This window comes from Macaca mulatta, chromosome 17, assembly GCF_049350105.2.
Source record: "Macaca mulatta isolate MMU2019108-1 chromosome 17, T2T-MMU8v2.0, whole genome shotgun sequence".
NCBI classification, from domain to species: domain Eukaryota; kingdom Metazoa; phylum Chordata; class Mammalia; order Primates; family Cercopithecidae; genus Macaca; species Macaca mulatta.
The window spans coordinates 27,244,895-27,316,983 of NC_133422.1; the positions used below are offsets into that span (position 1 = coordinate 27,244,895).

Below are 72,089 nucleotides of genomic sequence, written 5' to 3' on the forward strand. Positions count from 1 at the left end.
ATGCCTCATATATACTAGCTGAATGAAAAAAATACCTTTTAGTATTTCTTTTTCTTAACTTTTTCTTTTTCTGGGTCAGATGAAAACAAGTAGTACTGAGGATCCTCAGAATAGGAAATGCAAATACTGCATTCCAATTATTGGCAGGGACATGAAGAATATCTGTTTCTATAGGTGTAAGGAGAAGTTAGAGTCCAAAATAAAACAGAAGTGACACTCTGGCTAAAGATGCACACAAAGTCCACAACTGGTTAAGTTGAAATCCAAATGCCAATTTACTAACGCGAGGAAAAATGAGGGCAACTTACTATGTTGTAGGGGAAAATATTAAGTAACATGCATGTGAAATGTACCTTATAACAGGTTTTGTATTTTTCAAGGGATATAATTATGTGTGCATGCATATTTGAGAATTTTATTAGGTTGTGTTTTATTAGTGGAAATAAATCAGTGGAATTAGATAAACCTGACTCATACAATAAGATGTTTCAGTCAACAAGATCCTTGGGATGCAGAGAAAGTGACTATTTAGGTAAGATATTCTTGCAACCCCAAGAGAGGTAAACCAGACCACAGGTGGAAGTCCGGCAAGTAGGAGCCATGAACTGCCTCAAGGGAGTGGGGAGCAGCTTTAAAACAGTATGAGGAAGGGCTCAACTTGTCCACAAAATGTTTTAGGTCTACCAGTTTGAGAACTGTAGGACACACACCTGCATTTTGTTCCTCCCTCTGTTGTTGCCACTGGTGAAAATAAACCAAGTGCTCTCGACCACACATGCTTCACCCGTCTTTCTTATCAGCAGTGCTACATAGAAGGAATCCAGGGCCAGGAGAGTTTTCATTTTCTTAATGGCTTTTGCATACACTGGGTTTACAAATACTTATGGCAGTTCACTAACTTAATCAATGTCCCTGCTCATGCCACCACCAAACAGTTGAATTCAAATGGAAGGAGAAAGAATAGGTGGTTAACAGGTTCAGTAATGAAAGATGCCATGTTGGGCAAGGACTATAGTAAGGGACTAAAGGACTGGGGAATGGAGTGAGGAGTTTAGAATCAGGGAAATAGTAGATAAGCAGGTCAGAAAAGGGGAGTGCTGTGAGGTCCCAAGATGCCACCATCCCACCCCAGTTACCATGCATGGATTTTTCTCCATGAGCCATCCCAGGTGAACTGTTTGGGGGTCTAGCTGACTGACCCAAAGGGCTAGAAATGGCCAGAAGCAATAGTTGCAAGAACCAATGGTTAAATCTGTGGTAGAAACACCAGCTCAGTAGCTAGTTCTATCCCCTGAGAGTTTGTTTTATGTAGGATCTAACAAAACAGGCAAGCAATATAACCAAGAAGTATTTATTAAACAATCTTCTGTGCTAAATAAAGAAGGCTCTTGCCAGGCGCGGTGGCTCACACCTGTAATCCCAGCACTTTGGGAGGCCGAGATGGGTGGATCACTTGAGGTCAGGAGTTCGGAACCAGTCTGGCCAACATGGTGAAACTCCATCTCTACCAAAAAAATACAAAAATTAGTTGGGCATGGTGGCACACATCTGTAGTGGCAGTTATTCAAGAGGCTGAGGTGGGAGGATCACTTGAGCTCAGGAGGTCGAGGCTGCAGTGAGCCAAGATCACGCCACTGCACTCTAGCCTGGGTGACAGAGTGAGCCCCTATCTCAACAAACAAACAAACAAACAAATAAATAAATAAGGCTCTTTTGATATCTTTAATGCCTAGTGTAGTCCCTGGCGTATTAGTAGGGCTCCATAAATACTCGAATCTATTTGAAAGATTCGAATGGATTATAGAAACAAGATGATAGAAAATTAAATGGCAGCATTTTTTTTTTTTAACTTTTAAATTCAGGTATAGCATGCACATAGGCTTTCCATGAACTTTTTACAAAATGAACACACCTATACAACCACCACCGAGATCAAGAACTGTTTTACCATCACCCCAAAAGTATCCCCTCATGAAGATAACCACTATTACCACCATCTCATAGATTAGTTTGTTTTTAATTTGGTCTAAGTGGAATCATACATTATATATTTTTGTGTCTGGTATCTTTCAGTCAACATTGTTTTTGAGATATTTATCTGTGTATGGCTGTAATTCACAGTATTCCATTGTTTATACCAAAATTTACCTAATGATGTTCACTTGCGTTGTTTCTAATTCAGGGCTATTACAAATAAAGCTGCCATAATGTGCACATGTGTTTTACATGTGCGTGTGTGCTTATTTCTGTTGGAAAAATATAAACCTAGGAGTGAAAAGGTTGGGTCATGGAGTATGTATGTTTTTGCCAAATAAATTTTCATATGCTTGTTTGACTTATAAGGTGCTGCTTCTGGCTTTAATGGGGACGTATAACACGTGGTATATAAATCCTGTTTAACCTTCCAAAATGCAAAAAAAGAATTTCAAATTCTGAAATACATTTAGACTCAAAGGTTTTGGATGAGGGGTTATGGAGCTATATATATAAATGCACATGAACATGTACATAGCAATTTGATTTCTTAGAGGCACATGTGAAATTCCCATTTCTTTTTTTAAATTCACTCCCCATTAATGCTTCTTAGAAGTAATCTATGTATTCTTAGTTCTACCTGTTTTTTTCGGTTTGGGTTTCTTTGTTGTTATCTTTGTCTATGTTGGCTTATAAATAAAAAGCCTAGGGGAAAGACGTGCTAAGATTCTGGGATAGTGAATGGCAGTGACTAAGAAAGGTCCTTAAAGGCTTCAGGGCTCCAGTGCTCAAATGTGCACAGGGTCTCACACGCCGCTTCCCATTCAGATTGTGAGGAACAGGTTCTTGAATCACTCTAGTGTCCCACATTCATGTGCTGAAGCCCTAACCCCCAGTACTTCAGAACGTGACTGTATTTGGAGATAGGGCCTTTAAAGAGGCAGTTTAAGTTAAAATTCATCCATTCGGACTGGTGTCCTTAGAAGAAGAGAAAATCTGGACACATGTGACACCAGGGATGCATGAGCAGAGAAAACGCCACAGGAAGATTCAGCAAGCAGGTGGCCATAGGCAAGCCAAAATCACTATATCTTGTTATGGCAGCCCTAGCAAACTAATCCAGATGGCCTAAATCTCACAGCTGTGTTCAAAGTACTGCAACAGAGTCAATAAATATTCACTACAGTGAGGTCCCACACACTCCTTCCACATCTATCATCCTGGAATTGGAATTCTGGCAGCATCAAGGACATCTTTAGAGAGTACCCAAACTTTTCCATTCCCTGGCATTTTAAAACAGGGTATTGGGGGAATACTTTGGATGTGGAGAACAAAGGACTTTTTTTTTACATGAAAAATTTAAAACATACCAGAGGAAATAGAAAATAGGACAATGAACTCCCCCCACACACCTATCACCATTCAACAAGTACCATGATTTCACCATATTTGCTTCCTTGTCTCCATGCCCCCTTTTTTCCTTAGCTGTAGTATCTGTTTTTTTATTCATCAACATTTTACTTATTTATTTTTAGATGGAATCTCGCTCTGTGGCCAGGCTGGAGTGCAGTGGAGCGATCTCAGCTCACTGAAACCTGCGCCTCCCGGGTTCAAGCAATTCTCCTGCCTCAGTCTCCCAAGTAGCTGGGACTACAGGCACACACCACCACACCCAGCTAATTTTTGTATTTTTAGTAGAGACAGGGTTTCACCATGTTGGCCAGGCTGGTCTCGAACTCCTGACCTCAGGTGATCCACCCGCTTCGGCCACCCAAAATGCTGGGAATACAGGCATGAGCCACCATGCCCGGCCCATCAACATTTTATTTTATTCACTGCATAATAGACACTACGGGATGACTTAATTTATGTATATTGGTATACATACATAGGTAAAGAAACTGAACTAAACTGAGATAAAATATTTACACTGTCAGAATTCCAAACTATAATACTGACTCTATGCCCTATAGTATTTCAAGTTACCAATCTAAAAAAACAATTTTGCTCCTGGGAAATTGCAGAAGTTGAAAGACAAATTTTTTAAGTTGTTTCCCTACATTGACGTATTTCAAATTCATATTATACTTTTTCATTGAGATATAATTCACACACCATAAAATTTACCCTTTAAAGTGTACAATTCAGTAGTTTTTAGTATATTTAGAGTTATTCAAGAACCACCATCTAATTTCAGAACATTTTCATTGCACTGAAAAGAAACCCAGCACCTACTAGTCGCTCCCCATTGCTCCCTCCCCCATCCCTTTGGAAACCACTCGTCTACTTTCTGTCTCTGAAGATTTGTCTATTCTGGACATTTCATACAGGTGGAACCACACCATATGTGGCTTTGTGTCTGGCTTCTTTCACTTAGTATCTATTTTCTTCAAGGTTCATTCATGTTGTAGCATGTATCAGTACTTTTTTCCTTTTTATAGCTGAAACATATTCCATTACATGGACATATCACATTTTATTAACCCACTCATTAGTTGAACACTTTGGTTGTTTCTGCTATTGACTATTATGAATAATGCTTCTAAAAATACTTGTGTACAAGTTTTTGCACAGATGTGCTTTCAATTCTCTTGGGTATATAAACTAAGAAGTGGAATTGCTGGGTCATAAAGTTTAACTGTCTTTAGCTTTTTTATATATTTTTTTGAGACAGAGTCTTGCTCTGTTATCCAGGCTGGAGTGCAGTGGCATGATCTTGGCTCGCAATAACCTCCACCTCCTGGGTTCAAGCAATTCTCGTGCCTTAGCCACCTGAGTAGCTGGGATTACAGACGTGCATCACCACATCTGGCTAATTTTATTTCTGTATTTTTATTAGAGACAAGGTTTTGCCATGTTGGCCAGGCTGGTCTCGAACTCCTGGCCTCAAGTGGTCCACTTGGCTTCTTAAAGTGCTGGGATTACAGGTATGAGCCACCACACCCGCCCTTGTGTTTAGCTTTTGAGGGATTGTCAAAAAATTTGAGGGATTATCAAAGTGGTTGTCACATTTTATACCAGCAATATATGAGAGTTACAATTTCTCCATCTCCCTTCCCCACTTCCGCTGGCAAACACCTTTCTACTTTCTGTCACTATAAGTGAGTTTGGCTACTCTAGGTACCTCATATAAGTGAAATCATACAGTATTTGTCCCTTTGTGACTGGCTTATTTCACTTAGCATCATGTCCTCAAGGTGCATCTATATCGCAACAAGTGTCAGAATTTCCTACCATTTTAAGGCTGAATGATATTCCATTGTGTGGACATACCACATGTTTAAAATTGATTCATCTGTCAATAGACATGGGTTGCTTCTACCTTTTGGCTATTATAAATGATGCTGTTATAAGCATGAGTGTACAAATATCTGTTCAAGTCCTTGCCTTCAATTCTTTTGGGTATATCAGTGATGTTTTAAGTTTATAATGTAAGTCTTACACTCCTTTTGTTCAATGTATTCTTTAATGTGTTGCTCTTTTTTATGCTATGGCAAATTGAATTATTTTATTGATTTTTTTTCAGATTATTCATTGCTATTGTATAGAAATGCAACATACAACATATTCGTTGTATGTTGATCTTGTATTCTGCAATCTCACTGATTTTACTTATTGATCCTGATAGTTTTTTAGTGGATTTCTTATGGCTTTCTATATGCAAAATCATGTCATCTGCAATATATCATGTATAATCCTTGAAGTTTTACTGTTAGTTTAGTGGTTAGCTTATGATTAGACAGAGGTTTCCATAAATGCCTCTAACAAGTAAGTCTCCTGGCCTTTGCCAAGTGAGCTCTATGTGCATGTTGAAGCACACTTTCAATGCTTTTGCAGGCAGTTTACAACTCTACCGCGCCTTCACTCCCTGCTTGCACGAAGCCTCAAGGTCAGAGGTGACAGATTAGGGCCATCTTAGGTATTGCCTGGGCATACATACAACACTGAGCATGCATGTCGCCTTCTAGATTTCCAGGAATATGTCAGAGCTTTTCAAAGCCCAATGTGGAGATCTTCTTTCCCAAATTTTCCTTTTTAAGTTTTTAGTCAGCTGTTTGTTTGCTTCAGTTGTTATTGCAGCCTCAGGCAGCTATGATATTAAACTTTTGTCACTGACTGTTTTTGACAAATGCACCCAGAGAAAACACTGTTCACAATGAGAGAGCGCTCAGTCAGGTCAAATAAAGACAAACCTTACTGAGACAGTCAAATGCCTAGGCAGATAAGTAAGGGTCCCCAGAGAATCTTCAACCTGCCCCACAAGTGTTTACATCAGATGCTTTTGTGCAGAGGAGGGGACCTGCCCAGGGCTTGTCTGGGCATGCCCACAGCTGACTGGAGCCTGATATGCATATGGGGGAGAAGTGGGTGGAGCCATAGGGAATTTGCCCCTTACGCAAGGGAGGAGCTGCCTCTCTTCAGCGTGTATGGGGACCTGGGAATCAATCTGTGAGGTGGGGGGCCTGTTACCAGGACTACATTTTGTTTTGCTCAATTTTATTCTTTTTTTCCCTTTCACCCAGTAAAATGCTGCTCTACTCACCCTTCAATGTGTCCACGTGCCTAAATTTTCCTGGTCGTGTGATGAGATTCTAGCTTTATCTGAACTAAGGAGCAAAATTCTGCAACATTTTGGCACCCAGATGTAGATGTAGGACTTGAGGAAGGGTAAGATGCAAAACAATCTTTTTTCCTTTTGCTTCTAAGCCTTTTTGTCCTCTAACTTCTGAAGGTAGAGGAAATTATGCCTCCCTCCCCTCCCAACCACTGTTGCTCCCAGGGGTTGGGAATGTCAGCTTTTTCCTTCTTTTTCCGGATGGACGGGCAAACTGGCAGCTCCCCTGCTCCCGTCTTAAGTTTCTCTCCCAGTTGGAGGAATCTATTTGCATAATAAGAGGTTCTTCCTCCAGGTGTCTTTCTAACCCTGCACTTCAAACTTTTTTTCCTTTTCTCTACCCTGTTAGCAGTTAACTTTTAAGTAAGAGTTTTGTTTTTTTTTTTCTTTTTAGAAGACATTTTACTAGGCCAGAAATGATAAGGATCACTGTTTATATTCTCTGTAAAGTTTTCATTATGAAAAAGGATTTGTGAGGTTGGTCTTAAGCTGTAGCCAATCTGGTGTGCTTTGCATGCCTTTCTGTAGTCAGTAGCAAACTTTGCTGCAGGCCTCCATCTTGTTTTACATCCTTGGGAGCATGACCTGTAACCACGTGGCAATGTTTTGTTTAGCCCCACCATTTTACAATGGCAGCTGGGTTCAATCCTGGCTTAGGGAATCTTTTCTGGTTTGATATCTGCAACCTTTGCTATTTGTTGATTCGCTTCCTCTCATGAACTTGGATTTTCCTTTCTCTGAGCCTCTAGTAAAGTTTGAAAGCAAATAATATGGCCACTTGGTGTGGCTAAAGTCAGATAACAAGGGATTTTAGTAAAGAGCACTCAGGTTAATTAAATGTGGATATCTAAGTTATAAGTGTATTTAAAGGGTCTTTATGTTTTTCTTTTCTTGGATCTTGTTTTGCTGGAAAAAGGGTTTTTTCTCAATCGACCGAATTATTTTTCTTCATTTTGCCTTGTCACTCTCAATGCATGCATGAGAAGCCCTAAGATAACTCCTGGGGGCATGGGACTCTTTGGGAAAAACAGAGAAGGCACCACTGACTCCGTTTTGGGAAGAAACCTGTTCTCATGGAACACCAGGAATTAAAAGTGGATAGATCCCTCTCAAAATCTGTTTTTGCCCCACCTATGACTGTTTATTAGGCCTTAGAAGCTGCTTGTTTTTCTAGCGCTGTCTCTTAAAGGGCTCCACCTGGAGGCCAATAATCCAATTAGGAGATTGGCAAATGAAAAATCTTAGGGCTGCTGGGTTTCCTTCCGCCTGCCTGTGTAGTTATATGTGTTGTGTGTATGTGACATCTATAAAAAAGAGCTCTAATTAACTTAAAGAAGGATAAGCGCTTGAATCAAATATTTTGTAAAAGGGAGGTTAAAAGGTGTGGTATCTTTCAGTTCACATGACTTTAATCTTTTTTTTTTTTTTTTTTTTTTTTGAGACGGAGTCTCGCTCTGTCGCCCAGACTGGAGTGCAGTGGCCGGATCTCAGCTCACTGCAAGCTCCGCCTCCCGGGTTTACGCTATTCTCCTGCCTCAGCCTCCCGAGTAGCTGGGACTACAGGTGCCAGCCACCTCGCCCGGCTAGTTTTTTGTATTTTTTAGTAGAGACGGGGTTTCACCGTGTTAGCCAGGATGGTCTCGATCTCCTGACCTCGTGATCCGCCCGTCTCGGCCTCCCAAAGTGCTGGGATTACAGGCTTGAGCCACCGCGCCCGGCCGACTTTAATCTTTGAGAAATAAAAAGTCTTAAAGATTATTGGTAAAATGCAGATGTCATCCAAATGTAAATAGGTGGACTAAATTATGCAGGTCAGATACTAAGTTTGCTAAAAGTTTTAAGGTAATAAACTGCTTTTGTGGTTTTTGAGAACTGTTTGACTTGCCTGCTTCACAATCGGTAAGGCCTGGGGACATACTGAATTAACCACAACCTTAATTATGCTGGAAGGAGTCAAACCTTGGCTGCACCTAGCACATAATTAAAACAACTTACCATGTTTTACATTAGTTACAAATTGCTAGGAGTTACCATTATAACATGTAATTGAAACTACTGGAAATAGATTTACATGAGACGTGTGCAAGAACAGTAAGGTAGGCCGGGCGCGGTGGCTCAAGCCTGTCATCCCAGCACTTTGGGAGGCCGAGACGGGAGGATCACGAGGTCAGGAGATCGAGACCATCCTGGGTAACACAGTGAAACCCCGTCTCTACTAAAAATACAAAAAAAAAAAAAACTTAGCCGGGCGAGGTGGCAGGCGCCTGTAGTCCCAGCTACTCGGGAGGCTGAGGCAGGAGAATGGCGTGAACCCGGGAGGTGGAGCTTGCAGTGAGCTGAGATCCGGCCACTGCACTCCAGCCTGGGTGACAGAGCGAGACTCCGTCTCAAAAAAAAAAAAAAAAAAAAAAAAAAAAAAAAGAACAGTAAGGTAAGTCTTTAGAAAAAGATTATAAGGTGTGGAAACATCTTTTTTCTTTTTTCCTCCTGTCCTCTCTTCACTAATAGGCAATTATGTCTCCATACTATGGGACACTCTCCTCAAATGCATCCTCCAAACTGGGAAGAATTAATTTCCCAAACCTTAGACTGTTTGGCTTAGGATTGGGCTTAGGGGACGGGAACCCAGAAGCCTGACATGCTGGCAAAAGGGTAAAAGGTCTTTTACCAGTGGAGCTTTTGGCCTCTTTCTCCCTGTGCAAACTGGTAGAAGGCCTCGGCATTTTTGAGCTGTCCTTACCCACGGCCTTCCTTTGTTTTGATATGTTTTTCCAATAACCCAGTTTGTCTCTTCTAGCCTTTGGGCCATCAAATTCCAAATGGTCATGCAAAGGAGCCTCGGAGGATGGCCCCTTTTGCCAGGGAGCCTTAGGTAGGCCTCTGAGGGAAATTTGACTGCCATTTCCCCAAAACAGCACTTCCTGTAAGCAGGAAGCAGTAAAGCCGGATCTTCATCCTTATCCTTATCCTAACAGCAGTTAGATGTCCTTCTTTGCGGGGTGGAATAAGACAGCTAAATGCCTAGGCAGATAAAAAAGGGGTCCCTTGAGAACGTTCGCCTCACCCACAAGTGTTTATATCACATGCTTTTGTGAGGGAACCTGTCCAGGGCTTGTCTGGGCATGCCCACAAAGACTGTAGTCGGACATGCGCACTGGGGGAAAGGGGGGTGGAGCCCCCGTGAATTTGTGCCTTACACAAGGGAGGAGCCTGCTCTCTTCAGCTTGTGTGGTGACTGACCTGACAATCGATCTGTGGGGTTGGGGCCTATGAACAGGGCTCCATCTTGCTTTGCTGAGGTTTCTTTTTTCCTTTTTACCCAATAAAATCCTGCTGTACTCACCCTTCAATGTGTCTGCATGCCCAGATTTTCCTGGTGACAAGATTCCAATTTTAGCTGAAGGAACAAAATTCTGCAATATTGTGAATGGGGTTTCTAGAAAAATGCCACATAGAACTGTCAGGTCAAATAACGACAATTCTCAGCAGATGGTGTTTTGAGGGAGCTTCAGAGCCTTTCTACACCCTCCAGTGGCTGCTGGTTTTCCCTGGGATTGCCGCACTGTTGGTGGTCAAGGCTAACACAAAGTTTGGGAGAAGGAGATGAAATTAGGGTAAGTGGAAACGCTACAAAGCAGGCTGTTCTCACTGATATTCAGGTGGTTTTCTTGAGTAAAACTTCCCACGTTGCCTTTGGTTAATTTCCTGAATTCTGGAGTTCATTTTAACATATTCGTTGTTCTCATTGTTCTTAAAGAGTAGCTTTTCATAGATTCTTTCTCTACCATTCCCATTGGTATCTTAAAGACAATCCTTGGCATCACCCCATTTCACCCTTACGGTTCAGCTCAATATGCAGACATAGCTCTAAAGAACTACACTGCCATTGTTAAACTGCTCACAAAATTTCGTTATCATCTAACACTCAGTTTATAATGAAATAACATCGATTGGCTCAGAAATCCCTCTATACAATGTAATTTGTTATTCTCTCTTCTTCCTGTGAGCTATTGGGGGTTAATTCTTTGTACTGGCTATACAGTTAGAGGAGATACAGGTAGGGCACCCTGCAAGGGTCTAGCATTAAGTAGATTCTGGCTTTAAACAAGAGGTGTAAAGGGGGCCCTTACAGTTTTCTTTAATATCTTCAAGCCAGTCCTCCAGGGATATAAATTGAAATTTATTCTTTTTTTGAGAGATGGTCTTACTCTGTCACCCATGCTAGAATGCAGTGGCACGATCACAGCTCCCGGGCTCAAGCGATCCTCCCACCTTAGTCTCCCCTAGTAAGCTGGCACTATAGGCGTGTACCACCATGCCTGGCTAATTTTTGCATTTCTTGTAGAGATGGGGTTTCGCCATGTTGCCCAGGCTGGTCCCAAACACCTCGACTCAAGCAATCGGCCCATCTTGGCATCCGAAAGTGCTGGGATTACAGGTGTGAGCCACTGCACCGAGCTGAGATTCATTCTTGCAATTATTATTTATTGGGGGCCTACAAAGTGCCAGGCACTATGCTGAGAAAGCAGAAACCTACTTAGAACACCCATGCATTTCACATGTCACAAGTATGGCAGAAGTTTAGGAAGATGAGTGAAGAGAGGCCCTTAAACAGTTACAAGTCTTTCTAGCACCAAGATCATTTCAAAAAGCCGACTCATATTCCCAGAGTTAAAAGTTGTACTTATCTCTAGGCACGGTGGCTCACGCTCGTAATCCCAGCACTTTGGGAGGCCGAGGCGGGCAGATCATGAGGTCAGGAGATCGAGACCATCCTGGCTAACATGGTGAAACCCCAGCTCTACTAAAAATACAAAAAATTAGCCAGGTGTGGTGGCGGGTGCCTGTAGTCCCAGCTACTCGGGAGGCTGAGACAGGAGAATGGGGTGAACCCGGGAGGCGGAGCTTGCAGTGAGCCAAGATCGTGCCACTGCATTCCAGCCTGGGTGACAAAGTAAGACTCCATCTCAAAAAAAAAAAAAAAAAGTTATCAGTAGGAAAGAATAAACAGCCTACAGATTTCCTTAAAGGGGACACTGGAGAATCAAATACAAGACAATAACTTCCTATAAACAAATTTAGAAATCTGCCCACAGAAGTGTGCAAATGTTTTTCTTCCTCTACCCTTCGTTTTTAGCCCCAAGGTGTTTCCCTTTACCACCTAAAAATAACTGCTGATGCAGCTGAGGGGCATGGATTTGTCCACTCACAACCTCAGAATACATAATTCTTAGGCAGATCTTACTCTAGCTCCCCAAAGCAACAACTGCACAAAGTTATACCAATATCAAAAACTGGTACTTGTGAGCCCAGCATGGTGGCCTGTAATCCCAGAACTTTGAGAGGCTGAGGCAGGAGGACTGCCTGAGGCCATGAGTTCAAGAACAGCCTGGGCAACACAGTAAGACCTCATCTCTAGGGGAAAAAACAAAAAACAAAAAACAGGCACTTTTGGGCTAGATTTGTCCCACAGTTTATATAATCTAATTTTAAATGCCTGGGCATACACTCTAGTTTTGGCCAAAATTTCTACCACTCCCTGTTAAGTAGTATCTAGCCACTCCTTACATTTGTGTTAGTGGCCTCGTTTCTGAAGATAAATTTGAGTTTATGACCTTTTATAGACAAATCATTTCCAGAGGCAGTTATTCTAAGGGAATCTACTGAGACACACACAAAAAAACTTAAAAAAAAATTTCAGAAATCTATTATATAGACTTATGATATCTGACTTAGTACTTTATATAGTTAAGTCTCAGTCTTTCTGTAAAGCTGATGGAATGTACATTTGTGTAGTTTTCAGGGGAAAAGTTTGGATTATTTCTGATAGGCAGGATAATGACCCCCTTTCCCCAAAGATGTCTATATCCCAATCTATAGAACCTATGAATGTTGTTTTGTTAGATAGCAAGGAAGAATTAAGGTTGCAAACAGGATAAAGGGTGCTAATCATCTGACTTTAAATAAGATTATCCTGGGTTATCCAGTGGGCCCAGAATGATCACAGGATCCTTTAAATATGGGAAAGGTAGGCAGAAGAGCATCACACTAATGCGGAATGAGAAACACTCACCAACCAGGGGCCTGGAGCAGGAGCAAGGGCGGCCTGTAAAACCTGAAAGACTCGGGGAACAGATTCTCCCCTGTGGCCTCCAGGAAGGAATGCAGCCCTGCCCATACCTTGATTTTAGATGAGATCCACTTTGCATTTGTGAGGTACAAAACTAAGATAAATTTGTGTTGTTTCGAGCCAAGTTTGTGGTAATTTGTTTTGGCAGCAACTGAAAACTAATACAGTATTAAGAATTTGAAAAACACAATCCTTTTGAATTTATCCTAAATATTTGGTAATAAAAATAAGCAGTTACATTATGGCACATACCACAATAAAATTTTAGCCATTAAAGTAAATCTTTCAAGAATGTATCCACATGGATCAATATTCTTAGTATACGGACAAGGAAAGGTTAAAATTAGATATTGTGTTAGTCCATTCATAAAAATAACCCTGGGGGGAAAGACATTCAAACATTATATGTTCTTAATTCTAGATGGTGAAAATGTAAGATTAATCTCTTATTTTCCAATTTTTCTAGAGATCAAAAATAATCAAAAGGAAAAAATGATGGAAAAATGGAATTCTCACTTCATTTGAAGAATAGAGATTAGCAACTGAAAAATACAGCAGTATCTCAGGAAATATTCTCATTTTACAAAAAAGAGTATATGTGAACTTTAAAAAAATCTACACTAAAATATGAATTGATATTATCTCTGGGTAGAATGCTAACAATTTTATTTTCTCCTTTGTGCTTTACTGTATTCGCTAAATGTTTCACATTAAATGTTGTATTACCTTTGAAATCAGACGATACATTGTCTAAAACTGATACATCAAGAAATAGTTGTATAAGCATATTACTTAAATACAGAGGTTACTACCAGAAATTAGAAGTGGTTAAAAGTGACTCCTGAGGAACTGCAAGAGGAGGAAGGTGAAGGGAAGAAATGGTTGCTTTCCATTCTAAATCTTTTCACACAATCTATTCTTAATCAGACAAGGCTGTGGTAAGTTTTTTCAATTATTAAAAAAAAAAATTATTTCTTCTAATAGGAATGTTGGCCTTTGAGAAACCTATTACTTGTAATAGGTTTCAATTCAATTAGTCTCTCAAGTATTATAAAATGCAACTGGAGTTACAGAAATAATTTCCTATCTACACTGACAGTATATTTAAACTAAAAAAAAAAGCATACAATATACAAACAAATTTATTTACAAAAATTACAATAATTACAAATGTACAAATTGAGACAATTTCCCATTCCTCCAACAGAAGCCAAGAGCCTTTACTGTCAAATGGGAGTTTTTGTTACTTTTAAATGACACACAAAAAGAAATATGATGCCTATTCAGTCATCCACTGCCAGATTAAAAATGCTTTTCTAAATAATTCCAAGAAACCTATTAGTGATATGTACGTGGATCACTTCCCTCAACTCTATTTCTAGAACAGCTATGTACAAATCCAGCAAAACTGGAACAGAACAGGGTAAGACAGCACATAGCAACTGCTTTCTCTTTTCAACAGTAAATGTTGACTATTCCCCTAAATATCTACCTAGTGGCTTAAAACTAAAACTATAATCTTTGGCTTTAAAAAGAAAGTTCACTTTGACTTTCAATGGATGCACAATTCTACCAAAGCCAGTATTTACCTGGTTATTCTTTGTCACCCGTGGTTTACATTTCCCTGCTACTGTTAAAGAAATGGAATTCTACAGTATTCAATTCTGTATATTGTCTTTTACGGTTTTTCAATCAGACTCACTACTACTGCTTGAGGAGTCCGTTGACATAATCTCTACATCATCTTCATTTTCTTTATTATGCCCAGGAGGTTCCAACAAAAAGTCACTACTATGATTTGGTGGTAACATATTCATCGACATGTCATTTGACTGCCATGGATACTGTGGAGCAAGGACATCTGGAGAAAAAAAGAAGCATAGATAAGAACAGCTCTATTTGTAATTAATCTAGTTCTTACTTTTTCCTTTATGCAAACAATTTGAAGTATATTTTTAAAAATTTTACTTTTCTCTCTTTTTTTGAGACAGGGTCTCATTCTGTCACCCAGGCTCGAGTGCAGTGGCACGAACACATCACTGCAGCCCCGACCTAGGCTGCAATCCTCCTGCCTCAGCCTCCTGGGTAACTGGGTTATAGGTATGCACCACCATGCCGGAGTACTTTTTAAAGTTTTTGTAGAGATGAGGTCTCACTATGTTACCTAGGCTGGTCTCCAACTCCTGGGCTCAAGCTATCCTCCTACCTCAGCCTCCCAAAGTGTTGGGATTACAGGCATAAGCTATTGTGCCAATTTTTTTAAGACTAGGAAAAAAATATACATTTGGCCAAATTAATAAAAATCAAATTTATCAAGGAAAAGTGTGATATTTTAGCAACTGGGGATTTTTTTTTTTAATCATACTACTCTAAGAAACTATTCAAATAGTCAGTTGACATAAATTTTTCTTTTGTAAGACATTTATAATTACAAATTTTTCCTGTATCTATGTATCTATTATATGTATATATAATATATAATTACTTATACTAGGTTATGCAGATTATTCTACGTATTATAAACAGGTAATAGGTACTTTAGTATTATAATAGATTTGTATGATTTCTTGATAGAGGAACTGCTATTGTAAATGACTCTCATCAAAGAGAGGTTGATTAGCAATGTATGCATATGAAATACCTTATAAAAAAGTGCCCAAGTCACATTAAAAGTCTGTATTTCTGAAGCAAAGGGACAGAGCCCATCAACAGGTACACTTCAAGACTCAAAGAAAGAAGGCAGATTTTTAAAGTGTTATGGTATTATAAAGAGTTATGGTATTAACCAGAAAGGTATGCCAGTTAGCTTCAAATCTACCCTTCTCTCTGGCCCCTGAAACCGTTTCTCCTTTGCCAGCTGCCACAATTAAGTTTTGTCAGTAGAGGGCATAGGCAAACAAGTTTCACTTCCTGGATCGGGTGTTTTTGTTTCCTTTACTGCTGTGATGCCTGGTTGGTGTGCAAGACATTAAGTGGTGTTCACCACAGCAACTTTCAGTGGCATCTCTAAAGGTGGTTTCCTAGCAGGTTTCACCACAATCCCAAAGGGCAGCTTCCCAGCAAGTCTCCCTGGAACCCCAGTGGGTAATTTCCTGCTTGCCAGTTCTGGCCTCTGACGCCTCATCTAACTTCTCTGCCATGGAGTGGGCCACAACTACACTACACCCTCTCCAATGACAGCACCATGATACGAGTATTGGCCTTGGGATGGGGCTAGGGAGGAGTGTTTCTAGGTCTGTCCCTTCCTTGGTCCAAAAACGTAGCAATGACTCCCCATATTCTGTTTTTCCTGTAGTTTTAAAACATGAGAAATATGAGGTGATATCCAAGGATATCACAGTGAGTTCCCCAGATTATACTTTAGGTAGCTAACAAAAATGATGCATACAAAGCATTATGAATGACACAGTGACAGTCTTATGATGTAACATTCAGCAAAAAATGTATAGCGGAAAAAAGGAAACAGGCTAAAATATTTTAAAGTGACTGCCTCAGAAAGGGTATTTTTTTCCCTTTTTAAAATGCCTTTTTCTACTTCCCAATGTTCTACCACATCAAAATAAAAGTCACCTATAAACTATAAAAGATGAGGAATAACATAAAATAAATATATATAAAAACAGCACAAACCTATGAAAAACTTGAGGAAAACTGAAGCTCAGAATGAAATGGATCTCACAGAAATACTATTTTATAAAGTTATAAAAGTTTATAAAAAGGTATTGTTATTCATTTTGTCAACCTGGGGGTTGTTCAGGGGTGTGTTCACTTTATTCCATAAACTATCTTACTCTATTTACATAGCGTGTTTCACAATTATAAAAAACCTATGTTTAGAGCAATAATTTTAAAAGAGAGGCCTAATGCCTGAGGAAGACAGTGTAATATTTACAAATAAGAGAAAGGCAGCTTATTCTAATTTCATACCTCCCTCAAGGAGAATCTTTAGAGAATAGAATAAACTGGCAAAGAATCTAGCTATTACAATGAACTGGGTCTGAAAGCCGGGCACACTGGCTCACACCTGTAATTCCAGTACTTTGGGAGGCTGAGGCAGGCGATCGCTTGGGGTCAGGAGTTCGAGACCAGCCTGGCCAACAGGGCAAAACTCCATATCCACTAAAAATACAAAAATTAGCCAGGCGTGGTGGCACATGCCTGTAATCCCAGCTACTCAGGAGGCTGAGGCACAAGAATCACTTGAACCCAGGAGCTGAGACTGGGCCAACGCACTCCAGGCTGGGCGACACAGTGAGACTGTCTCAAATTAAAAAAAAAAAAAAAAAATTGTGTCGGGAATCTCAAACTTGCTTTACCGCAAGATATTCCAACTTGTCATCTCTGGAAAACCTTGATCTGTTTGAAAACACTCTTTGGCTTAACATTACCTGGCAATCTTCCTGCTGCGAGTGCATCTCCTGGTAAATGGCCATTCACACCATTAGTGGAAGGATTGTTCATCTGACCCAGTAACCCACTTCTCATCTCTAAATCAGTTGGGTAGGGTCTCCGGGGGTCCCCTAAAACAATAAAGACTGCATTTAATTCAATCATATTTTTAAAAATAAGTGTTAGTATGTTCTTTGACACACTCATTTTCCTTGGTTCACACTGAAAAGTTCAGGCTACATTTTCAATTTTGAAATATAAAAGTCATCTGGCCGGGTGCGGTGGCTCACACCTGTAATCCCAGCACTTTGGGAGGCCGAGGTGGGCAGATCATCTGAAGTCAGGAGTTCAAGACCAGCCTGGCCAACATGGTAAAGCCCTGTCTCTACTAAAAATATGAAAATTATTCGTGCATGGTGGCACGCACCTATAATCCCAGCTACTCTGGAGGCTGAGGCAGGAGAATCGCTTGAACCTGCGAGGCAGAGGTTGCAGTGAGCTGAGATCACGCCACTGCACTCCAGCCTGGGCAACAGATCAAGACTCCGTCTCAAAAAAAAAAAGAAAGAAAGAAAGAGAAAAGTCACCTTATAAATTGTTATTAATAGCATATTACTTTTAAAAATACATGCATTTTAATTTTTCTGAATCTTCCCAAGAATATACTATTTTCTATACTTTAAAAAAATGAGAAGTCTTTTTTTGTAAACATTCTGGATGACAACTTAAGAAAATTATCATAATCTCAATTATTCAAACTTAACTGTATTTTCTAGCAAGAAAATGACAATGATACATGCTAGAAGGGAGAAAAAAATTATGACAGTTATAAGACGGAAAGGACTGGAATGTTTAATAGAAGGGCTGTCTCAATTTAAAACTTTTTTTTTTTCATTTTCACCTTTTTGTTTTACTTTTTTTTCCTCATGCCAACTTGTCTAAGATGAAACCTTTTTCTAACCAACCTCTTTGATCTGGTCATTCAGAAACTAATTCCTATAAGTGGCGAAATAGCAGGAGCAGGTAATGTTCATCCCAAACATGAAAGCACACTAAACAGCAGTATGTGGTTGACAAAAACATGACCAGATCTGGACTGACTTTTTGGGCACATCTCACCAACTGCAGATTACTCATCCCCAAAATTATAGTCACCCTTAGTGCTTTCAGCATGGTAACACAGCCCCTTCAGGAGTTACTGAAGTGGAGACAACTATTAATATTTCCCCTTCCTCCAATAAGGCTGCTACCTTACATCTCCTGTTTTATGTTTCATCCACTGTCATTATAGTTGCAGCCTAATATTTTCTTTTGCTGTCTAATTATCCTAGCTCTTTCCAAGCCTGTGTGTTCACTGTTGGGTACACAGCACTTTGTCTTTAGCATCTAAGATAACTGGAACTGTCTTTCTTAGGCTGGAACCTTTGTGGAAATCCTAATGGCTCTAAAGAGTTGGCTTCTGGCCAGCCCTGATATAATGGGATATAAATCCAAGCTTTAGAAGCATCACATTATCTTGTACTTTAAAAACAAAATCAAATTATTATTTCAAAAGAGGAAAGAAACATAATCCCTAGCAATAATGGCTTCATAGAAAACAAAATTTATAAAACCCATGGCCTATATCATTACTTATAAACCATTAAAGATGTGAAAATATGTGGCAGAGGTTTCTAAGGATACATACATTCTAAATTAAATCTATGTGTGTACATAGTCACCTAAGAATTTTCAAAATCACATACATCTAGTATAAAACAGGAGTGTGTTTACCTGGAACCCAGGTCAGTGGAGCACATACAGCATTACTTGCACTGATCCTATGTGCATACTTAATTATTTCTTCAGAGGAGATAGCACCTGAAAGAGTTAAGAGGATAGTATAACCTGTAGTCTAACAAACATACAAGTTTAGAAATGTATCTATCAGTTACCCATCATATTTAATTTTAAATTACCTGAAAATAAAATCATCTCAGTCACCCGCCTTCCTTAACAATATCTACATATTTAGTATAAACTTAAATCTCCAAAAACAGGACACTAATCCAGAAACATTAGCTGACATAAACAAATTTTGGAGATTAGCATGACAGCACTCAATAATCTCAATTATTAACTACCATTAAATACTATTACTCTTCTGAAAGCAATAGTGAGCACAAATAAAATAGAGAAAATAGTGTTTTAGGCCGGGCGCGGTGGCTCAAGCCTGTAATCCCAGCACTTTGGGAGGCCGAGGCGGGCGGATCACAAGGTCAGGAGATCGAGACCACAGTGAAACCCCGTCTCTACTAAAAATACAAAAAATTAGCCGGGCGCGGTGGCGGGCGCCTGTAGTCCTAGCTACTCAGGAGGCTGAGGCAGGAGAATGGCGTGAACCCAGGAGGCGGAGCTTGCAGTGAGCCGAGATCGCGCCACTGCACTCCAGCCTGGGCAACAGCGTGAGACTCCGTCTCAAAAAAAAAAAAAAAAAAAAAAAAAAAAAAAAAAAAAAGAAAATAGTGTTTTATTTCTCAAAGACATCCAAGCTATGAAATCAGAGCAGACAGTTCACACCACTCTGTTTGATCAATATGCCCTAAGGCTCTTAAGTAGACCTAAGTAGAAAGATGTCTACAATGTACTCACTAGGTAAACAAAACACTACTAAATAATATGTTCGATATGACCTGATTGTTTAAAATACATGTACATATGTGTATTTGTATTTTTATTATATACATACTCACAGATCTAGAAAAAAAATCTAGAAGGACATATACCAAACATTAATAGTTACCTCTGAGAAGTGAGAACCACACACTTCATTTTACAAACTTTAGATACTGTTTCAACCTAACAAAGTGTATGTAAAATTTTTGAAGATTAAAAACAAAATCAAACTACGGTCTAGAAGTCAATAGCCAGCCTCAGTCATCTCTCCTAGAGATTTGTTTGTTGCTATAGAAGCCTAACCTAACTCTCAGAAGAATATTAGCTATTTTTCATATGCAACAATAAAAAGGTAGGTTCCCAAAAAAGAGGACAGTTAGACAATAAATCTCAGATGAATAAATGTAAAATCATATGTACAAATCATTAAAGGCAAGTAACCAAAGTTGTAATTACAATTCTGACGTTTAGTATGGCAAACTAAAAAGTCACGTAAGATCCGTAACAGAAGCCTTTGAAAGAGGGACAGCAGGCCAGGAAGGCATGTGGGCCTCTGCACCACCAAACGTGCTTACCTGCCAAGACTATAACTGGCTCTGACTTCATGTACATCTGGCTCTGACTTCATGATGTTTCAGTCCCAGCTCAGCTGTCCAATGGATGTCCTTTCACTCTCTCTGTCCTAGCCTTCAAGATTTGGTACAAATTCCACTTCTAACCCGTACTTCTCTTTCCCTCTCCCACCAATTTTATAAACTCACTGTTTTTACTGCACATTTGGGCACACAGCCATAAACTGCCTTGTATTAATTGCTTTTTATAATCTGAAAAAGGATGTGATACTTCTACCTCCCTCACAACACCTAGCACAATGCTAGAACATAACACACTTTACAATAAAAATTTATTGAATCCTTTCAACAGCAGCAAATGATTATCAGTAATATCCTCTTGCACTGGTCTCTTGAAAACAGAACCTTAACTTCTCAAGTCATTCAGTCTTCCCATACTAACCTTTTCTTGCTTTTTCTATTGACTTGAGTTTCTCCTTTGCTTGGTAAACAGCTGTTGCCTAATTTAAACAACATAAAAAAAAAATGTGATTTATTCTTCAACTATATCAAACTTAGTTTTTGGCTTAATTCACAAGATCCTTTATCCTACAAGAACAATCTTCGAAACCTGGAAATCCCAACAATTATCTGTAATGTTCTGAAATACCTCTTGACATTATTTATTTCAGTCATATTTAATGAAAGAAATATTATATTTATGAACTAGTCTCCCATTCACAATTCAGTTGTAAAAACAAAATATAAATTGGATTGTCTACTTTTTCTTCACGTCTTCTATCATAAACACGCAGGAGATATCTAGACCATGCACAACCCCAAAAGCATCCTATTCTTGTAACTAGTTCAAGAATAAAATACCCCCCCCTTTTTTTTTTTTGAGATGGAGTTTTGCTCTTTTTGCCCAGCCTGGAGTGCAATCGCGTGATCTCGGCTCACCGCAACCTCCACCTCCTGGGTTCAAGCGATTCTCCTGCCTCAGCCTCCCAAGTAGCTGGGATTACAGGTGTGAACCACCATGCCCAGCTAAATTTTTTTGTATTTTTAGTAGAGATGGATTTCACCATGTTGGCCAGGCTAGTCTTGAACTTCTGACCTCAGGTGATCTGCCCGCTTTGGCCTCCCAAAGTGCCGGGATTACAGGCACGAGCTACCATGCCTGATTTTAATTTTTTTTTTTTTTCAGACAGAGTCTCGCACTGTCACCTGGGCTGGAATGCAATGGCGTGATCTCGGCTCACTGCAACCTATGACTCCCGGGTTCACACGATTCTCTTGCCTCAGTCTCCCGAGTAGCTGGGGTTACAGGCACACACCACCACACCTGGCTAATTTTTGTATTTGTAGTAGAGACGGGGTTTCACTATGTTGGCCAGACTGGTCTCGAACTCCTGACCTTGTGATCTGCCTGCCTTGGCCTCCCAAAGTGCTGGGATTACAGGTGTAAGCTACCACGCCTGGCCTGATTTTAATATATTTTAAAAAACCATTTACTAGTGAGTTGTTTCCTCAGTAAGGGTGATTAATTTACCCTGAACTACGCAGGATTCTAGTTACTGGAGCTCATTTTGACACATTTGTTAAGAGATTCATCAGTGGTTAAGGATGCCAGCAATGTCTGGTCGACATGAGAATTAAGCTCAGCTATTTCTGCAATACTCTTATATTATATTAGTTAGTATTTAGTGAAGTAACTGGGCAAATAGTAGCAAATAAATTGCCTCTTTGAAATAGTAGCCAAGAACAGCAAAGGAAAAACTCAGATCCTTGATATATGTCCAAAGCCTACCTAGATGAGGATGAATGACTAAATTAATGTAAATTTTAATCAATTTATAAAATGTGTACATATTTTTACTAATTTCAAAATATATAAAAAATGAAAAATGTCCCTGATTTTTATCTTAAGGATCAGAGACCAAAAAAAAAAAAAAAAAAAAGATTTAGACTACTGATATTAAAATTTATATCAGACCAGGATAAAAGTAAAACTTTCCACTCCTATAATTCAATACTGTAAAATCCTTAAGTAATGAAAATGTGGCTCACAAGTAATGCAGGCTATCTGAAAATGTAAGTAAAAAAGAGAATGACAATAGCCTTTCATTCAAACACGGGCAATGGTTAGTGACAAGATGTCACTTTTAGACTTGGAAAGTCTAGTTTTTTTGGCCGGACGCAGTGGCTCACACCTGTAATCCCAGCACTTTGGGAGGCCGAGGTGGGCAGATCACAAGGTCAAGAGATGGAGACTACGGTGAAACCCCGTCTCTACTAAAAATACAAAAAATTAGCCGGGCGCGGTGGTGGGCCCCTGTAGTTCCAGCTACTCAGGAGGCTGAGGCAGGAGAATGGCGTGAACCCGGGAGGCGGAGCTTGCAGTGAGCCGAGATTGCGCCACTGCACTCCAGCCTGGGGGACAGAGCGAGACTCTGTCTCAAGAAAAAAAAAAAAAAGGAAAAAGTCTAGTTTTCTGCTCTTCAAAATACTGACAACAGATTTTTCAGAAACAGATTAAACAATATCCTTTTTAACCTTAAGAACCAACCTCTGTCAACTTACCAGTATCTGTTCTGCTTCCTTTAGCTGTTTTTGTAGTTGCTGAATATCACTGTCTCTCTTCTCTACTTCTTTTTCTAAAACTTGCATTTCATGATGAATTTTTCCCTGATTAAGTGCCAATTTCATTAGTTCTTGAAATTCCCCATCTCGGTGAATTAACAACTCCAGGACCTGTCAGATAACAGTCAATTAAATCAAACAATAGACTACTGAAAGGCTGCACTTCAATGAAACAAAGAATCCATAACTGAATTGGCTAGGCTATAAATTTCAACACCTTCAAAGTATTATTCCCAATTCTTGTTAAAAATAAAAATAGCCTACCTATGATTATTCTGGGAAACATAAATATAAAACTTTTCTACTTTTTCAGCTATTCTTTCATACAAAACAAAATAAAACTAGTCTTTCAGAACTAACAATATGGCAACATGAGCAAGTTTAGTGATTTCCTAGGGAAGATACAATTCTAAAGTTTATCCTTATGGCTGAGCACAGTGACTCATGCCTGTAATCCCAGCACTTTGGGAGGCTGAGGCTGGCGGATCACTTGAGGTCAGGGTTCGAGACTAGTCTGGCCAACATGGTGAAACCCCATCTCTACTAAAAATACAAAAATTAGTTGGGTGTGGTGGTGCCTAAAATCCCAGCTACTCAGCAGGCTGAGGCAGAATTGTGTGAACCTGGGAGGTGGAGGTTGCGGTGAGCCAAGATCATGCCACTGCACTCCAGCCTGGGTGACAGAGTGAGACTCTGTCTCAAAAAAAAGAGTTTATCCTTAAAAATACAACATAGGTCAGGCACGGTGGAGGCAGGCGAATCACCAGAGGTCAAAAGTTCGAGACCAGCCTGACCAACATGGAGAAACCCCATCTCTACTAAAAATACAAAATTAGCTGGGCATGGTGGTGCATGCCTGTAATCCCAGCTACTCGGGAGGCTGAAGCAGGAGAATCACTTGAACCCAGAGGCAGAGGCTGCAGTGAGCTGAGATCGTGCCATTGCACTCCAGCCTGGGCAACAATAGCGAAACTCCATCTCAAAAAATATATATATATAATGAAGGTTCTCCCAAAACTTAGTATTTGAGATGATTTTAGGTGGCACCAAGAACTTAAAAAAGCTTTTACAGTTACACATTTGTGCTAATATATATTAGAAAAAACTGAGACACTGAAACTCTGATTTTATGCACAGTATTACTTATGATGAAGATGATCATAAAAATACAGTGATTTTGCCAGGTACAGTGGCTCACGCCTGTAATCCCAGCACTCTGGGAGGCCGAGGTAGGCGGATCACGAGGTCAGGAGTTTGAGACCAGCCTGACCAACATGGTGAAACCTCGTCTCTACTAAAAATACAAAAATTAGCCAGGGGTGGTGGCACACGCCTGTAATCCCAACTACTCAGGAGGCTGAGGCAGAAGAATCACTTGAACCCAGGAGGCGGAGGTTGCTGTGAACCCAGATCATGCCACTGCAGTCCAGCCTGGGTGACAGAGCGAGACTCTGTCTCACAAAAACAAAACAAAACAAAACAAAAAAACAGTGATTTCATAAAACAGTAAATAAACAAGTGGTATGCAGATATGGCAAAAAACCATGAAGCCTAAAACACATAAAATAGAAAGTCTGGTGGTTCATATCTCTAGTCCTCCATTTGCTAGCTGTGTGACATAGGGAAAGTTACCCGCCTCTCTGAGCCTGTGTTCTTAATTGGAAAAGGAATATAATATTAATAGTAGCCATTACATAAAGGTATTGTGAGGATTCATGATATAATGCACTTTAAGTACATACAGGAAGAGCTCAGCAAAGGCTAGTTATTACGATCACCACCCCAGTACAGAATTAAGATGCAAGTTTAGTCTAAATACCCTTACTTTACTGTGCTAAGTAGAGAATACTACTTCAGAAAGAAAACAGCTGTCAAAATTCAGAATCAATTTTAAAACTATTTTAAAAAATTTGTTGAAGACTAAAAAATACAGGTATGTCTCTTCAAGTTCCTTTTGACATGAAGTTCCTCTCATTTTTATAGAAATTCTTCTAATACAATAGACAAAAGACTGAGCTACAAACTGCCAAATATTGAGTATTTTAAATAACAACAGAAAGCTTTTTCTGTAAAAAGTAAAGTATATTCTATTTATTTAATAGACCTCTAATCCTCATTCCTCCTACATCGTAGCAGAAAGCTAGGCTTCCATTTCTGTAAAAGCTGTATTATTAAGGTAAGTAGTACACATTAGTTCCATGACAACTTTCAAGAAGTTTTCACAGTTTGAACTAATTTATATACTACCCACGAGTAAAAAATATTCTCTTTAGATATTATTGTTCAGTAGAAAAAAATTACTCAACTAAAGTCAGAAGACCTAGGTTCTGGTTCCACTCACCATTAACCTCTAGCTCATCGGTTCACCCTGGAACTCAGTCTCACAGGAGGTTGAACTGAACATCGTTAAGATCCTAATTCTAAAATTCTATGTAACATTATAACTATTCAAATAAAATGGTGGCTAGAAAATTTTCAAATGGCCACATTCCTCTCTAATATTAACAGTTTCAATGAAAATTACACAGGAATCCACAGTACTAAGTACAAGATACAATTCACAGAATTGCTACTCTTTAGAAAGTACAAGAAAGCTCAGTGCTGATTATAGGTCTTAATTATCGCCTTCTGAATAATCTGTGTGCCTGGCTCATAGCAAGCATTTAATAAGTGTCTATCAAATAAAGTCAAGCCTTGCATTTTGCTTCTTGCACATTTTGTATAAATTCCTATTTAAACCCACGGGTATTAATAGAGTACCTGAGAGACTAGCAGTCTTCTATTAACATATTTATCTCTAGACTCTTTCTCTTTTGAAAAAACAAAACAAAAACCTTACTACCCCTAAGGTTAGCTGTTTTTCCTAGCTTGTGGCCTCATCTGGATCCCCTCCTCCCCTTTTGAGGCTCATTGACACTTTTCTATTGAGTCTGTCAGATTTCCCTGCCCTCTAAACATGTCGTAAGATAGAATTAAGATAATGATGTAGACAAAAGATTTATTACTGTCTCCTCTTCTACTTTACATCATTTTTAGAAAGGTTAATCTTCTCCATTCATTTTCTCTCAAACATTTTTTTTGGCCAGCTATGGTGGCTCATGCCTGTAGTCCCAGCACTTTGGTAGGCCAAGGTGGGGAGGATCGCTTGAGGGCAGGAGTTCAAGACAGTTCAAGACTGGCCTGGGCAACACAGTGAGACTAGATCTCTACCAAAAAAAAAAAAAAAAAAAAAAATTATTTTAAATTAGCATGATATTATAGTGCATGCCTGTAGTCCCAGGTACTGGTGAGGGTAAGTGGGAGATCGCTTGAGTCCAGCAGGTTGAGGCTGCCAGTGAGCAGTCATCATGCCACAGCACTCTAGTCTGGGCTACAGAGCGAGAACTTGTCTCAAAAAAGAAAAAATTAATTGTGCCAAAAACATAATATAAAATTTATCCTTTTACCCCTAACAAATTTCTGAATCAGGAGGCCAGCTGCAGTGGCTCACACCTGTAATCCCAGCACTTTGGGAGGCTGAGGCAGGCGGATCACGAGGTCAGGAGATCGAGACCATCCTGGCTAACACAGTGAAACCCCATCTCTACTAAAAATACAAAAAAAAAAAAAGAAAAACAAATAGCCTGGTGGCGGGCACCTGTAGTCCCAGCTACTTGGGAAGCTGAGGTAGGAGAATGGCGTGAACCCAGGAGGAGGAGCTTGCAGTGAGCCAAGATTGCGCCACTGCACTCCAGCCTGGGCAACAGAACGAAACTCCGTGTCAAAAAAAAGAAAATTTCTGAAATCAGGAAAACAAGTCTGTTCACCCTCCATGGAAAATTAGAAAGCACAGAAAAGGTGAGCAAATAAAAACTGCCTGTACTTTCACACCTATAAGGCAATGTCTAGTAAGAGTTGTATGCTCTTTTATTTCCCTTCATGTTCAAGTTGCATTAGAGAACTATACTTACAATACAGGGTAAGTTTTTGAGCATTAACTTTTGATTCTAAATATTGTTGTAATCTCCATATAACAAGCCTTTCTTGGTTAATTCAAAGGACAAAAATAAATAAATACGTAAGTGTAACTAGAATTGTAAGAGAAAAATAATAAAATACTGCTAAACCCTTAGGCAACTATTCTTCTTAAGCACACTGTTATCTTAAGTAAATGATGCAAAGAAAATATCAATTTTAAAGTTTCAATTAATAACTTAAAAGGATCTAATATTCCTGTTCTCAAAGTAAATATAAATAGGAAACTTGCAGAAATCAAGTTTTTTTGTCTTTTTATTTAAAAACAAAGAGAAATTAATTTAAAAAGAAGCCACTTACCTGGTTTTCCTCTCCAGCCTGTAACAACTTCTGGTTTCTTGAAATTGCCAGCATTTCTATAAGTTCCCTAAAAGAGAAACCAACAACAACAAAAACTCTTTCACAGCATGCTGAACACCCAGGGCTACTCCCTACAGTCTGCTATGACTGTGAACTTCAGCTCACCAAGACTCAGTTGTGCTGGTTACCAAACTTATTTATAAAATAAGTTCCACTTAATACTATCATTATATAAATAGCTATCACCTAAATGCCAATGAAATATGATTGTAAATAGAGTTCTTTCTATAAAAACCCTAATGCTTGGAAAGACTCGATAGAGGCTTGCAAAGGACAGCTATAAAGGATGGACCAGGGAAAAGTCATAAAAACTAAGGGTCTACCCTAAGACTGCTTGATGAGGGGCTAAGTTCTCATTTTGATTTGATCTAGAAATCAAACTACAAATTGCAGACAATGCATTATGAATAATTTATACAAGAAAAACTTGTACATGAGGGATCTACAGGCCAAATCCAGGACATCTGCAGTTTTTGTAAATAACATTTTCCTAAGACAGTCTGCCCATTAATACACAATAGTCTATGGCAGTTTTCCCAATACAGAGGCAGAGTTGAGTTGTTATAGCAGAGACTATATGGCCCACGAACCCAAAAGTATTTATTATCTGGTCTTTGCAGAAAAAGTTTTCTGACTCCTGTCTTACATGACATGATTAGTGAATGAACATATGTCTATATATTTTAAAGTAAAATAAAACAAGGGATGCATGGACCATTTTTTAATGATTCTCCACTTTATTTGAATTTTTAAAATTAAAATCAACATCTATCAGGGATAGATGTTTTTATAGGGATATATTTATGTATATTAAATAAATATCTAAGAGGGATCCTTACACATAATAAAATGATATCCTTTTAGAATGCTCATTTAATAAATATGACAATTTCCCTATATGAAAATTAGCATCTGATGAGGAAAATAAGATTGGGAAAAATGTGTAGCAGCTAATGTTTACATATTAGTTTCGAACTTGTTGAGAGATGGGACTTTTGAGAAATTATGCAGGAGGAGCAGTTTCACAACTAACTAGCTACCTGACACTGCTCTGATCAGACCGAGTGTTTGTACTTTCTCACTGGCTACCATGCTATTTTTACCTTCAAATTTCCACCCTCCTTCTAGCTAGCCTTATATTATTTTTCTGGATCATGTCAATTGGACCCAACCCTTCCCGCTACTACTTCCCCATACCATTATTTATTAAGTAATCAATGAATGAAAAAAATAGATATAAGAATGCAAAGTCTTCATTTATTCACTAATTCATCAAATACTTATTGAGTGCCTATTATGTGCCAGGCACTTTCTAGATACTCGGGGTATCAAAGTGAACAGTGGCACTTAAATTCTAATACAAGAGACAAGAACTACTAAGACAAGAAAAAAAAACTAAAGTGATAAGGGTTGGCAAGGAAATAAAACTACGTTTTATTAGAGACTATTGGGGGAGTGGATTGGCTACTTGAACAGGGTGGTCACAGAAGGTCTTCCTAAGGGCACAGCTTTGACATAAGACACAGATTAAATGAGAGAAGTCAGTCAAGAGATCTGGGAGGAAAGAGTGCAGCAGAAGATACAGATAGTTCAGTGCCCCAAAGATGGATCTGAGGAGGTACACTGGGGAGAGGAAAGCAAAGTGAGGATATAGCAGCCAGGTGGCTAGGGGTAAGATTATGTAGGACCTTACAGTTATGGTAAAGATTAATGTTTCGTTCCATATTCAATGAAAAGCCACTGGATCATTTTAAACAGGGAAAAGGCATGACCTGATTTACACTTTTAAAAACTGCTGAGCGATTTGGTAAATAGACTGTAAAAGGGCCAGAACAGGTGGTTTTTGTAGTGTTCCAGGCAAAAAATGACTGGTTTTGACTAGGTCATAGCCTCCAGGACTTAGTAATGGTGATGGGAGAAACATAGACAGATTTCAGATATCTTTTGGAGGTAGAGCTATCAGGACTTGCTGATGGATCAACAGTGTATGAAAACAGCATGTTACGTAAACTTTTTCGTGTATGCCACTGAGACACAAACTGTTGAGAACCTCTAGTCTAAGTAAAAGCTGGTTTCAGGTGGGGCAGGGGTGGTGCTGACTGGAGTGGGGCTATGGTAGGAGATGTGGGATAAGCCTTCCTCTGTTCTTGCAAATCTGGGAGTATGAGTCCACAGAAGGCTTTACAAGGCTTGCCATAGGCACAGGAGTACAGGTGAGGTAGAAGTCTCTGACACAGGAGTAGAGGGGAGGTAGAAGTCTCTAAGACTTAGTCATGTTCTGTAACAGTCCAAGACGAAGTAGAAACCTCTGTCCTCCCCATTTGTGAAAAAGAGGCCAAAGGAAGGCCCATACTCACTCTCTGGTTAAAGATGTGGAAGTAAGAGCCCTGTCCTGCTACAAGGAAGGTGCATTCCTGGCATACTGCATTAGAATCCAGCCACAATTCCCCATAGAAATAAAATTTCCATAGGGGTTAGAGCCTACATTATTAGTGGTAATACACTTTTCAGGTAAAGAGAATTAACAGGCTGGTGTGGAAACCTCAAGACTCCTATCAACATGATTCCGTGAGTTTTCAGTTACAAACGGGTTAAGAAAAACGTTTAGACTACAACCTGTGTTTCAATTGTTTAAGACTGTCTCCTTGCATTACATTTTACAAAGTAATAAATATCCTGAAAGGGTACATAATCAGGTTAATAGAAAAAAAAAAAAGATCCTAAGTTATAAATCCACTATTTTTTAAAGCCAAGAGGCTCAACCTAAAAATATGTAAGGTACATTCGTGAATTTTCTTCTCATTTCCATAAATGCAAGCCAGACACAAATTACATTCAGAGACTGACAAATTACACAGATCACAGAATCAGCACACATAACTATGTCTGAGTGAGCACATGAGACTTTTCTGGAAGCCAGTCACACCACCAGAGCAGCTTCATTCTGTGAAGAAATTCCAATGATCCGCTCGCCTCGGCCTCCCAAAGTGTTGGGATTACAGGCGTGAGCCACCACACCCGGCCATAATACAGTTTATTTTAAACAGTGGATCAAACACATAAGTCATTTAATTTCTGGAGTCTATTTGTTTTAGGGTTTTCTTCCATCATTAAATATTGTGCTGACCTGGTAACTTGGTAGCAATACTATGGCAAGGACTAAATTTACACCAAAGATAAAGTGCTGATTATATCAGGTATATTTTAAAATACAACAGATAAGATTTATTCTAAAGTTGTCAAAGAATGTTGGCTACAGAAAAAGTGACATTTGGGCTGGAATCTGAAGGATATATGAATCATTCACCAAATCGGGGGAAGATTGGGAATGGCATTGAAGATGTGGAAGCCTGACTAAAGAATTTGAACTTTACCTCACTGGACAACGCAAATCTACCAATGAGGTAGGTTTTATATCATTTTTCTGCAGAAAAGTAATATAACATGCCTTTTAAAACTGATCTTGGCCAATATAAAAGGATACAGTGCAGAAGCATGAGGCAATTAAAACTGGGAGGCTGCATTTAAGAGTAGTTATGAACAGTGGGGTAGGAACGAGAGGACAAATGTGAGCAACATTTTAGGAGGTAGAACCAAGATAATTTACCATCCACGTCAATGGGAGGGAGTCAAGGAAGGCTTCAACTTGACTTATCATGAAAGGTGACAGAATATAAAGAATGACATTTAATTTCATCTCCTATCTCTGATACAAAACTTGCAACTCCACCAAGCCAGGCTTTTTGCACTTGCTGTTCCATCTACCTGTGCTGCCTAGTGAGTCTGGCAAGCTCACGCTTCCCAAACAGCCGTTTCTTCAGAGGGCCTGCCCTGATTACAACCAGAAAAGGTGCCTAGCCCCTGTGCTCCAGTACCCCGCAGCGCAGCGCTCTAATAAAAACAGGCTTCAAGGCAGTTTACACATCTGTCTCTCTCTCTCGACAGCCGGCATTCAGCCTACCCTGCACTACTGTCTCCCTAGTGCTTGGCACCCAAGGGGCGTTCCATAAATGTTAAGTGGCTGGCTGTGGACGAAGGGGCTCAGACCGCGCGAGTTCTTATCATTACTAAAATTCCCTCTAACGGGAAAAACCGCCGTCCAGAGTGCTGGAAGACTGCGGACCCCACGTCCGTGACCCTGGTGCACCCGAAACTCCCGAGCTGGCCCTCCCCGCCGAACCCCGAGAACGAGCACAAACGCTGGGCCGGCCGGCTCCGGGGGTCAGTCCCCCGGCCTAGCTCCAGCCCGGCTCTCAGGATCGCAGCATTACCTAGACAGGACCTCCAAATCCTCAAGCGCAGACAGTAGCCGCTCTCGTGTGCTGTTACCACTTGCCACTCCCAAGCCGCCTCCCAGCCTCTCTTTCTCCTTCTCACCACTCGAAGACGCAGCCATTTTCCTCACAGCCCCGCCGCCGGCGCACGCGCTGAGCGCGCTGACGCAGGGGCGTGGCGAGGAGGCGGGCTCGGAAGGCGGAAGAGTCATCCAGGAGAGGAAGAAGAGGCCCGGCGAGGGCGCCCCCTTTGCGCCCGGAGGGGCGCACTGCGGGCACCGGCGCCATCTGCTGGGCCAGCGAGGGCTTTTGGGTCCAAACCCTGGGAGCAAGGGCTGAACTGAGAACAGGGAGTGCAATGCAGTCTGATTCTCCTGGGCCTAATGTTTTGTTTTTTCTTTCTTTTCCTTCCTTCCGCAGTCTGATTCTCCTGGGCCTAATGTTTTGTTTTTTCTTTCTTTCTTTCCCTCCCTCCCTCCCTCCCTCCCTCCCTCCCTCCCTCCCTCCCTCCCTCCCTTCCTTCCTTCCTTCCTTCCTTCCTTCCTTCCTTCCTTCCTTCCTTCCTTCCTTCCTTCCTTCCTTCCTTCCTTCCTTCCTTCCTTCCTTCCTTCCGTCTTTCCTCTTTTTTTGAGACGAGTCTCGCTCTGTTGCCCAGACTGGAGTGCATTGTCGCAATCTCGGCTGACTACAACCTCCGCCTCTCGGGTTCAAGATATTCTCCTGCCTCAGTCTACCGAATAGCTAAGATTACAGGCGTGTGCCACCTCGCCCGGCTAATTTTTGTATTTTTAGTACAGACAGGGTTTCGCTATGTTGGCGAGGCTGGTCTCGAACTCCTGACTTCAATAGATCTGCCCACCTCGGCCTCCCAAAGTGCTGAGATTATAGACGTGAGCCACCGTGCCCGGCCCTGGGCATGATGTTTTTCAAGCAGCAATGAGAAGCTTCTATGAAGTGGTTTTTAAGACTTTGAGGGAATCACATAATGGTCTACATTATTATAAAAGACGGTCGGGGACTGCCTGACTCCCATGAGGCAGTCGTACCTGTGGTCCTTTCATTTCATGGTCTCATCCTCTGCTCTTTTTGGAGGTGCTAAACTTGACTCCTGGGCACCCAGAGTTGACAAGTCTTTCAGAAATTCGTGTTAAATAAACTCACTCATAGCGGCCCTGCGCGGTGGCTCAAGCCTGTAATCCCAGCACTTTGGGAGGCCGAGATGGGCGGATCACGAGGTCAGGAGATCGAGACTATCCTGGCTAACACGGTGAAACCCCGTCTCTACTAAAAAATACAAGAAACTAGCCGGGCAAGGTGGCAGGCGCCTGTAGTCCCAGCTACTCGGGAGGCTGAGGCAGGAGAATGGTGTAAATCCGGGAGGCGGAGCTTGCAGTGAGCTGAGATCCGGCCACTGCACTCCAGCCTGGGCGACAGAGCAAGACTCCGTCTCAAAGATAAATAAATAAATAAATTAATTAATTAATTCACTCATAGCAACGGCTGTGTAATCTAGAATGCTGATTTACTCACTTACAATGAAAAGTAATAGTGCTAAACATATCTTTTACCCATAGACAAAACTATAGGAGAAGCCATATTATCACAGGATGTTGCTTCTTAAACTTGGATCAGAACAAACGAGGGTAGATTAAGAATGAATGACACCATCATGAGGCTTTGTATCTCCACAGTGTAGGGATATTTGTGTTCAAGAGATTGGATTATTTGTGTTCATAGGTCAGGGTACCTTCTCCTCCAGACAGTGCAAGAAATCCTTGTCACCTTTTGTTTTCTGACCATTCCCTGCATCTGCTGTTGGCTAACCCTTTTTTGTTAATGCAGTCAATTCTCAGGCAATGGGTTAAAGTAGATTGAAGCTTTGTTCATTACACTTGCATTCTAAACATGCCTCTCAGTACTCTAGTCAATCATTTCTTATGTTAAGTTTCTAGGGTGCCAGACTTCTGTGGTATGTGTTGGTTTCATTTACTCAACTCTCATGGGTCATATTGAGCCATGACTCTGGTAGGAGGAGAGAGAACATTATATTAGTGTAAACACAAAAATTCTAGAAGGATTCTAATCAGTTAAAAATGACCAATTATAGTCCTACTTTGCAGACACTGAGGATCAGCGTATGGAGCATATATGTGTATTGTGAACTCCTGACCTCCTCAGATTTATTGCAAATTCGTATGCATATTAAACAGTATAGACTGATAAGTAACAGCATCTTTCACAGATATACTGTCTTACAAATTGTACGAATCCAAGCATGATAAACAAATATGAATTATTTTATATAGTATTACTGAATTCATGGTAATTTGGAGTGTTAGGTACATATTTTCTCAATCTGTAGATTCAAAAAGGACACTACTTTCTCATGAAATTTTATTTCTTTAACATGCTGGGCACTGCTCTAGGCACTTAAAAAATAATATCTTGTTTAATTTTCCTAACACTCCTATGAGGTAAGTACTGTACTTACTACTGATACAAAGCGTCACAAGTGTGTCATTAATTTTTAATCTATCCTTGTTTGTTCTGATCCAAGTTTAACAAGCAACATCCTGTGATAATATGGCTTCTTGTATAGTTTTGTCTACGGGAAAAAGATATGTTTCGCACTATTACTTTTCATTGTAAGTGAGTTACAGATAATGTTACAGATAATGAAACTGAGGGGCAGAGATGTTAAGACACATGCTGGGTCGTATAGTAAATGGTAAAGCTGGAATCTGAACCCAGAGTCTGGCTCCAGGGGCTGTGCTCTTTACCACTGGTTATCCCCACTCTCTGTAAAGAAAGAAGGCTCTTCATGTACTAAAAGTACTGGGAAACTCTGACCTAAAATATGAGAGGACTTCAAAAAGTTCATGGAAAAATGGAATTAAAAGATAATAATTTAAAATATAAACTTTATTTCTCAACATGAGCTCCATTTAGTTCAAGACACTTTTGTAAATGATGATACCAGCCATTTAGTTCATACCTAAAGAACTGAGGGTCCTTGGAATTTAACCGTGCCAATGCTGTCTTTTTTACTTTTTTTTTTTTTTTGCCACAGGGTCTCACTCTGTCACTCAGGCTGGAGGGCAGTGGTGCAACCACAGCTCACTGCAGCCTTGACCTCCCAGGCTCAAGCAATCCTCCCAATACATTATTAGCTGAATAAAAATGGGTGCCCTTTACAAATTTTATTTATTTATTTATTTTTGAGACAGTCTTGCTCTGTTGTCTTGCTCAAGCTGGAGTGCAGTGGCATGATCTTGGTTCACTGCAACCTCCGCCTCCTGGGTTCAAGTGATTCTCCTGTCTCAGCCTCCTGAGTAGCTGGGATTACAGGCATGTGCCACCATGCCCGGCTAATTTTTGTATTTTTAGTAGAGATGGGGTTTTGCCATGATGGCCAGACTGGTCTCAAACTCCTGACCTCAAGTGATCCACCTGCTTTGGCCTCCCAAAGTGCTGGGATTACAGGCATGAAACACTGAGCCTGGCCTAGATTTTTTTAAGATTAGGAAACAAAAAGAAGTCAGGATCAGGACTGTAAGGTGGATGTTCAATGATTTCCCACTGAAACAATTCCAAAATTGTCCTTGTTTGATGAGAGGAATGAGCAGTAGTATTGTTATGGTGGAGAAGGACTCTCTGGTGAAGCTTTCTCGGGTGTTTTTCTGCTAAAGCTTTTGCTAACTTTCTAAAAACACTCTCTTAACAAGCCATTGTTATTATTCTTTGGCTCTCCAGAAAGTCGCCAAACAAAATGCCTTGAGCATCCCCAAAACTGTTGCCTTGCTGTTTGATCTTGACTGGTCTGCTTTTGCTTTGACTGGACCACTTCCACCTCTTGGTAGCCATTGCTTTTATTTTGCTTTATCTTCAGGATTGTGCTGGTAAAGCCATTTTTCATCTCCTGTTACAGCTCTTCAAAGAAGTGCCTCGGGATCTTGATCTCACTTGTTTAAAATTTCCATTGAATGCCCTGCTTTTGTCTGCAGGTGATTTGGGCCTAACAGTTTTGGCACCCATTGATTGGAAAGTTTGCTCAACTTTAGTTTTTCAGTCAGAATTGTATAGGCTGAACAAATTGAGATGTCTATGGTGTTGTCTGTTAATTGCTGGTCCTCTGCAATTAGGGCACAAACAAGACAAATATTTTCCTTGCAAATTGATATGGATGGTCTGCTGCTGCAGGCTTTATCTTCAACATCATCTCATCCCTTTTTCAAATGAGTTTTCTATTTGTAAAACTGCTGATTTCTTTAGGGCATTGTCCTCATAAACTTTTCATAAAGCATCAAGATTTCACCATTCTTTCACCCAAGCTTCACCATCAATTTGATATTCTTGCTTCGATTTTAGTAGAATTCATATTGCTCTGATAGGGGCACTTGTCAGACTGATGTCTTATGCTTCTTGGGCCTCAAACTAGATCCTGTTCATACATGTTATAACAAGTTAGTGTGACTTTATTTTGGTGGAAAAATATTTTGAAACACATGTATAGTTTTTCTATAATACACACTTTTCATGAGCTTTTTGAAGAACGCCTCATACAAACACTATCAAATAAATGCACAGCTTGAAATTCTGAGCAAAAAGCTGCTGCAAGCAGTTGGTGTGGAGGTTTGGAGGTACAGCAAGAAACTCAGCCAGGCCTGTCCCTGAGGGTCAGCAAAATAGATAGCTGAATACACCATGTATCTTTTTAAAAATTATTATTTTGTTATTTTATTATTATATTTTTGAGACAGAGTCTTGCTCTGTCACCTAGGCTGGAGTGCAGTGGTGCGATCTCAGCTCACTACAACCTCCACCTCCCAGGTTCAAGCGATTCTCCTGCCTCAGCCACCCAAGTAGCTGGGATTACAGGATGCCTGGCTAATTTTTGTATTTTTAGTAGAGATGGGGTTTTGCCATATTGGTCAGGCTGCTCTCGAACTCCTGACCTCAGGTGATCCGCCCACCTCAGCCTCTCACAATGCTGGGGTTACAGGCATGAGCCACTGTGCTTGGCCTATTTTATTTTTTTAAGGCAGAGCCTTGCTATGTGAGCCACTTCACCCGGCCAATTTTTTATTTTCATCAAACAACATATATACATATTCTAAAATCAAATGGTACTCACAAGCTTCTAATGAAAACAAAAAAGTTCTAAGTTACCACCTCCTGAGCCCCACTTCCTAGCATATCCTTCTCACTAATGGTGGGCAAGCTCAGCATTTTTAACCATTACGTCTATTCTTTGCTCACATATTTTAAAATAATATGCATATATTCTGTATCTCTATTCAACTGCTTTTGAAATTTATTTCCTATTATGATAGATGAGGATTTTATCTCTCTTACATGTGTCATTTATCTTCCCATTAGTTAGAACACTATTCTGACCAGGTGCGGTGGCTTATGCTGCAATCCCAGCACTTTGAGAGGCCAAGGTGTTCGAGACCAGCCTGACCAACATGGTGAAACCCCATCTCTAGTAAAAAAGTACAAAAAATTGACTGGGCCTGGTGGCACATGCCTGTAATCCCAGCTACTTAGGAGGCTGAGGCAGGAGAATGGCTGGAACCTGGGAGGTAGAGGTTGCGATGAGTCAAGATTGCGCCATTGCACTCCAGTCTGGGCAACAAGAGTGAAACTCAGTCTCAAAAAAAAAAAAAAAAAAAGAATACAATTCTTTGTTAACTCAATAGTTAGTGTTTACATTACTACACTATTATCTACACTTAACTATGTAATTATTATTTGTTTGACATGCCTAACATATCCCTGTAGGGATTTTTTTTAATAGAAAAGAAGATATCTAAAATATCAAAGTGCATTGTGTATCCTGTGGAAACTGTTTTCACTTATATATCTGTGTATATGTGCACTGGGTCAAATGTAAAATGTGTTTTTTACTTTGTACTGAAAAAGTGTGAATGCTTTGGAGATGGAGTCTTCAAAGAGGTGATCAAGTTAAAAAGAGGTCATTAGGACAGACCCTAATTCAACCTGATTGGTGTCCTTATAAGAAGAGGAAAAGATGCCAGGGACCTGGATGCACAGAGAAAAGACCATGTGAGAATATGGCAAGAAGGCAGACACGGGCTAGCCAAGGAGAGAGGCCTTGGAAGACACCAGTCCTGTTGACACCTTAATCTTGGACTTTTGGCTTCCAGAATTGTGAGAAAATAAATTCTTGTTGCTTAAACCACTAAGTCTGTGACATTTTGTTACGATAGCCCTAGCAGACTGATAAAGAGGGGTTGCATGTCAGTGGGCATCTGGAGATGTCTAATCATTGCCTTGCACATACCTTTGACTTCCTTGCCCCCATCTTGATTTGTTTTACTCCCTTGGCAAGGCCACGCACTGAGCTAAATGCAGCTCTGCCTACTACATGCCTATACCAATGCAGCTGAATATAGATGGAGAAAAACACACAAGCCAGTCAGTTTGTTGTAACTGAAATTCATGACTTTAACCCCTAAATCTCCAGTGGGTCCTTAGTTCTTCTGGGTAATGAGACAATGCATCCCTCTTCTGACCCCTCTCCATTGTCCTTCATACAGTTTCACACCACTGCCTCTCTCTACCCCTCAGCATCTCCTTTCGCTTCCTCTTTCTCAATTAAGGATCCTGCCTCACTTGATTCACTGAGAAAACAAAAACAAAAACAAAAACAAAACAAAACAAAAAAAACAAAAAAACCATATTCAAGGTCAAGGTTGAGATGGAAAGTCAGACTCAGGTATTTCTTTCCTGGCAGGCAGGCAGTGAGAGAAGGAAAACAGAACAACTGCATTAATTAACTCTTCTCTAAGAAACAAAAAGCGTTGAAACTCTACCTCAAGACATGAACCTCAGAGCCTTTAATCCCAAGTAAAAATAACACTCAATTCAGGATCAAGCTCCAATATCAAGAACCACCATTTCTGGTTTCTGAAGACATAACTCACCTCTCAAAAAGCTACTGGGGAAAGGGATGAATTCCCAGCAAGTTGCTGGCGTATAGGGCAGCAAATCTAATTTTTAAATCAACTACAAAGCCTCAAAATGTGCCATTTTAACTGCTTTTAATTAGCCAAGTTATCTCACTTAGAACCAACTAGGGCTGCTCTACCTCAAGCAAAGATTCACCCCTTTCTTCACCGCCCCACCCTAGTTACATTGTGAGGCGTCCCTCAAAAGAACCTCATCCTCCACTTTCAAAAACAGTACGACAAAAAACTCCTACTCTTCAAAATTACTCAGTTAATTAAAGTCATTAGCCCTCTAGTAACTGTGGCATTTGACTTTAACTCCCTACATTCTTGTGCCTTGAGAATAAAAAACAGTTTAGGTTAAGCCTCTCATTCCCTTTATTTATTTTTATTTATGTACTTATTTTAAGACTGAGTGTCACTCTGTCACCCAGGCTGGAGTGCAGTGGCACAATCCCGGCTCACTGCAACCTTTGCCTCGGACATTCAAGCCATTCTCCTGCCTCAGCCTCCCGAGAAGCTGGAATTTCAGGCGTGTGCCACCACAACCCGCTAATTTTTGTATTCTTAGTAGAGACAGAGTTTCGCCATGTTGGCCAGGCTGGTCTTGAACTCCTGACCTCAGGTGATCCGCCTGCCTTGGCCTCCCAAAGTGCTGGGATTACAGGCGTGAGCCACCGTGCCTGGCCCATTCCCCCTACATATTTGCAGTGTGGTATCAATGGAAAAATCTCCTGGAATTTATCAGACCCTCAAATAAGACAAATGTCATTCTCTCCCTGAAATTCTCCAGGCATCATTAAAAACTTACCACTTCTCAGTAACTCAGAAGAAGGGTGGGCATCATCTTTGATCTCCTTTGGTAGCTATGCCACACTAAATGCTGGGCCTATAGAGGTGAGCAAGACAACAGTGGTCAGGGAAAGGTCTCCTGGATGAGGTGAAAGCAGAGACTCAAGATAGAAGTTGGCTGGAATAAGTATCAGAGATGGGCAGGAAGATTGGCAGGGCTAGAGGAAGAAGGACTAGAGCAAAGAATCAGTATCAGAAAGCAAATTGCCAAAATATCTCACAAACATCTTTTTTTTTTTTTTTTTTTTTTTTTTGAGACGGAGTCTTGCTCTGTCACCCAGGCTGGAGTGCAGTGGCCGGATCTCAGCTCACTGCAAGCTCCTCCTCTCGGGTTCACGCCATTCTCCTGCCTCAGCCTCCCAAGTAGCTGGGACTACAGGCACCCGCCACTTCGCCCAGCTAGTTTTTTTTGTATTTTTTAGTAGAGACGGGGTTTCACCATATTAGCCAGGATGGTCTCGATCTCCTGACCTCATGATCCGCCCGTCTCGGCCTCCCAAAGTGCTGGGATTACAGGCGTGAGCCACCGCGCCCGGCTCACAAACATCTTAATTCACATGCGTAGTGGATTGAGTGGTGGCCTTCCCAAAATATACGTCCACCTCCCAGAACTTGTAAACGTGATTTTATCTGGAAAAGTTTTTGGAGTTGTAATGAAGGATCTCAAGATGAGATGATCCTGGATTATCCAAGTTGACCCTAAATCCAATATCGCGGTGTCATTATAAGAGATACACAGAGGAGAGACACAGAAGGAAGAGGGGAAGGTCATGTGAAGACAGAGGCAGAGACTGGAGTGATGCAGCCACAAGTCAAGGAATGCCTGCAGCTGCCTAAAGTTGGGAGAGGCAAGGAAGGACCCTTCCCTAGAGCTTTTGAGGGAGCACAGCTCTGTTGACACTTTGATTTTGGAACTTCTTGCCTCTGCAATTGTGAGAGGAAAATTTTCTGTTGTTTCTAGCCATGCAGGTTGTGGTACTTTATTATAGCAGCCCTAGGAAACCAATACAAGATGAAAAAAAGTTTAGTTTGAATGAGTAAAAATTCTCAGATTATTCTAAGAAAATACAGGTTCATTTCATCCTAATACATAAAACAAATCTCTAAGTATTTTTGGGTGCTTGGAGAGATGAATAAACTAAATGTATTTATATTAGCAGCATCAGTTTGTACATCGTGAGCTAAAACAATTAAAAACATTTTGTGTTCTTAAGTGGAAGCCCAAGTTATGGAATAAAAGCTGAAGAGATCTCAGAGGTCATCTGGTCTAGCCTGATCCCAGCCTGTGATCAAACCCTTTCTGGTAGCGGGGAGGTGGCTACCTTGCCTCAGCTAATTTTACATATAATGAGCCCAAATGTGCCTCAAGATAATCTTCACATGTTGAGCACAAACTCTGTCTTCTGAAGTCAAAAACAAAACATTTAATCTGTCTTTCACACAACAGCCTATTAAGTTTTTTAACCATAATTTATTAAGATATTTTTTCTTATTAACGTTTTATATATACATGCATATTTTTATTTCTTTTTAAAATGTTCTAGGATGCATTTTTTTATATCTTCTAGATTTTCTGTTGCATGTATATGCTTATATATGCATCATAGAAAGTATTTTTATGATTATGATTTTTATTTTTATTTATTTATTTATTTATTTATTTTGAGACAGACTTGCTCTGTCACACAGGCTGGAGTGCAATGGTGCAATCTCAGCTCACTGCAACCTCTGCCTCTCGGGTTCAAGCTATTCTTGTGCCTCAGCCTCTCGAGTAGCTAGGATTACAAGCGCTTGCCACCATGTCCAGCTAATTTTTGTATTTTAGTAGAGATGGAGTTTCACCATGTTAGCCAGGCTAGTCTCAAACTCCCGACCTCAGGTGATCCACCCGCCTTGGCCTCCCAAAGTGCTGGGATTCAAGGCATGAGCCATCGCCAGGCCAATTTTTATTTTTTTATATTTCTAGATTTACTATGATGCATATATATGCGAATATATATATATGTGATGCACCATAGAAAATCTAAAATATATAAAAAAATAAATATCACCTGTTAACCCACCGTTGAGAGACACACATTATTAACATTTTGGTTTACTTCATCTCTAATATTTTATTTTTTCACCCATGTAATCATCCCTGGTTCCTTCAGTCACACCTCATTTAAAAGGGTTTCCAGACTTTCATCAACTTGATCATCATCTGTTTCATACATTCTAGTTTGTCCTTCATAAAATGTTACAACCCAGAGTAAAGATGGTGTTGCAGGTCCAGTATGTCTAGGGCTGTGTGAGAAGAAACTTTTCCTTTGGTCTGGGGAATCACTGTAATGAAGTTGAATGATCAGAGCCTTCGTAAAATGACTAACCTCAATTCAAGTCCTGGTTCTAATGACTTATGGTCTCTGCATTTCAGGTTCTCAGTCTATAAAATGGGAAAATGAAGCTTTCCCTATTTTTGCTGGAAGGCATAGAGGGATGTATGTAATGTGCTTGCTGCATGGTTGTGCAAATCAAAATAAATTACAGAAGTGGGTAATGTCTACTGGACTGGTGCTGTTTCATACTCTATAGGTACAATTGCTATCCCTGTTACAAACAAGGACACTGAGGCACAGAGAAGTTAGGTCATCCATTTAAGATCACATACTGGGAGGTGGCAGCACCCAAGCAGTCTAAAGTCAGAACCAGTATTCTTCACCACCACACCACAATGTCCAGCAACGATCATCATAACTATTATACTTCCTTCAGCGTATCCCAATGCGTTCAGTAAGTTTTTTGGAAGTCATATTACTTTGCGGATACATGAAAGTTTGCAACGTATTAAAAAATTCTAACTGAAAGTAACCAGAATGTCTTTCAATGGGTTGAATAAGTGATGGAATTAGATAACAAACATTAGTACAACTATATAAAGGAATACTATACGGTAACAGGAAGGAATGAGCTATCAAGGGACCCTAAGACATGGAAGAATCTTAAATGTGTATTGCTAAGTGAAACAAGCCAGTCTGAAAAGGCTACATGCTATATGATTCCATTTATATGACATTCTGGAAAAGGGAAATCTATAGAAATAGTAAACAGATCAGTGGTTACCAAGAAATCAGAGGATGGGGAGACTGGAGTAGGCGAAGCACAGAGGATTTCTTCAAGGTAGGAAAACTATTCTGTATGATATTGTAATGGTAGACACATGAAACCATGCATTTATAAAAATCCACAGAACTTTACAGCACAAAGGATAAACCTTAATGTATGCAAATTTAAAAAATTATTTAGGAAGTTTGATGATCCCAGTATGGGGTGCAGGATGCGAAAAAAATATATACTGTATTATAAATGTTTCATCCCCTGAAAGGGGAGAGGAAAAAGTTGCAAACAAGGGGAGAAGGTCAGAATGATCCATGTGGTACTGGATTAGATCAATATGAACTCTTATATAGCTTAACATAGTTACATATGGTTACAAATAGAAATATTTATGGATATGTGTCTATACAGTGATTAGTATACACAGATATATCTCTTTGCTTTTAATTACCCAGGTTCAAGGAATCTTTTATAGTTTATTTGCATTGCTATAAAGGATTCCTTGAACCTGGGTAATTAAAAGAAAAGTCATTTATTTGGCTCACAGTTCTGCAGGCTGTACAAAAAAACATGGCAAGAACATCTCCTTTTTTTTTTTTTAAGTTTTAAAAATATTTAAATAGTAGAGATAGGGTCTTGCTATGTTGCCCAGGCTGGTCTTGATCCCCCTGCCTCTGCCTCTCAAAGTGCTGGGATTATAGGCATGAACCACTGTACCCAGCCAAGCATCTTCTGGTAAGGGCTTCAGGGAGTTGCAAATCATGGCAAAAGGAGAAAGGGGAGCAAGTGTGCCACATAGCGAGGGAGGAGAAGGCAAGAGAGAGAGGAGAAGGTACCAGGCTGTTTTTAACAATCACATCTTTAGGTAACTAATAGACCTGGAACTCACTCATTACCAGGAGGATGACACCAAGAAATTCATGAGGGATTTGCCACATGATCCAAACACCTTCTCCGAGGCTCTGCTTCCAACACTGAGGATCAAGTTTCCACAAGAGATTTAGAGGGGATGAATATCTAAACTATATCAGAGGCTGGGCACGGTGGCTCACGCCTATAATCACAGCACTTTGGGTGGCCGAGGCGGGTGGATCACCTGAGGTCAGGAGTTTGAGACCAGCCTGGCTAACATGGTAAAACCCCATCTCTACTAAAAATACAAAAATTAGCTGGGCATCATGGTGGGCGCCAGTAATCCCAGCTACTCGGAGGCTGAGGTAGGAGAACCGCTTGAACCCGGGAGGCGGAGGTTGCAGCGAGCCGAGATTGCGCCATTGCACTCCAGCCTGGGTGGCAGAGCAAGACTCCGTCTCAAAAAATAAATAAATAAAATTAAAAGCTATATCAGAGATTGGGGGTGAGGGAGTAACTTACAGAGGAGGAGCCTGACAAACGCTACTTCAGCCCCATGATCAAGGACAACGGCGGGAAGTCAGTTGATAGTAAGCACCTGTTACAGACTGAATTGTGTCCCCCTCCTGCCCAAATTCACATGTTGAAACCCTAACTCCCAGTACCCAAGAATGGGACTGTATTTGGAGACAGGGCCTTTCAGTAGGTAATAAGTTAAAGTGAGGCTGTTACGGTCTCTATTCAAGCTGTCTGGTATTCTTAAAAGAAGGGGAGATTAGGACACAGGGAGCGAGACCCCAGGAAGGTGGATGCATGAAGAAAGAGCCATGTGAGGACACAATGAGAAGGCAGCCATCTGCGCGACAAGGAGAGAGGCCTCGGAATAAACCGATCCTGCAGATTTTAGATTTCCAGGCTTCACAGCTGTGAGAGAATCAATTTCTGTTGTTTAAGACACGCAGTCTGTGGTATTTTGCTGTGGCAGCCCTCACTGACTAACACCAGCACTCTTGATAGGATGTGATGGAAATGGCACTTTACCTCTGGGGTTTTCCTCCAAACTCATAACTTCATCAGATAAATCCCAAGTGAAGGGCTTTCTACAAAACACCTGACCCATAGTCTTCAAAATATTCAAGGCCACTAAAAACAAGGATGCTCTGAGAAACTGTCACAGCCAAGAGGAGCCAGAGGAGACACTATGACTAAAGGTAATGTGGTGTCCTGAATGAGATCCTGAAACAGAAAAGCAACATTAAGTAAGAACTAAAAAATTCTGAGAAAAGTATTGACTTTAGTCAATAATAATGTATCAGTATTGGTCTCTTTTCTTTTCTTTTCTTTTTTGAGACAGTCTCACTCGGCTGCTCAGGCTGGAGTGCAGTGGCGTGATCTCGGCTCACTGCAACCTCCCAGGTACAAGCAATTCTCCTGCCTCAGCCTCCCAAGTATCTGGGATTATAGATGCCCACCACCACACCCAGCTAATTTTTGTATTTTTTGTAGAGACAAGGTTTCATCATGTTGGCCAGGCTGGTCTCGAACTCCTAACCTCAGGTGATCCACCTGCCTCAGTCTCCCAAAGTGCTGGGATTACAGGTGTGAGCCACTGAGCCTGGCCCAGTATTGGTTTCTTAATTGTAACAGATGTACTTAATTATTGTAAGGAGTTAATAATAGGGAAAACTAGTATGAGATAGATGGAAACTCTTTACTATCCTCACAATTTTTTCCCAGGATGGAGTGCAGAATTTTTTCTTGGCTCTCTGCAGCCTCAACCTCCCTGGCTCAAGTGATCCTCCCACTTCAGCCTCCCCAAGTATCTAGGACTACAGTCATGCTCCACCATACCCAGCTAATTTTTTTTTGTATTTTTTGTAGAGACAGGGTTTCACCATGTTGCCCAGGCTGGTAAAACTATTCTAAAATTTAAAAAAATTGTTTTTTAAAAATCTTTTTGTTTTTCAGATCCATTACCACTAAATTCTATTTAGATATTCAACAATGTTTTCAATATAGTAACAATGTAATTGCTGCTCAGGGCAGAGCCAAGTAGGGTTTTACGGCGATAATTTCCTTCCTATACAGCTTTTAGTTCTTCCAGTAGTTTCTATTTCTTTTTTCTTCTTGTAACCTCTTACAATAATTTTTCATTTGTCTTTCCAAAAGTTCCATCATATCCAGCATTTTATTTGTCTCACCTTCTTTTTGGGGAAACCGTGCCTCTCAGAGCCTCTGTGGCCAGCAAAGGCCATTTGGTGAAAGGCTAATTTAATGTGGTTCAGGCATATGGTCTTCTGGTGGCCTAATCCGATTTAAGGAGAGAGTTTAGGGTAGCTGGACAAGTGAGTAAATGACATATACACTAAATGTTCTTTCCCACTTTACTTATCTAGCATTTGATGGTGAAGTTGATATAATTCCAGTCCACAGCAAAGATATTTGATATTTCAGTTAGTCCCAATAGCATTGATACTTTTAAGAACCTTCTGGGATTCAAGGACTCAAGGTGGAGGCTGACTACTCTCAGCAGCCAGTAATTAAAAAAAAAAATCAATGGTGCTGAGTTACAGCCAATTAACCAAAACAAAACCACCTAATGATATCATCACCCAGTCCACATTTCTTCATTTGATGGACAAAGAGTCTCTGATAGATTTTGCCAAGTCATAAACTTCAGATAACAATAACTCTTAATATTCTTATCCTTCTAACATTCCTAAACAACAACAACAAAGAAGTTTTGAGGACAACGAAAATTTTTCGGCACAGAATAGTACCTGTTTTGCACAGAATAATATATGTTTAAATGTCCTCATAAATGCCACCATATCTTTTCAACTTCCTATAAGCAGTACCTACCACAGAGTAAGTGATCAGTATTTAATTGAAGTTCTTTGACTTATCTAGCATCTGAATGTGAAGGTCAGTTTTACATTCATTTAAACTTTTGTTTTCTCCCAGATCAAAATATTTGTTTTGGCTCTATCAACAGAGATTTCCCAGAAAAAATTTTCCTTTCTGGCTGTTAGTAAGTTAGTTCACTTCCTGTCTCTGAGTCTGTGGAAACAATTCAGAAAAGATCAACTATAATTCCTATTTTCCAGCTTGTTTTTCATTTCCTTGCATTTCAAATCCTGTTTTTGTGTGTTAGCCTCTCACATAAGTACCTGATTGATAAATACTTACTGATTTGATTTAATTTAGAAAAACACTTTATGATCTACACAATTTAGTTTAATTGGCAAAATTTGCCTCTGATGGTCGTACCCTGTCTCTCAATGTTTATGACAATTCAGAAAGTACTACATGACCCCGTGTGCAAATGAGTCACTGTATCTCCCCCACAATGGCACACAGATTAATATCGAAGTGGCAGGAAATGAAGAACCGAATCCACCTCGAAACCACCAAATTCCCAGCTCGTTTAGCCTTCTTGGTAACTACAGCATCATTATTTTCCATTTTTCCATTTACTTTCAAATACATCCAAACTCATGTTATCTGATTCTGACCCTCGTCAGAACATATATATATATATAACCATTAAAAGCCATAAGGATGAGTTCACCATTAAATATTTGAGTAAAAGCAAAGAGGTTAAAGGAGGTTTCTTGGCACTTGTCAGGGCAGAACAGTGGCTTCTTTGTTCTTTCAGATTCTCTGTGGTTTGGCCTTTGCCTCTTCTTGGATAACATGTTGCTCTTCGACATGCTGGGCTTCAGCCAGGTCTGGTCCTCAATCCTCGCCATAAGTTATCCGTTTCAGCCAGCCCCAGTCCAGTGGTGAACACAGTGACTCCCTGTCCTCAGCAGTTAGCTTTCCAGAAAGTTGCCTGCCCACTTTGTGAATCTAACACCTGATATAAAATTTCTAATTACAAACACCAAATTCTTTCTCCTAGGAGTTCTGAAACTGCATGCTCTGCTCTTTGTTTCGACCTTTTATTTTCATTGGAAAGCCCTTGCCAAACGTTGGCCACATTTCACTCCTTCTGATCCAGGTTTTTATCTCTTCTCAACCAGAAAAATGCATAATGCTTCATTTACAGGATAACCAGGCAATCCATTTCCAAGATCTGCTGTATACAACGCTCCCGCCTGGCCAGTATGCTGTGCAAAGTGCCCCAGAGGTATTTCTCAGATTCTGGCAGGACCACTTTGTTGACATTCCTCAACAAAGGCCTTACAATTTCAAAGGGAGTTTAGATAATTTGAGTTTAGAAGTGTCAGTGTCAGTGGTTCTTCTCTAAGTCCTTAGACACCAAACCCACAGAGCCCTTAAGGCCGGATTTAGATGTGAAGTGGTGGAATTATGGAACACAAACATCATGTGGCAAGTGACCATCTGACAGACGCATATTTAAATCTGTTTGCAAAAGTGTCCCCTGTTGGCTTGTTGGCATCCTAAGGTGTTGGTTAATAGACTTTACAACCCCAGCAAAAGTGAAGAGCCTGGCCCACGTCTATCACCAAGGAAAACGAGGTAGGGAGAAGTCCAGGGATTACAAAAGTCTAATAAATCCTCTTTCTTATTCCACATAATACTTAGTATACTCACAGTTTCTATTTGGCTTACACCCCCGCAGAAACCTCGGTGAGTTCAGGGTGGCCCCAGGAAACAGGGAGAAAGGAAGACTGCAGGGACTGGCTGTCAGTCAATGTTGATGTCAGAGGTTGAGGGAAGGGGGAGGGAGAATCAGGGATCCTGGAGGAGTCTGCAGGGAAGAACAGACTATGCAGCAGCCTCTATCAGAACAGCTGGCGTACACTTGGCTGAACTGTCTCCTTTTTGCATTTTTCTTGGGGAACTGAATATAACGGCAGAAAACTGAAGAGAGTTCAGATAGAAATCTCGTGCTCAACTCTGAGCGCAAGACTTTCTGTTCATTTATTCATTCTTTCATTCTGCATATTTATTGAACAACTGTTTCTAAGAACTGTTTTAAATTCTGCTGATACAGGAGGACCAGTCAAACAATTCCCTGCCCTCCTAAAGCCTACTTTCTAATAGAGGTGGGGCAGAGTGTTAACAAGTAAATATACCAGATAATTTAATTTATGGTAAGTGTTATGAAGAGGTGGGAACCACATTACATAGGAGGGCCAGAGAAGGCCTCTTTGTGGAGGGTGATGCTATGGATGGGGCTGAGTGCAGTGGTTCACGCCTGTATTCCCAGCACTTTGGGAGACCAAGATGGGTGGATCACCTGAGGTCAGGAGTTTAAGACCAGCCTGGCCAACACGGTGAAACTCCATCTCTACTAAAAATACAAAAATATTAGCTGGGCATGGTGGGGTGCACCTGTAGTCGCAGCTACTTGGGAGGCTGAGGTGGGAGAATCGCTTGAACCCAGGAGACGGAGGTTGCAGTGAGCAGAGATAGCACCACTGTACTCCAGCCTGTGCAACAGAGTGAGACTCTGTCTCAAAAAAAAAAAACCTGAGAGATGAAAAGGAGAACATAACTGTGTGACCACTGAGGGAAGGGAAAGAGGTCCAGGTAGAGCAAACAGCAAGTACTAAGGCCCCGAGGCAGGGAGAATGGGGGCGGGGGTGTTTGAGGAAATGAGTCTGAATTAGGTTCCTGTCTGCTAATGCAGGAACCTAAGCCTTTAAAACCACCTCGGTCTAATGTCCTCACACGTATTTATTAATACAATGTGGTTAGTGAAAAGACAGGTGAGCACAGTTTCTATGGGTTTACAAAGAGCATTTAGATCAACCTGGAGGTTCAAAGTATGACATTGAAACTCAGATATAAAGGATGAGTCATAGTTATGCAGGGGATTTCAGTAAGTGCAAAATGTTAGGTGTACAGTAGGCCCGCTTTATCCATGAGGGATATGTTCCAAGACCCCTAGTAGATGCCTGACAGTACCAAACCCTCTATAGACAAGGTTTTTTTTGATCTGATAGCCAAGATGCCTACCAAGTGACTCACGGGTGGGCAGTGTATACAGCATGGATTCCCTGGACAAGGGAAGATTCACATCCCAGGCAGGGTGGAGTAGGAAGGTGCAAGATTTCATTATGATACTCAAAATGCATGCAATTCAAGTTTACATATCGTTTATTTCTGGAATTTTCTGTTTAATGTGTTCGGACCTCAACTGACTGCTGGTAACTGAAACTGTGGAAAGTAAAACTGTCTAAAAGAGGACTACGGTATTTGGGAGGAGTCGGAGTACCAGAAAAAGTGAGAGGTAGGAAATAGCAGAATAAAAGTCTGGAAAGTTAAAAAGAAGCCATGAGGCTGGGCATGGTGGCTCATGCCTATAGTTCCAGCCCTTTGGGAAGCTGAAGCAGGAGGATCACTTGAGGCCAGGAATTTGAGACCAGCCTGGGCAACATAGCAAGACCTCATATCTACAAGAAACTAGAAAGAAAGAAAGAAAGAAAGAAAGAAAGAAAGAAAGAAAGAAAGAAAGAAAGAAAGAAAGAAAGAAAAGCCATGTCATGAACGGCATTTTTTATTTCCAAGATCAAAACCTTAGACTTGGTTTTATAAGTCATTGAAAGATTTTTAAGCAAGGGAGTGACAGAACCACATAGTGACTAGGTTAAAGGGGAATGAGGAAAGACAAGAGGAAGGAAATCAGTGGACACGTTACAACAATCCAAGAAAGTAACAACGTGGGTCTGGCTCAAACAGTGGGGAATAAAAAGGAATAGACAATTTGAGAAATATTTAGTAGATAAAATAAGAATTGGCTGATTGAATTAGGGAGTGTGTTTGAGGCGGTGGGAGAAGAGTTAAATGGTTAGATTAGATCATGGAGACTGGAGGCAGTGTCACTAATTTAGGTGAATAATATAAAAGAAGGAATAGGTTTTGAGGGAAATGGAGAATTCAGCTTTGGACTCGTGGCCCTTGAAGAACATAGCCTGTAGTCCAGTTTATAGAGATAAACAAAACTGCAAATTGCTATTACCAGCACGACTCCCCTTTTTTTGCAGAAGAAATTCGTAGGCAAGGCAATGAAAGGTGAGAGTTTCAGGGTTCCTTTTGTTTGGTGCCTGATAGAGACCAGGTGCTCCTGGTGGGAGCAGCCAGTCGAAAGTACTTAATAGGGAATCTATGAGGCCAGGAGTTCAAGACCAGCCTGGGCAACATAGCAAAACCCAGTCTCTACAAAAAAAAAAAAAAAGAAAAAAAAATTTGTTTTAATTAGCAAGGGGTGGTGGAACATGCCTGTAATCCTAGCTACTCAGGAGGCTGAAGCAGGAGAATTGCTCAAGCCCAGGAGTTCGAAGCTGCCATGAGCTATGATTGCATCACTACACTTTAGCCTGGGTGACAGAGTGAGACTCTGTCTCTTTTTCTTTTTTTTTTGAGATGGAGTCTCGCTCTTGTTGTTTCTTTCTTTCTTTCTTTCTTTTTTTTTTTTTTTTGAGATGGAGTCTCGCTCTTGTTGTTTCTTTTTTTTTTTTTTTCAGATGGAGCCTCGCTCTTGTTGCCCAGGCTGGAGTGCAGTGGCACCATCTCAGCTCACTGCAACCTCCACTTCCCAGGTTCAATGAAGGAGTACTTAATAGGACTTTACACTACCCACCTCTTACACCTAGGATTTGCCTGGGAATAATTAAGAAACATGTTTCTTAACATATACACATGTTTAGGTGTATGCTTATGATGAGGGCAACAAATGTCCAATCAAGGTGGGAAGATAAAGCTAAGCTCTATACAACAAATGTCCACTAATGCAATAGTAATTCCAAACAAAGAGATAGGACTGTGGGTGGCACAAGAATTGGAGATATGATTTAAAAGGTCAAGTCGTTGGGAGGCGGAGCCATCTTTCAGGTGGTGGGAGCGTTTCCAAACAATGGCTTACGGCCAGGAATAAGCTTCACGTGTTGGGGGCAGTGGGTGTGAATCAGGACCCAGGGGCACACTGGGTGGGTGGAGGGACAGGAGTGGGACGCAGGGTGGGGCTGCAACCTGGAAAGGAGTCCAAACTCAGCAAGACAGACAAAAGGGTGATGTGGCAAAGATTATGTCAGTAAGATAGTTACTTCCTGGGCTCTTACATAAATTAAAGTCATTAAAATTAATTTTATTGCGTGATTTTTTTTTTACACTCCTAGTGAAAAAGATGATTCCTGGCAAATTTTCCCAAGAGTGTCTCTACACTTCTTTGGATAATTGATATCCAAGGCAGATGAGATTCAGGAGACACTGTTATCTAACACAGACAAAAAGAGTCTTGCCTTTTGCTTTCACATGTGAGGATTAAAGGACTTCGATTATTTGAGGGGGCTTAGTAAGTGTTGATTGCAATTACTTAGAAAATCCTTTCAGTGTCAAATGATGATGCAGCGTAAGCTTCTTGAAGAGTGAATTTAACTTTTTTTTTTTTTTTTTTTTTTTTGAGACGGAGTCTCGCTCTGTCGCCCGGGCTGGAGTGAAGTGGCCGGATCTCAGCTCACTGCAAGCTCTGCCTCCTGGGTTCAGGCCATTCTCCCGCCTCAGCTTCCCGAGTAGCTGGGACCACAGGCGCCCGCCACCTCGCCCGGCTAATTTTTTGTATTTTTTAGTAGAGACGGGGTTTCACCGTGTTAGCCAGCATGGTCTCGATCTCCTGACCTCGTGATCCGCCCATCTCGGCCTCCCAAAGTGCTGGGATTACAGGCTTGAGCCACCGCGCCTGGCCATGAATTTAACTTTTACTGCTCTAAAGTCAGGTAATACAGAGGACATGAACAAAGAAACAGACCTGCTTTGGCCACTGAGGGGTCTCAAGTAAACGGCATGACCTCTTTCACCTGCAGTTTTTTAGTCTGTAAAATGGGGATTGTAATTTTTTCATTCATTCAACAAATATTTTATGAGCATCTCCTGGCACATCTCCTATGTGACAGGTACTGTTCTACCCAGTTCATAAAGTTATTTTGAGAATTACATGAGATAGCATAAGTGAAAATGTTTAGCATAGTTTCTAGACTCTGTCAGATGCTGATTGTATTAGTTTTCTATCCGAGAAGTTTTTTCAACTGGAAAAAGATGGATGTTGAATGTTGGAGCCATTATTGGGTCAGGTCGACAATGGCCAAGACACTCAGAGTGTTTGTTGTAAATATCAGGGTGTTTTGCACAGGGGAAGAATTGACTAAATTGGGGATCCAAGAATGGAAAGACTTTTAATTTAATGAATTTTTTTTTTTTTTTTTTGAAACGGAGTTTCACTCTTGTCACCCAGGTTGGAGTGCAATGGCACAGTCTCTGCTCACTGCAACCTCCGCCTCTTGGGTTCAAGTGATTCTCCGGCCTCAGCCTCCTGCATAGCCAGGATCACAGGTGCCCACTACCATGCCCAGCTAATTTTTTTTGTATTTTTAGTAGAGACGGGGTTTCACCACATTGGCCAGGCTGGTCTCAAACTTTTGACCTCAGGTGATCTGCCCGCCTCGGCCTCCCAAAGTGCAGGGATTACAGGTTTGAGCCACTGCGCCCAGCCCAATGACATGTTTTTGAGATAGTAGGATGAATGGCAAAATGTTGACCTGGGGAAAGTAGAACAAGTGTCCGTCAAAATTATTCTGGGAAGTCTGCAGAGGTTGCCACGAAGCAGCAGGGGTGATCCAAGTTAAGACTCATCAGAAACATGAAAGTCCCACTGGGTCTAGAACATCAAGAAAGAACTCCGAGATAGTTTGCTTCATCAACATGTTCAGAGTCGAGGTGCGTGACAAAATAATTGAAGCACTTTTAACTGTGAACATTGCAACATACCCACTGAACCCTGGAAAGTTAATTTGTAGTTCGAAGAATTGACCGGATAAGGACCCTGATACTTCGGATATTAACATTGACCAGTGCTCTAAGTAGTTTCATTTTAAAAAGGAAGGGAAGAAAAGCTGACTTAAGCTACAAAACATGTTTTCTCCCAGTATCGCTGATATATTACCTTTGCTTCTGAAGTGGGTTGGTTCATTAGCAAAGGGTGCAGCATTTTCCACTTCCCTTTTACAAACTGCACTTTAGCCCAGGCCCTGAAGAGTCTTTGGAGGTTGGTCCGTAGTCACAATGGAATAGGATATGCCTTATCCTCAAAGAGAGACGTGGAAGGTCAAGGTCATTTGCAGGTGCCTCCCTCAGTGCTCGGAAATGCAATAACATTTCTTATAACAATATGTGATACTGTAATTACCTATTTATTTTTCAATCTTTCCCAATAGACTATAAGCTCTTCAAGTGCAGAGACTGTGTATTATTAATCATTGTAAGTCCAAATGCTTAAAAAGCCACTAACAGGAAGGGCTCAGTAAATGCTTTATACAAAGTGAGTGGATCAATGTACAGAGGGATTGATGGATGAATGGATGGATGGGTGGATTGATGGATGGTTGAATGAATGGATGAATGGATAAATGGTTGGGTGGATGGATGGATGAATGGATGAATCCTGGATGCTTGCCATTAAAGAAAAATTGTCACAACAATAAAGAAAATGGTGCTCAAGTGAAGGGTGGACAAGATAGATGAGATTGACTTGGGCCCAGTAGAGTCGCTAAGGGGGCATATAATCCTAGAATAATTGGGAAGAAGGAAACTTGGATCAATTTTTGCCACTGTTTCTTCTAATCCATCCTCCCAAGAGTCTGGTTTGTACCTCCAGTAGAGAAAACTGCTACCGGGTAAACAAGGTTATCCTTTTGGGACTGAAGAACAAGTAAGAGCTCTAAGACTTTCTGAGAAGGACAGAAGGCCTGTCTACCTTATTCCTGTCCATGGAGTAGTAACCCTGAGAGGCAAGGCTCCACCTGCCTGAGGGAGACAGAGTTATGGGTTTCTTGGGCCACTGAACAGTCATCATGACAACAGTCCCAGAATAACCACTTCCCATAAGGGATGGGCTATGGAGGAGTGAGGAGTGAAGGAGCTTTGGGAGTGCAGTCAGCATGAGCTTGTTTGCAGACCTCAGTGAGCTCCAGGGGACTGCATTTGGTAGCTAGAGATTTGGTAGGGTCAGCAGCAATAAGGCACCAGCAGTGTAAACTCTTTTGCTCCCAGGAAATCTCAAGCTAGAGACTGATATGATTGAATAATAAGAGAACAGCAATCCATCAACCTCTCCGAGACATACAGAAACTGCCCATAGTGAAGGTCTCTGCAAACCTGTAGGCAATGAGGTGAGGGCAACCTCCAGGGATAGCTCATTGGTCTCCCAAGCAGCCAGGAGCTGAAAAAACTGGCGAGGGGTGGGTGGTGGCGGGGAGAGTAGGGAGACTGCAGTTCCCCTCCCTGAGCAATGCTGACCCAAGGGCCTTTGGGAGGAGGTTGTGCCACAGGACTGGTCATCAGAGAAGGAAGTCATTGCCATTCTACTAGCAAGTGAAGCTTGGGAATATAGGCAGGCTCTCAATTAGCTGCATGGAAGACAGCCCCAGGGTGTTTCCCTGCAGGGTGCCCCGCTCCCCAGTACATGATTAACATGGACACCTAAAAATCCAAGCTTATAATGTACACATTTGTCAAGGTGGAGTATGTTGGAGAAGAGGAGCCAAGCTGACTGTATAAAAGGAATGCTTCATTTCATAGAAAGTTATTCCACCGCAGTGGCCTCTCACAGGTAGCAGAGCGTGGTGTTTAAGAGCATGGGTTTTGGAGCCAAATGCCAGGGTTACAATCATGGCTAAATTCCTTCTGCTCTGAGACCTTGAGCAAGTTTCCTCACCTCTCTAAGTCTCTGCTTCCTCATCTGTGAAAGGGGATAATTAGAGCACCCACCTCATAGAATTGTTAAGAGGACTAATTCAATTAATCCAATTAAGTGCTGGTATATAAGAATTCAATAAATATTAGCATACATGTAAAATAAGATTTGAATTATTAAATTTGAATCATATCACATTTGGCCAAGCATTCACAAATTTCCTACGTGATTGAGAGTGGAATAGTAGTTTGTCATAGGGTGGTGACTGGCGTGGAGGAACTGGGGCACCAACCAAAAATATACACTGTGATACATTTTTCCCCCTAAGACACTCAAAGATTTCTTGGTTTGGTTTTGTTGTTGTTGTGGTTGTTTTTGAGACAGAGTCTTACTCTTGTCACCCAGGCTACAATGCAATGGCACGATCTCAGCTCACTGCTACCTCCACCTCCTGGGTTCAAGCAATTCTACTCCCTCAGCCTCCTGAGTAGCTGGAATTACAGGAGCCCACCACCACACCTGGCTAATTTTTGTATTTTTACTAGAGACAGGGTTTCACCATGTTGTCCAGGCTGGTCTTGAACTGCTGACCTCATGATCTGCTCGCCTCAGCCTCCCTAAGTGCTGGGATTACAGGTGTGAGCCACCGCACCCAGTGTGTTTTTGGTTTTTGTTTTGAGACAGAGTCTCACTGTCACCCAGACTGGAGAGCTGTGGTGTGATCTCAGCTTACTGCAACCTCTGCCTTCGAGGTTCAAGCAATTCTCCTGCCTCAGTCTCCCAAGCAGATGGGATTATGGGTGTGTGCCACTATGTCCAGCTAATTTTTGTATTTTTAATAGAGACAGGGTTTTGCCATGTTGGCTAGGCTGGTCTCGAACCCCTGACCTCAAGTGATCTGCCCATCTCAGCCTCCCAAAGTGCTGGGATTACAGGTGTGAGCCACCGTGCCCAGCCAGATACTCAAAGATTTCTTGTCAAACCCCTGAAGTTTTTATGGAACATAGTTTGGAAACCATTCCATTACTGGGCCAGAAAACAAAGCTATGTATCCTATGGTGTTTATAGTGAGGTTAAGACCTTTACATTTGACCCACTCATGCTAAAATAACCACTGGCAACTTATCAAGCTGGCTCCACTGAGAGAATTCCTTCTAACATCTTGGTGACTAGGCAAACAGATATGATCCTGATCTTTTTTGAAGGGTATATGATTGACACTGCCAAGGAAAACAGTTAACAGGAGACACTAACTTAGAAGAAATAAAACCTGTTATTTTGGGGGTTACTATGAGTAGACAAAGGAGCTTTAAAACATATAATAGAATGTTGGTGAGGTAATGAATAAAAATATTAAAATGTAACATTTCTTCATATAAAAATGTAAATAATGGGGTTCTAATAAAGAACATTTGAAAAGAGAGAGTAATGAGCTAGTCAGAAAACAAAGACCAAGAGGTCAACAACTGCCTCAAGTTTTCCCGGAGCTATAAGAAAAGCTGCCTGGTGTTTCTGATAAGCCAAGTTATTTATGACATTTAAAATGATGATATGAGCTATGATTTCTATTTCTGTTAAAAAATAGATAAATAAAAATTCTTTAAAAGGTAGATTGTCATTCATGGATGACTGGAAGTTACATCTGAGAATCGCTGCCTTTTAAGCCTTGTAGTTTAAAAATATTACCTCTGCGTGGTATAGTTTAGGAACAGGCCCTGGGAGAAAGTAATCTCAGGCCTTTGAATTCTTTCTATCCTATCTACCCTCCCACATAGCTCACTTAGGGTTGAGAGTTGAGGTTCATGTATTTAATTACATGCACCTGGAGGCAGGACACAATGACCCACGCTATGATCAAATGGTAATGCTGCAAGAGTCACTCATTAAGAAGGCTAAGCATATGTGAGTTTAGCTTTTTCCAAATAAAGACTAATAAAGTGAATATTTTATATATTTAATAATACCCTATTATGACACTGATAGGCAAAGAGACATAATTGGTAAGCAATCACATAGGTAGCTGGTGTTACTTTCATACATGAAAATTATACTTTTCCAGCTCCGATCTTCTCACTTTTGGTCCACACAACAGGATCATATAAAAGCAAGGTTGCTACAGAATGGGAGAAAATTTTTGCAATCTACTCATCTGACAAAGGGCTAATATCCAGAACCTACAAAGAACTCAAACAAATTTACAAGAAAAAAACAAACAACCCCATCAAAAAGTGGGCAAAGGATATGAACAGGCATTTCTCAAAAGAAGACATTCATACAGCCAACAGACACATGAAAAAATGCTCATCATCACTGGCCATCAGAGAAATGCAAATCAAAACCACAATGAGATACCATCTCACATCAGTTAGAATGGCGATCATTAAAAAGTCAGGAAACAACAGGTGCTGGAGAGGATGTGGAGAAATAGGAACACTTTTACACTGTTGGTGGGATTGTAAACTAGTTCAACCATTATGGAAAACAGTATGGCGATTCCTCAAGGATCTAGAACTAGATGTACCATATGACCCAGCCATCCCATTACTGGGTATATACCCAAAGGATTATAAATTATGCTGCTATAAAGACACATGCACACATATGTTTATTGCGGCACTATTCACAATAGCAAAGACTTGAAATCAACCCAAATGTCCATCAGTGACAGACTGGATTAAGAAAATGTGGCACATATACACCATGGAATACTATGCAGCCATAAAAAAGGATGAGTTTGTGTCCTTTGTGGGGACATGGATGCAGCTGGAAACCATCATTCTTAGCAAACTATCACAAGAACAGAAAACCAAACACCGCATGTTCTCACTCATAGGTGGGAACTGAACAATGAGATCACTTGGACTCAGGAAGGGGAACATCACACACCGGGGCCTATCATGGGGGGGGAGGTGGGAGGGATTGCATTGGGAGTTATACCTGATGTAAATGACGAGTTGATGGGTGCTGACGAGTTGATGGGTGCAGCACACCAACATGGCACAAGTATACATCTGTAACAAACCTGCACGTTATGCACATGTACCCTAGAATTTAAAGTATAATAATAATAAATAAATTAAAAAAAAAAAAAAAGAAAAAAGCAAGGTTGCAATGAGGACAACCTAGGTCAAAAGTTGCCAGGAGGGCAGAGGATTCATGAAAATAGACCCCATGCTTCTGTTGATTGGAGGGAGGTCTTGGTTGAGAGTGAGAGGAAAAAAGACCAGATACTAAGAGTGAGTAAAGGGAATGTTGTTCCTGTTGAGCCAGGAAGGAAGAGGATAGGGATGGAGAAGGGGTGGGCAGTTCTGGTCAGGTGGGTAGACCTGTGCTTTTGCAGAAGAGGAGACTTAAGCAGGTTTCTTTCAAATACCTTCAAGGGTAACTGAATTGTTTCTTGTTTTTGTCTCCCACTTTCCCTCATTCCCTCAAAACATTTATGGTACCTGAAATTCCTTAAACAGGGAGTCAAGTTTTTCATTACACAATTAGAGACAAAGATTGACCACAAGCAAATCAGCTGGCAGAGGTGACATGAAACTTTGCTCACTAAATGTTAACGGCTGATAGTGGATCATTGGCTATTTTGATAGGAAGAGGAAGTAAGAGAATAGAAGGCCCTGGGATGAGGTGGCTTTCCAGAGAATGAAGGGAAGCACACTAAATGATAACAAAGGAAACAGCTCACTGTTATTGAGTATTTATGTGGCAGGCTCTGTTTCAAGTGCTTTACGTGAATTAACTCATTCAGTTTCGCAGCACCCTGACTGAGGTAGGTACTATTACCAATCCCATTTTACAGATGAGGAAACAAAGTCACGGAGAGGTTTGGTAACTTGCCCAAGGTCATAGCAGAATGGCCAAGAGTTGAATTCTGGCATTTTTAGCCCGAGAGTCCACACTTTTGGCCATAGAGTGAAAGAAAATTGTCTCAGAGAAAAGATGACCCAGGAGACAAACTTCTCTACATAGACAATGTTGCAAAAAGTCAGCCTGTTCACTTCTGAGTATTAGGGATTAGGAGGAGAGGTGTTTTATGGTGCGCAGCATTGAGTATGTGCTACTTAAAGGAACATTGGCGCTGGAATGGTTACTATGCTCAGTCTTTTTTTTTTTTTTTTTTTTTTTTTTGAGACAGAGTCTCGCTCTGCCGCCCAGGCTGGAGTGCAGTGGCGTGATCTTGGCTCACTGCAAGCTCCGCCTCCCGGGTTCACGCCATTCTCCTGCCTCAGCCTCCCGAGTAGCTGGGACTACAGGCGCCTGCCACCTCGCCCGGCTAGTTTTTTTGTATTTTTTAGTAGAGACGGGGTTTCACTGTGTCAGCCAGGATGGTCTCGATCTCCTGACCTCGTGATCCGCCCGTCTCGGCCTCCCAAAGTGCTGGGATTACAGGCTTGAGCCACCGCGCCCGGCCTATGCTCAGTCTTATGGACCGTTTTGATACATTCTTGGTCTTACATGTGCACCCCTCGACTGCCTGAATTAGTGATCCTGTGGCAGTTACTTAAACCCTCTGTGCTTCTGAGTTCACATTTGGAAACTGGGTTGTTGCCACTTGTCAGCTCCCTGACTCAGAGGAATGCAGGGAGGGCTAATGGGCTGATCTATGCTAAGTGCTCTGGGCCATAAACCAGGACTGACTGAACTTTCAGAGAACACTATGACTTGGCAGTGCCATTTAAATTGACAGAAGTGGTGGAATATTCTCCTAGCAGCTTATTTACATGTTCTTGGTTCAGCTGCCTGATCACCCTTTAGGACAACAGCAGTCGGTCCACTGCGGCTGAATTCTTTTCTAGACCTACGCTGTATTGCTCCAACAGACGACGACTGTCTGGTAGACTTGGGAGATACCCATATTGTCTGGGACTGTTCAACTTATTCACAGATAAGAATTCCTAATTCAAAACAAGGATCTTCAAGCCAGGACTTTGAAAGTAACTGCTTATCAAAAAAAGATGAAAATAACTGCTCCCACTCCAAGGAAACTTTTAACCTAATAGCAAATACACCTTAGCATTTAACTCAAATGATAGTGTCCTAATGGACACCCATCAAGGGCAGAACCAATTGCAAAGTTTCTTTAAAAAGTAATGATTTGGCCGGGCCTGGTGGCTCACGCTTGTAATCCCAGCACACTGGGAGGCCGAGGCAGGCGGATCACGAGGTTAGGAGTTCGAGATCAGCCTGACCAACATGGTGAAACCCCATCTCTACTAAAAATACAAAAATTAGCCAGGCGTGGTGGTGTGCGCCTGTAATCCCACCTATTCAGGAGGCTGAGGCTGGAGAATCGCTTGAGCCCGGGGGGCAGAGGGTGCAGTGAGCCAAAATTGTGCCATTGAACTCCAGCCTGGAAAAAAAAAAGTAATGATTTACAAAGAGAGGTGGAAGAAAGGATGCCTGAGACAAAGGGAAGAGCGAGAGAAGCAGTCTCAGCTGTAGCTATGATTAAGGACCAGTGGACACATAAGGATAAAGCCAGTTTTTAAAAAAGGAAAAAATGTGTCTGATTAGTCTACACTCTCACTGTCTAATGGTTTTTCCCTCCCATGTGTTTAAGCATAAGAATATGCCACCTATGACTTCAGACAAAACAAACACACTAAAAGCAGAAAGGTGATCACACTATTTTGAACAGACGCAATTATTCAACTCAATAATTTATCCTTGAATTAATGTCTTCTCCAGCACAGAATCCTATCCGATCCTATCATCAGGCTTCCTCAGACCTGAGAAAGGAAGCAATCTTTGTGAGCTAATGAATAAACACAGCCAGGAGGAACCAAGGTGGACATTCAGGATCAGAAATAGGGCAGATGAAAATAGTCTGTAAAAAAAGAGTTTGAGAGAGAGGGAGGGAAACTGAACAACTAACCGAAAGCAGTAGGTGGTCAACACCATACAGTATGAAGGAACCACGAATCCAAAACAAGGAAAACAAAAGACAGATTTTCAGAGTGCTGCCGTGACTCACACAATTTCAAATAAAAGCTGTGGTGAGTTTTAGCAAAATTTGGATATAAGAGATTTGTTTTTCAGATCCTAAGTCTCCTTTTTTGGCAGTGTTTTCTCATATCTGCAGTCTCTTCTGTTTAAGCACCAGAGGCCCCATCTATTCCTCACCAAAGAGAAAATACTGATGTAGACTCTTGATGTGTAAAGCAAGACTTAATCTTCCAAGAGTATCTGAAAGCTTCATCTTTATGTGGAAGAAATTTTCAGGGAAAAAGCTGGTGTGGAATTATACAAACCTTCCTGGTGTCCCTTCTCTCAAACCTCCCTAGAGGCATTTTCTATTTTTACTCTCTCTTTCTTGGTCCCATTTGTAACAGTGGTTATCTGGTTTACAGGCACATCTTCACCTTGTCTTTGACTGGATTGAAAGAGGTTTCTTTTTCTAAAAAACAGCAGAATTCATGTAAGGAAAAGGCTATTTAGGTGAAATTGTGCTATGATATTTTGATATGTCCAATCTATAATAAGGTCTTTGAAGGCCTATTACTGAGATGTGAAGTGTAAGGAAGACCAGTAGTCATTGAAAATTGCATTTCACGCAAATATGTGCATCGCATTTGCTGAGAACATGAGTGCCAGGGCTGGTGCTCTGAGCATGCCGGCGCTTGTTTACATGGAGCTGAAGGATGTCTTCCTCACTCGAACTCCAAGGACTGCCCCACCCTGTGCTGGACTCAATGGAAGGAAGGGCGGGGTTGGCACACAAAGTTTTGACAATGCTCCAGTTCTTTGCACCCCAAATATTTACTGAAACAGTTGGGTAATTCTTTAGGGAGACCAGGCCTAACACTACAAAAGGTGGCAAAGAGCCAGGAGGAGAAAAAAATGCTCCCCTGTTTGGTAAGGTTATGTTTATTTTTGCCTGTAATAAATGTAGAAACAACAATACAGAAATACAGAAATTGTCCTACACACAGCCTCTTCAAACTGATCACCCATTTGAAAATTTAGCTTCAGGGAAACCAGCCACTGCAGCTTTCATTCAGGCATTCCTGGTCCTGCAGGCAGCTGTTTCCTCTGCTTGGAATAGTGGTTCTTCTCATCAAAGCCCACCTTTCTTCTGATTCCTCTGCAGCCTTCTCCACATCCCACTGCCTGTATTAAGCCTCTCCCAGTTGTCCCAGCCCGCAGTAATCTCTCTGTTCTTGGGCCTCCTACAGCACTCACTTGGCAAGTGTGGTGGCATTTGTCTGCTTGTCCCCTCAGCTCCTCTCCCCACCACTGGACCTTACATGGAATAGTCAACCTTCACTACGTACGCCTACAAACAATGACAAGTTATTACAGTAGAGTGGTTTAGGTGCGCCATCGTCAAGTTCATGTTTGTGTGATTTGTAAACTCAAATGAAGAAGTTGGGCCAGGCGCGAATGCTCAGGCCTGTAATCCCAGCACTTTGGGAGGCTAAGGCAGGCGAATCACTTGAGGTCAGGAGTTTGAGACCAGCGTGGTCAGCATGACGAAACCCTGTCTCTACCAAAAATACAAAAAATTAGCCAGGCATGGTTGTGGGTGCCTGTAATCCCAGCTACTCAGGAGGCTGAGACAGGAGAATCACTTGAACCTGAGAGGCAGAGATGGCAGTAGCCAAGATCACACCACTTCACTCCAGCCTAGGCGACTGAGCGAGACTCCATCACTCACAAACACACACACACACATACATACCAAAAAAAAAAAAAAGTTTTCCTTTGTTACTTTTGAAATGTAGTAAATCCTTAATGTGTAATCATTTTCAAACATCATGGATTTTGTTAGGAGGCATAAGAAACAACATGTGGGCCAGGCACTGTGGTTCACGCCTGTAATCCCAGCGATTTGGGAAGCCGAGGCAGGTGGATCACAAAGTCAGGAGTTCGAGACCAGCCTGGCCAACATAGTGAAACCCGGTCTCTACTAAAAATACAAAAAATTAGTCAGGCATGGTAACAGGCGCCTGTAATCCCAGCTATTCAGGAGGCTGAGGCAGGAGAATTGCTTGAACTGGGGAGGCGGGTGTTGCAGTGAGCTGAGACTGTGCCACTGCACTCCAGCCTGGGTGACAGAGCGGGACTCCATCTCAAAAAAAATTAAAAAATAAAAAAAGAAAGAAAAGAAAAAGAAAAGAAACAGCACTTGGCAGATATGGGTAGAGAGATGAAGAACTAACTGAGGAGAATGAGAAGAGCGAAGAATTGGTTCATACAGTCCGAGCTCCATTGGTGTGCTTTACCTGGTCTGCTTCACCTGAGATTTTCTTGTTGTTGTTTTTTTTTTTCTTTTTTGTAGAGACAAGGTGTTGCTATGTTTTGCCCAGACTAGTCTTGAACAACTAGCCTCGAGCAATCCTCCCAAGGCCTTCTATCTTTGGTTTAACACTGAAAGTCCTGGGCAACCCCTCAGGCAAACTAGAAAGGTGGGTCACCCTACCAGGTGGCCAGTAAGCATCTTGACAAGAAGCAAATCACGTTTTAAGTCATGAACAGAACCCTCTTTATTTTCTTTCACTTCAAATTCCAGTGCCTCGGCCTCTCCAAAGATATTCCACTCTCCTATAACACGCCGAGGAGCAGGCAAAAATGCCCAGGGACTAAGCAGGAGTCCTGGGTTTATTAAACTCTCTCCACTTCAGAAGCAATGCTAGGCCCATTAGGACAACTGGTGAAGGGGAAAAGCTTTAAACATAGTTCTCACAAACAGAAACGAGAGGGAATATTCTGAACTGGAAACAGTGACCTTTATGGCATTATTCCCAAAAGGAAAGTCAAAGGCAGAGCCACAGGAAGGCAAATATCCAGGATCCACAGGACCTCTGACTTGACGCGGAACATTCCATACCAGGCCTGCTAATTACAGTGCTGGAGCATCTGTTTTGATAATGTTCTTTGAAATCAACTCAATCCTGAGAATGTGAGCAAATAGACGAAGAAGACTGGACGGTATGACTATGAATATATTTTGGATGTTGTAGCATGCAGCAGAATGAAGTAGTACATTATGAGCATCAAAAATATACTTTTTTTTTTTTTTTGAGATGGAGTCTTGCTTTTATCACCCAGGCTGGAGTGCAATGGCACAATGTCGGCTCACTGCAACCTCCATCTCCCTGGTTCAAGCTATTCTCCTGCCTCAGCCTCCGCAGGAGCTGAGATTACAGGCTCCCGCCACCACGTCCGGCTAATTTTTGTATTTTAAGTACAGACGGGGCTTCGCCATGTTGGCCAGGCTGGTCTTGAACTCCTGACCTCATGATCCACCCACCTTGACCTCCCAAAGTGCTGGGATTACAGGCGTGAGCCACCGCACCCGGCCACATATTTTATATTGTATGCCTATCACAGATCAGACACATTTGAAAAAATGAAATGGGCCTGAAATAAGCATAACAATAACAACATCAATAATGTCGTGCACAAAACTAATTAGGGCTATAGAGTTTGTGTAGTAATGGGGATTTTTTTTTTTTGCCATAATACAATGATAAAGCTAAGGATAATTCTGAACAAAAAAGCATAATAGGAAATTGGATATTCTAATGCTTGTTTCTCTGTATGTCATGCAGGAATAAAACTGAGTTAGTTTCTTTATATAGACTTCTGTGACTAAGAATGCTCCTGTGTACCCTGGTACAAGTATAAGTAGGTAATTTGGCTGGGAGTTGTAATTTAAGGGATGTGGTGCAGAGATATAATTTTACCACCAGGGGGTGTTCTTCCATCTTCCGGAATGTTGATGAGTTTATGTAACCACAAACTAACCCTAAACCAGCCCCTCTAAAAATGGGCCAGGCCAGATCCCAGGAAATGGGATTAACTTACATCATTCACACAAATTCCCTCTTGCCCTTCCATTTTAGAGACTGTTGAGTTTTCCTTCAGTTGAGAGAATCATGCTGGCAGCAAGCCAACCTACATGAACTGTGGAAAACAGATTACACCCCTCCTGCTGATCAAAACAGGAGAATGATGACTTAAGAAGTTAGTGCAGGTAGCCATTTCTGATTAACCCCGGGGAGCAGGAGTTTCAAGTAAGAAAGAACTCAGCAGTTAGAAAGCAAACATCGAAAGGATCTGAGGGGTAGCAAAGTCTCCTGCTTGAATTTTGATCTGAGCTGATTTACAATTGAAAAAGCTTGATGCCTCATTAAAGACCAGAAAAGCCTAGGAAAATTACCAGAGAGATTTTGACAGCTTCCAGAGTCAGCCAGGGAATCTGTCCCAGCCCATTAGTATAACCAAGTTTAGAAAGCAAGGCCTTGGAGAGGTGCCCCGGGGAGATGCCCAAGAGAGTCCGTCTGAATCCAGCCAAATGCTTACTCTTGAAAAAGGAAGACTTTGTCCCCTCTGTCAGCTTAGTGCCAGAAGCTCTGTCAGGGAGAAAGGCTGTGAAGCTGAGAAATATGGGATATTAGGTCATGTCCAACTGAAAAAGTTCAACAAATTCAAACTTTGAGTCAATACATTTCCCCTTTTAATGTCCAAAAGTAATACTTGCTCATTGCTAAAACCACACAATACAGAGGCTAAAGTAAAAATCAAAGGACTGTCCTCTCATGGCCAGCCCACTCTCCTTAGCCCCACATACCAGAAATACTCAGTTGAGAATTTGCTTATATTTTTCAGGGCTTCCTTTTTCCCATGAATTATTTTTAAAAAATAGATCAGTTAATCTGTCTGGCTCTCCATCTATTCATTCTATGCATCTATTAATCACCCATTTGGTTTGGTTTGGTTTTTGCCAAAAAGACATATATATATATAAAATATATATTTTATATAAGTATTAATATATACTATAATATATATGTATTAATATATAATATATAATATTATTATATATTAATATATAATATTAATTAATTGAAACTTCATTTCAATTTAATGAAGCTGACTTTTCCAAGTCGGCTCCATTCTGTCTTATAGTGACACAATATTCCATTGTATGGATAGTCCATAACTTTATTAAGCCAGTGCCCTACTGATGAACATTTGTGTTTGTCCCAGTTTTTTTTTTCTATTACAAGAATGATATAATAAAATTCGTAATTAAAAGATGTGGTTATTAATGGGTGTGTTGTGTTAAGGATCAGACATTGTGCTAAGCCCTCTACAGGATATTAGGATGAATGAAATATATTTCCTGCCATCTTGGAGTTTACTCTTTTGTGTGGGAGAACTATTAAAAAAATGACATGGTTGGGCGTGGTGGCTCACACCTGTAATCCCAGCACTTTGGGAGGCCGAGGCGGGCAGATCACTTGATCAGCAGTTTGACACCAGCTTGGCCAACGTGGCAAAAACCTGTCTCCACTAAAAATACAAAAATTAGCCGGGCATTGTGACACATGCCTGTAATCCCAGCTACTTGGGAGGCTGAGGCAGGAGAATCACTTGAACCCAGGAGACAGAGGTTACAGTGAGCCGAGATTGAGCCACTGCACTCCAGCCTGGGCGACACAGCGAGACCAGTCTCAAAAAAAATATATACAACGTCGGAAAAATGATTTACATACTAAATAGTTGGATTAATTATAACATCTGCCCAGGGAGTAGAAAGGAAGGTGCTACCAATTCTGACAGTTGGGATTAGGGAAGATTTCACTGAATTGACTTCATCTCTGTAGGGATTTACTTTAGTCTGTTTAATGTGGGGCAGTTGAGGTAGAAGCTTGTACTCTTAACAAAGTCATCCTGTTCACCATGCACTGAGGCAAGGAGCTCTACAATTTTTGCTATTTGAATTTCCTCTAAAAAAATAATTTCATAAAGATCTGGGAATGATTTGTCCTTCTTTTTTCTTTTTTTGAGATGGAGTTCTCACTATGTTGCCCAGGCTAGTCTCAAACTCGTGGGCTCAAGCGATCCCCGCCTCAGCCTCCTGTGAGATGACACGCACACGCCACTGTGCTCGGCTCTTGCTTTGTCTTCTTCTAAACTTGTTTTGCTGAGTTTAGTCTACAGCTTTGTCTGATAATCTTAAAACTCGTTACAAATATTCAACATGGCACCGCTCCTTGCTCTGTCCCAAAATGTTCTGGGTAAATGATCTCCAAATCAAGCGTGCCATAAATTGTTGAATTAGTATTGTTACATCTGGTGTGACTGTCTAGAAAAAGCCATTTTATCAGTACATGGACTCTAACAGTATGATTTTAAAAGAAAACATATGAAACAACTCACCTGTGATAGCAAATCTCTTTGAGTCAGAACCTTCCCAGCAATCATGTAAACGTACTGGAGGGAGAGTTTTTATTTTTAAGCAATCTTAATTAGCAGGTCTCTTTCTTATTGACATCTTCAAAGGGCTTTCAGCTCCTCCCTAGATGAAAGGTCCTGTGTAAGGACAAATTATTAGTATGCTCACAAAATACACACACTAAATGCAGGAAAAGTGCAAACGGTTTAACTCCACAGCCTGCAATGCTCTTGAGATGCTTTGATCTGCCGGGATAGCCATTAATTATTCTATATCCTTTACTCTCTAAATGCATGCATCAAAGCATGTTCATGCACACCCTTGTAAATCCAGCTGTTTATTTCAAAATAGTTCTTCTGAATTAACCCTTGTTTCCTTTTTCCTTTGTTGAGAGCTGTTGATCCAGCTTATTGGGGAAAGGGCATATGTAACCTTGGGTTAAGAGTAGAAAATAATCTTTTTTTTTTGCTCTATAAAGATGTCCATGGGCTGGGCGCAGTGGCTCATGCCTGTAATACCAGCGCTTTGGGAGGCTGAGGAGGGCAGATCACCTGAGGTCAGGAGTTCGAGACCAGCCTGGCCAACATGGTGAAACCCCGTCTCTACCAAAAAATACAAAAAGTAACCGGGCGTGATAGCAGGCACCTGTAGTCCCAGCTACTCGGAAGGCTGAGGCAGGGGAATCACTTGAACCCAGGAGATGGAGGTTGCAGTGAGCTGAGATTACACAACTGCACTCCAGCCTGGGTGACAGAGCGAGACTCCATCTCAAATAAAAAAAAAAAAAAGATGTTCATAATATAAAAATGTATATTAATAAAGATTCATTGGTAACCTGGGAAAATATATATAATATAATAAGTGAAAAAAGCATGATACAAAAATTTATAGAGTCATTATCACAACTGTAATACTAATAATTGCTAACATGAATTAAATACAACAATGCCAATCACTGACCTGAATGCTTTACCTGTGTGATATACTTTAATCTTCACGATGAGATGAATGTTGTCATCTCTCTTTTACATATAAAGAAACTGAAGCTCAGAAAGGTCAAGTAACTAGACCATGATCACACAGCCAATCAGTGGTAGAGTTGATGGGGTTCTATCTGGTACTGACTGACAACAAAGCTTTGTGATGCCCCTGCTGCCTTTTAACAGTGAATATACCTAGGCAGAGAGATTTGGGGTGATTTTCCCCCCACTTTTTTACACTTACACATTTTTTTAGAATAAGCAAAACTAACATACTAACTGCATGAAGTAATCAAATAAAATTAATAAAGAGGGCTGAGTAGCTCTTTTATTCATGGCGCGATAACTTGAGATAAATATAGGTAACGTGTCATTAAGCTCAAAGTTGTCTGGGCCTCTGCTTCCTTATCTTTAAAATGAAAGGGTTGTACCAAGCAGTCTCAAAGGCACCTTTCAATGTTCATATTACTTTAGTTCATTGTTTCTGATTATGCTTCAGAGATGGCATTTTTCCTCAGCAGTAAGTTGGTTGTAGTTCCCTAAATTTGCTCAAAGAGCTTACCAAAGGAAGAACCAAAGGACTGATTGGGATTCATCTTTAACACCACAGGAGAATAAAGACTACCTTTGTTAATGATGAATTTTGAATAAGTATTAATTTTGAATAAGTATTAATGTAAAATTGTTACATACTTATTAAATTGTAATTGTAAATAAATAATAAGCATATAATTTTTTATCATATATGGTTAAGGCTTACATGATGTCTTGATATATACATAGAGAGAGAAAAGGTTATGATAGTTAGCAAATCAACCTATCCACCACCTCAGTTAGCCTTTTTCGTGTGTGTGTGGCAAGAGGACCTAAAATCTACTTTTTTAGCAAAAATGATTAAATATAGTTCTCATGTTGTACATTCCATCTTTAGATTTGTTCATCCTTTATATCTGCTATTTCGTATCCTTTGTCCTGCAGCTTCCCATTAAGCATATTTTTCTGATCTAATTCCAGAGTGAAAGACATGTTGCGTTGGATATCAGCACTAGGTCTTTTTCTGACCAGGGTTTAGTTTGGACATGTCTGGAATGCAAGAGTGAGAAACCTTTTGAAACTGCATGGAGAGTAGGTGTTTCCAGCTCAGAGGAGCATTTGATCTTTACTTGGAAAATAAGTACCTGCACTACAAAGAAAGGTTGCTTGTCTCCACGGAAGGATGAATTCCTCCACGGGAAGCGTGTGGCACCAACCATGAAAAAAGAACAGAACTCTCTGCAGTGCTATAAATATTAAGATGTCTGGGAAACATGAAGGATTTTTATTTCTGGCTACATTTATTTATCATTTCTATTTTTGATAATAGACTAGTCTTTATTCGGAACTCTTTCATTCCCAGTGTTGTATTTTTCAACACAGGGAAATGTAATGATTCAGCACATAACAGGTATCCAATAAATACTAGTTCAATAAAGAAAGCATGTTAACATTTAAGCTTTAATTAGAAGTACAGCTTTTTTTTTAAGGTAAGTTTTAGGAACAGTTCTCTTCCTTTGATTAGTATCCAGAATTCCGTCTTCTGAAGACCCTAGCATCTTCACATCAACTTTTAAAAACTTTCCATACCACATAGACCAAAGATTCAAATATAAAAAATGAAATCATTTTTATACTAGACATGGAAGAATTTATTTATCATCTTAAAGTGGGGCAGGGCTTTCTACTATTTCTAAAAATCAAGAGCTTACAAAGGAAAATGATGAAGTTAGTAAAGTTAATAGAATAATTAAAATCTTCAGTAAAAGCAAAGAACAACAAAACATATGCACATAATCAGAATAATTAAGACATTAACAACAAACAAATATCAAGATAAATATCAAGATAAAATAACTAATCTACCAACATATGAAGAGTTCCTAGCAATGAATAAGAAAAGGACAGATAAACAATAGAAAAAGGGCAGAGAAAGTGAATTGAGAGTTCACAGAAAAGGAAACACGTAAGGCTCTTAAACCTAAAAGCAGATGCTTAACTGAAGTCATAATTAGAGAAACCCAGGATATAATTACACTAAGTTGTTGCGCCCCATGCATCAGATTGCCAAAAATCTACAAATTTCATACATACTCTGTAGTCAAGACCTTGGGAAAGGAAGACTGTATTATTTGTGAGAGGTTAAATTGGTACAACCTCTAAGGAGGACAATTCAGCAATAGCTATCAAAATCACAAATCCACGCAGTCAAAGGACGATTTATCCTGAAACTAACAAAGCATAAGCTTCAGGAACCCTCACTTGCACAACCCCTTTGTGAGGCTCTGGGAGGAGCCCTAAAGATTTTTCACTATATTATATGTTTTTGGAATCTTTGCAAAGTAAGGGATTTTAGTTACAATTGGTTAAGACCACTGCTTTCTTTCTACTTAGACATCTCCTCCATCATACTTTCCTTTGTGAACTGTGGCAATGGAGTGGCATCAGGAACTTTTGGGATCTAGCTAAAGGGAAATTGACTTGGAGATTCATTAAGGTTTGGGTTTATTAGGATGAATTTACGTGTTGTGCAATCTCCACATGTATAGCCAGGTTATTGCTAGGTGTCCTGGTGCAGGAATGGTTTCCAGAAATACTCCTACCACCCACTGTGCTAACCACCTGCCACTCTAACTAGACGATGCAGAACCAGAGGTCATATTGAAACATAAACATGTCTTATAATGCTTGATACCAGAATTATGTAGGTAGTAGAAAAGAAACAAGGCTTGAAATACGTGGAGTCAGAAGCCAGTCTGTGGAAAATTATTTTAATACTAGCCAGGTAAAATAACGAGCAGAATGTTTCATTATTACAGATGCCTGGTCAAAATGGGTATTTTAGCCTATCAGGAATGTACCTGATGATGCAGCAATTAAAACACGCAGCATATATTAATAGTCTTTTTTAAAAAATGGGAATCACATGAAATAGAATTTCTCAGAATTTCCAGGTTGTAGGATACAAACTTATAGCAGCACTAGACATAGCAAGCACGTCTGTGTGAAACTGAATGCTTAATGCATCACAGCTGTCAATAATAATAAAAAAAGAATTTCAATCAACCGTACTAAAGAGAAGACTGAATTCTCTTTCTGCTTTCTGTCTTTAAAATGATGTTACAAAACTGTGGTCACATAAGGAGGAAATCCAAGTCTGTACAGGAATTAAAGATAGAGAAAAAAGCTTTATAAATGTGTGTCAGAGAGTTAATTAGCAAAAATATTAAGTTATTTTTCAAGGTTCTGTGATAGTTATGGTATTTGTTAGCGTTTTAAAATTAGTAATTTATTGTGATTTCATTTTGTTGTTTACATTCGTTATTTGGTTTTGTACCTACTTTAGATATGATAATTTGTATTCTTTTTGTTTGTTTGTTTCCAAGGAACTTATTTAATCAGAACTTCAGAGGGCCCTAGAAAGCTGCATTTTTGACAAGGACCTCCCCTCTGGATGCCCTTCCCCACTTCCCCTCATTTTAACAAGGATTCTAGGTGAATTAAAAATATGATTTGGGAAGTAATTTTAACCTTCATTGTGTGTCAGGTTATATATACAGTAATATTAAGTTATAAATCATGTACTAGGAGAAAAAAATTATTATACAAAATGTTAATAGAGGCCTAAATACAATATGGTTTTAAAAATAAAATAAAATGAATTTATGTGCATATTGTTGTAATCATAAAGATAAGAATGTTACATTGAAAGCTACACAATGAGAAACATTAATGGCAAATCCAAGTACAAATGAAAATATTCTCTGAATTCCCAGGTTTCACTGAGTATCAAAACCCACCAATATTTCAGTCCTTTTCTTATATATTATTCTGTAACCATGTTCTGC

General features: G+C 40.6%; 1 protein-coding gene across 2 annotated transcripts; it reads right to left on the reverse strand.

Moving 5' to 3' along the window:
* Positions 1 to 12,912: 12,912 nt before the first annotated feature.
* Positions 12,913 to 48,109, reverse strand: MED4 (mediator complex subunit 4). 2 transcript variants are annotated; one of them, XM_077973608.1, is made up of 7 exons: positions 47,940 to 48,109; positions 27,272 to 27,338; positions 22,898 to 23,068; positions 20,778 to 20,835; positions 18,882 to 18,968; positions 17,108 to 17,239; positions 12,913 to 14,580 (listed from the first exon to the last, which is right to left on the reverse strand). In XM_077973608.1, exons 2-7 carry the CDS (start codon positions 27,323 to 27,325, stop codon positions 14,408 to 14,410), a joined length of 675 nt encoding a protein of 224 aa, XP_077829734.1. In that variant the 5' UTR covers positions 27,326 to 27,338; positions 47,940 to 48,109; the 3' UTR covers positions 12,913 to 14,407.
* Between the last annotated feature and the right edge of the window lie 23,980 nt (positions 48,110 to 72,089).

What these genes read in the sequence shown, in the direction of transcription:
- MED4 (XM_077973608.1), bottom strand. Translation starts at nt 27,325, where the DNA reads ATGCTGGCAATTTCAAGAAACCAGAAGTTGTTACAGGCTGGAGAGGAA. An exon ending in AATAGAAAAAGCAAGAAAAG is followed by an intron (nt 18,969 to 20,777) that starts GTTAGTATGGGA and finishes TAACTCTTTCAG; the next exon opens with GTGCTATCTCCTCTGAAGAA. An exon ending in CGCAGCAGGAAGATTGCCAG is followed by an intron (nt 14,581 to 17,107) that starts GTAATGTTAAGC and finishes TTTTTTCTCCAG; the next exon opens with ATGTCCTTGCTCCACAGTAT.